Source organism: Dicentrarchus labrax, unplaced genomic scaffold (genome assembly GCF_905237075.1).
Source record: "Dicentrarchus labrax unplaced genomic scaffold, dlabrax2021, whole genome shotgun sequence".
NCBI classification, from domain to species: Eukaryota; Metazoa; Chordata; class Actinopteri; family Moronidae; genus Dicentrarchus; species Dicentrarchus labrax.
Genome location: NW_026136716.1, coordinates 10,314,913 through 10,387,001, shown reverse-complemented (window position 1 = coordinate 10,387,001; position 72,089 = coordinate 10,314,913).

Genomic DNA, 72,089 nt, shown 5'->3' with positions numbered 1-72,089 from the left:
AGAAATAAAAAGGAAAAAAGGGTTAAAATAGTCAGCTCTGTCTCACAGATAATAATGTCAGATCTTCCATTTGTTAGTTTGCAAACTAAGATGAAAGACAATTTTATAGTTAGAGACATGTGAGTCGTTGAATTTCATACTTCGGAAGCTTTGTTCTTAGCACCTGTTGTCAATAATCCTAACTTTCAGTATACTTGGGGGTGGGATTTTGGGACTGGAGGGCTTCTGGCATTACAAATGCTGCATTTAATAATGTTTTTTAGTAACTGCAAGAAGATGGTTCATATTCCGACCTGCAAACCAGCAGTTATTTGAACTGAACTCTACATTATAAAAGTAATTCTTATTATGACAGCATCAATGCTTAATAAGAAAGTGATTGCCTATGAGCGGTTGCTTATGCATGATAAAACTACGTTGTTAAATGTAGCTGGGAACAGGATTTTGGTGTTCACCTGGATCAGTGGTTCCCAACCTGAGGGTTGGGACACTCACTAGGGGTCGCCAAAGCTTCATGGGCAGTTGCGAGGCCTTCTTGATTTCAGTGGGTGTAAGAAGACTTAACCTTAATGCTAAAATGAAGCCCAACTGTGCATATCTTTGAAATTTTGTGAAAACAACGCAATGAAATTGTTATTTAGAGTTTAGATTATTATTTAAGACACAAGAGCTAACAGGAAAGCGTGAGTAAGAAGAAGTTCCTACAAATATCAGGAAAGCTCATCTCTGATTAATATTCACCGGAAATAATCTGATCAAAATTCATCCAAATAACTCATTTTACATAAACTCCATAAAATATGTCACTCAGTCAGGGGTTGTCAGTTTACACAATGATAGAAAAGGTTAAGGAAAAAGGCTGGGAACCACTCATCTAGATGACCAGACTTGGTGCAGCGTTTGGTGTAATGCTAATGTTGCAAACCTTTCAAACCTCCATCCACCTGTTTATTTTCAATAAAACAATCATAAAAGAAATAAAAAACAAACCTCAAAACCAAATGCCATGTATTTGCAAGGAACCTTCAATGAGTCTGTGCTCCTTAGGATGCATTTGTAGTATGAGGAGTTTGCATATTTAATTCAATTATATGCATACATTGCTTTCCTAATATGTTCAGTTTTGTCGCTTCATATTGTTGGTGCCTTCGAAACGTGTTGCAACCTCATAGTGATCCTAAGGTCTCTGAAGTAGCTGCCCCTGATGAAGACTATGCTGTTTAGTAAAAAGTTGATTTCTTAATTGTTTCTTAAAGCGCTGTCATCTCTCATGGTCAGTCAGCCAACAGCATATTGTCTGCTTCACAAACAGTTTGTTTTTTCTTCTCTCTTATACATCTGCCTACGTAAATATTTACATATAAAAGCCTGGCCTGAATCTTGTTTGAGGGGACCTTGCTTCCTGTTCCTCCAGCAAGTGATGTGTTTGCTTTTGAAGGCTTTTAATGGTGTGGCAATGAAGTGGAGTCAGCCTCTGTATTTTCTACCCATGTCTTCCCTCTCTCTCCCCCCCCTCTCTCTCTCTCTCTCCCTGTCTGTGTTGCTATATATATCTGTCTCACTGCGTTGCTTTACAATACCTTTATGCCAATTAAGCTTTAACACATTTCCCCAATCAGCCCAAAATCAGCCCCAAAAATCTGCGCATAAGCACCATGCGCCACTTCTTTTAAGTGACATAGCCCGGGTGCTTTGTTTTAAGACGCCACGATTAATGCCACTGTTGTTTTTTAGCCAGTTCATCACTCCTGAATCTGTGTCCTTTTTTCCCCCTTTTTTTTGGTGGGGGTTGGGGCGCAGATATTCAGCAAGCGTCGAGAGCAGCCCTGATCTCATGGTAATTGGCAGGAAATCATATAAAAAGAAAGTTCCATAAGCCATTTATGATAAATGGGAGCCTAAGAGCCGCAGACAAGCAGATAGCACAAGTGCTTAGTAGAAGATGCCTGTCTGGATTGGCTGGCTGGTGAGAAAGAAAAAAATAGTAGATCTAAGTAAGGGTTCATTTTTCAGCCAATTATAAATGTGTACATACAGTATGGAGAAAAGTATAAATCGAATAATGATTAATGTATTAAGTAGAAACATGGCGGTTCAACACAGTGGCCATGGAAGGCAACATCTGTAGATAAAAACAGCTCATTCTAAGGTAATGAAAACACAATGATTCCTTTATTCAGGTGATTATACACTAATGAAAACACAACCTATGAATATTATATTCCATTTCTGCCAATAGATCCTCCTCAGTGTTACACACACTGGACCTTTTGTCTTTATTGGTTTGAACCATAAAATTGAGATTTAAACTACAAATGTACGATGTAACGTTCAGGTCACTAATCTACACAGAACGTATGGAATCCTTTTGCCATTGTATCCCATATGAGAACAAGGGGCCCCGACATTACAGATGCGGCGGTGTTTGACATCTCAACACAACAGTTCGACAAGCCTTTTTACGTTGATATCTTCTTAAGTGTTACAAGCAATTATAAGTGAAGAGTGCAAGGGTCAGAATCAGAGCGTTCAGATGGAAGGAATTTAAAAAAAAAACACTTCACATCTTCAATAATTAAGGATCAAATGGTTGCTGGAGATCTCATTAGTGACATGTGATAAACTCTCCCCTCTATTCAATGTGCCCTGAAATCTGCATCAGAACTGCGTTAGGAGCAGTTGTTTCTCTCTGTGAAGCTCACAGCTTTGGAGAGGAGATCTGTGATCCCTGACAGGATCCTGTCCAACATGATATTAGTTTTTCATGTGAGGGTTTGATGATCCTGACAGCCCCGCTGCCTGGGCCAGGCATTTCTAAGGTTCATTTATGAATTGTAAACACGTGACGTCGGGGGTTTTGAAGCTGGCTGTTTGCAGATATTTTGGAAGGAATGAAACCAGGTGTTTTATATTTATGTTTTAAATCTACTAGCGTAAAAGACTTTGGATTTCCTGGACCCATCACACATTAAATCCAATAGTCTTGAGAGAAATTAGACCCCTCTTTAATAGCTTAAAAACATTTCTAACATTGTTTTATCACGACTTTTCCTGATTCGATAAGAATGACTTATAATCATTTTGAACTGATGATGACAGCTACAGAGAATGATGCATTATTAATGGCACTTTTCATGCAGAGTAAGTGTGTGCAAACATACACTCGCGCACATGTCCCCACACACACAGGTGGATGTGAGAATTCAAGGGAAACTCTTGGGCACATGCATCTGGCAGTACTTCTGTCTGTTTCTTGTTTATATTGTTTTTTTTTTCTCATTTATATCTTGCTTCTTTACTTATTTATCACATCTTGCTTTTTATTTATGGTCCTGCGATTGCACTATCCCCTTTCGCTGCTGGAACACTGCAGATATCCCCATTGGGATTAACACACGATTATCTTATCTTATTGTCTGTATATGTCAAAGACAAGGGATGTTTGGGTTTGTTGCAGGCATGGCTAGTTAGCATACAACTATATGGTGAAAAAATACAGAAGTTGGCCTCATGCCTTGTTATTTTACATTCAAATACACTTTTTGTTACAAATTCAATACTTTCCCTCATATCAGGCTTTAATAAGGTCAAAACAAACCAAAAAAACAGTATAGGAAGGAAAGCCAGTGTCAACAAAACACAAGGTTAACCCTCAGTACCAGTATTGTGAGAGGACTCAATAATAATCTATTATTTATTAATTATTAATTTTATATTAACTATTTTTTAACCTTGGAAATGTGAGTTCAGTTTCAACGGGAGACCATACTTAAGGTCTCAGCTCAGTTTGGACCGCTCTCAGTCTTGGACTTGAACTTGTTGTCTTTACTACAGCCCCACATGTACCTCAGCTGCTGTGCTTACTCATACCATTATAGCAATGGGATACGAGTCGAAAAAAGGTAGCAGATTGCACTCCAAAAGAAGTACTTTGGATGCACACATCATACTTTATTAAGGGGGGGTCTTGTGTTGTTTCGTGACAACTCTGTCCACTCATCCTCCTTCTTCTCTCAAAGATCACAGCCGTCGTTTTGAGAGGCGTGACAGATTCGGGGGCCCTGGTTAGCCATCAGAGCTCCTCAATCAGGCTTTTGAGGATCAAATTTACTTTGTTATAACCTCAATGTGTCTTTTTTTCTTCCTCCGATGGCGGCGTTGTACAGTTAGCCCTCCTTATGTATTTCACTTAGCATTTTTTGAGAAGTGATAGTAGCTTTAATTTTCATATCCACACCTTATTATGTCTTTGGAATCTACATTTACAGGTCTGGCAACAGAAAAAAGACGCAACTTCCCTTAACGAGAGCTGTAGATTTCCTCTTTTTTTCCAAATAATATTAAAGTTTCAGCTACTGTATGTGCATTTAATAACCCCAACTGAAAAATTAAACAGTGAGGCACAAATCAAGAAAAGTTTACTCCTAAAAGATCTATGTGTTGCCTCGATGAGCTCAGCCAATACATAAATAAACAAAAGTTCAACTTTTAAAAGGATTTCTAATGATTACCTCTCACTCTAGCTTGACTCTCTATCACGGTGATTATTTCTTCGTCTACTCTCATAACTATTTGCAATACATGCAGCCAGGCCTAAATGGATCTTTAGTGCATGAACATTCAATTAAAGCTCCGTTTTCATCAAACAACATCATCATTCTGCAAAATCAATACGCTCTAAACAAGTCGGGTTGAACATAAATACCAAATTGCAATAAAAGACCTGTAAAGTGAGTGCCGCTCGGTCCCCGGCACATGCCACACAGGGGTTCATTGTTTTATGATATGTATAACACACACCCTGTCCATTCAAACACATGTATATACACACTGTGGATCACTGGGACAGTTTAATGGTCTCTCCAGTGTATGACAATATACAGCAACCCCCCTCTCTCTCTCCCTCTCTCATGGTGGCATTTATGTGACCAGTTTAGAGGCTGGAGCCTGTAATGGAGTGGTAATCGCCGGATCTGAGAAACGACTACTACATATGTATCTGTCACAAGTAGTTTTTTTTTCTAATCGTGTGATATTAATTCTCTCAATTTTTTTATTTGTCACTCTTCCACGAGGGAAGGTTAGACAACCACTTGGTTTAAAACACAATTACGGATCTTAATTATTAATAATGTTGATAATAAATGGATCAGCTTGGATGGAAGCTGCTCGTACAAATGCACAGCACATCGAGGTTTGACTTATTTTGAGACATGGTAGTCAATCAGGGCCGTGCTCAAAGAAAAAACTGACCCATTTTTTAATTTGTGCTCCGCGCTGCCAGCGAACACATCACTGTTGCACGCATTGGTTTTCATTTTGCCATTTATATCCTGAAGTATGCCACAAATGCGACATTATTAAAGTGGTAAATCTCAATTAGAGCTCATTGTGTTTACTTGGCCTCCAGGTACGCAATACTCAACGTTGATTCCTGTTCGCTCTCAGCAATCTGGTGAAATTAGGTAGTTTAGTCGGAAAGCCATTCAGTCATTTGCTCTTGGTCATCTAGTGTATGACAGTAGAAAAAGCAGGTTGTCCTCTGTTTGAATGGTTTCTGGGCTTATTTCCAAGGTTTTTAATCCTCATTTCATTGTGCACTCAGTCTACCAAAACTAATGCAGGCATACTGTGTTGTGGCAAGTCTTTCAGTTTTCATGTGAACTGTGCGGTACAGCTAGTTAGGCAGCTGAGGGGTCTTTCTGTACACCATACACCTGCTATTTCATCGATGTAAACTGTACATTATTTAGATTTTCTTGTTGTATTATCGATTCAGATTCAAAGCTATTATGTTTTTCTCTGTAATTGGTAATATATGACTGTTGCGATCTTCTTTTTATAGCCATCTGATTCTTTCTCCTTTTGTTCATGCCGAAGCAGTGGTAGTGATGAGGCGGAAGCAATCCAGGGATGATACAGAGGAAGAACTAAGTTTTTACATTTGGTTTAATTTCACATGAATGAGCAGTAAAAGAAACGGCAAATAGGACATGAAAAAGAAGAAAGCATAGCACCTGTAAGAAAAGAAAAGAAAAAGACAACAAAGGGGATACTGAATGGTTTCTCACAAGGAAAGGAAGAATAATAGAATAAATATAAACCACCAGCAAATTAAGTTCCAAAAAGGGGAGGTCAATAGAACAGCAAATTACTTTAGCTTTATAAACACAGCTAAAGAGACAAATACGGAAGATTAGCTGCTGGGACGACTGAGAGAACAAAACACTAGAATAAAAAACAGATGTATTTAAAGGAGGTTTTTTTTATTTTTTATTAAGAGTTCTTGTATGAATTAAGTTTCAACCATTGGAGATACAAAGCCAGCATGCCAACACTTGTTAAAATCCTTTATCTAATATTGTACTTGGAAGACTGCAGTGTCCTCAGTGATATATATGTTTAATGAATGAGGTTAAGGAGAAGTTACTAGGTAAGAGCGAAATATTGTCATTCCAGACGCCGCCCGTGGCTAAATCACAATAATTGGCAGAATAAATTAATATGTCTGAATAACCAGGTAGAAAGGTTATTCTCAAAATATGCTCTGCCACATGTGGCTGAATCCCAGATTACCACCGGAAATACAGAGATACTGAATGTAACTCTGCACATGTATATAATAACAATTATTTGTCTTTTATACACAATTGTGAGACAGTTTTTGAAAATAATAATGTATGTTATTATATATGTTATTCAGCACCATGGACAGTGACACACATCCTTGATTCAGACCATTCACAGTAACACACTATCCTTGATTTGGGACAATGGACAGTGACACATAATTCTTGATTTAATTCAAGGAACAGTAAATGTGACTGCCCAAGTGTGCCAATCGTCATGGTCTCTGACACAATCCCTGTCTTTGATTCAGAACCATGCACTGTGGCACATTGTTGATTCAGCACCATGGACAATTACTTAATTCAGAACCATGGACAGTGGCACACAATCCTTGATTCAGCACCATGGACAAATATTTGATTCAGGACCATGGACAGTGACACATATGATGGAGCACCATGGATAGTTTCTTGATTCAGGACCATGGACAGTGACACACAATTCATACTTTGCACGTGACGTCACAACTACTAGCTGGCGGGCAAGAACATTGTTCTCCAGCAGTGAAACCCAGTAAACTAATCAAGGATCTTGCCAGGACGTCGCCAGTTTTACTATACAAAAGTATATATCTCATATGTACGTGATTTGATATGATATGATGAGAAAAAGAATACATGTTACAGTACACACGTTACTGTTGTACTGCGTCTACTTACTTACTTACTTAGTTACTTTGCATACATACTATCGTACAGTTATTACTACTACATTAACATTACAACCTAACATGTGAAGTGGATAAGCAGGTAGGCTACAATGTTTGACATCCTGCTAGGCATATATGATACAGCCTAGTTGGCATAAGGTTTTTTTTAAACTAAGGTTACTTATCAAGCTGTCATTCGCCAGCAGGCAGGGTGTACACATTCAGATGAAGACTTCATCACACGACGCAACAGATGTCACTTTGTGTATAGCTACAAACATGCAAACATTAGCAAATGTTAGCAGGTAACGTTAGCTAGCTAACTAGTAACACTCACGTTTGCTTTGATTATGAAGATATTCTTGTTTTTCACCTCCCATACGACAGCGTTGTTAACCCATCCACTCTTGAAAAAACAATAGCTATCCGTGCTTTTGTAGGCTTTCATTTTTTGTGCGGTATAAGGTGACGGATATATGTAAATATCTATGTTTCTTGCCCGCCAGGTAACCATGGTAATCACGTGACTGCAAAGTATGAATACTTGCACCATGCACAAATACTCGATTCAGAACCATGAACAGTGACATGTAACACTTGATTCAGCATTATTCACAATTGCTGGATTTAGAACCATGGACAGTGACACACATCCTTGATACAGCACTAAGGACAGTGATAACATTTCTTGCGTTCATATTTTTATTTTATTTTTTCAGTCACAGCTTGGATTGATTTTGCATCCCTCCTGGTAAGCGTTTGGTTGAATTCAATTAAAGCCCCCATAGTGGAAGAATGAGAGCCACCAAGAGACTGGTGCTGCTGATGAGAGATATGCTTCATTTAGCTGTATTCAAAAACACCCACATTCCCCTCAGTGAGAAGAGAGAAAATCAGAAGGACTGTGCAGAGAAGACAGATAGCAAGGAGGACATTCAGATGGGATTTGATCCTCAGCCAGACAGGTTCAACTACTGAGACAAAGCCTCCTTTGAATTATTGAAAGAATGTAACTGAAAAATTCCACTTTTTCTTTGTTGTTTATACCCCCTATTTAAGCAGGCAAGTAAGACTAAAGCTAAGATTAAGAGAACTTTCTCATTAACTGTGATGCCTTGGGAGTAGCTGTAGTACTTCCTAATTGAGACAGTCTGAGAGTGGGGGAAAATATATTGAGTGGGGCCTGGTGGGGTTTGATTCCAGGCAAACAACGGCACATCTGGGGCGAGTTTCTATACCACAACATTATGGTACCAGGGGATCCCGCGCCTAGGACTGAGTAATGAAAAGAGTACTAAGCTAATCTCATGAAATGAAAGCAGTCCGTAGATAACTTAGGTTAAAAGGGAATTTAAGGATGTAAACATCTACTTAGATAAATGCAGTGCTTACTCAGACGCAGAGATGAATGCAAAGTAAAAAATCCCAACTTAAAGTACACAGAAAAGTAGTGGGAGTGAATGGAGTGATCCATCCCCTGAGCTTTACAGTGACCTTGTAGCACAACGTGGGATTTTAATTCTTTTTTCAACACAGTCTTCCATTGTGTTGTGTATCCACTCGACTACTACCCATGCTGTGCAAAGCCTGTCCTTCAGCTACAGATAGCAAAGCACAGCATGATGACACAGACACTGAGGCAAAACTCCAGACAATTATTGATTTATGAATTTATTATACACCGCTGGTTGAAATTATAGTTCCCTCACAAAAAGGGCACAATCAGTCTAAGATTAAACCCTTTAACTCCTCTTCAGTCCACAATACACCACGATTTTCCAGAATTGTTTATTTTTTTGGCTTCTCTTTGCCCTAAAAGTGAATAAAAGATGTTTTCATTTTGAAAGTAGAAGCAAGAATGTGTATTATAATATCATAAATTGTGGCAACATTTTCAAGACCAAACAGCGCGCTCCACACTTGACAATCAGCGTTTTTGTAATGGATATAAGGCCGGTAGTGGCAATGGAAATTCTTGCTACTCATTTCTAGTCACAATTCAGTTCACTTTGCTTCAACACATTTCAGTCTGGTAACAGTTATCACTAGTCTGGGAGCCTTTAATTACATCAACCCTCTGAGTCCTCCAGCACCATCTATTAAGCTTCAAATGACAGAACCCAGAGACTCGCAGATAAAATGGGTCTTAAAATCCCTCGGCCAGAAGCCACAGTGACCTTGGGATTTCAGTAATGGTAATTTGATTTAAAATCAGTGTCTAATTGAGGCATCAGTCTAGGCGGGTGTTCATGTCTTACTTTAAGGTCTCAAAGTGTCCCTTGGTGTGTGAATAATGTAAGTTCATCAGTAAATCTTTTTGTTCTCTCCGAGTGATCCACCGCCAAAACCCGAATGTTTGATATAGTGTAAAAATCCACAAAAAATCCAATCTGATCTGAATCCTTCTCTACAACTGCAGATTTCTTCATCTTTAACCATTTGGAAAAAATCTGAGCATTGACTGATACGTCACTGAACTACTTCTTTTTTTTTGTTGTTGTAACTTTTCTCTATGTTCCTTATTATATAAAGATGCTGAATTCTCTGCTGCAAAGGATTAGACATGCCTGCCTTGCACCATCCATGCAAATCCTAACAGGAGATCGTAGATCAGAGTGCAGGCAATACAAATAATTAATACTCAGGGGCACTGGAGTTCTGGTGCTGAAGGAATGCTGAAATAAAAAAAAAAAAAAAAAAAAAATGAGGGCAAAGAAGAGAGAGGGAAGCAGACTAAAGCTGGCTTTGACACCTGTCAAATTATTGACTTTGCATGTGTTTGATCAGCACACGCCCGTGTGAGCAGGCGTGCATGTGCGCCCCCGCGTGTGTTTGTTGGATGGAAATCAATGCGACGAGCTGTAGCGTTCACCTTGAGGCCAGCGGGGCTGAGGGGTTACAGGTGAGGTGTCAATCAGCAGGACATGCAGACATGAACACCTTTTAAACATGATAGATAACACACTGCTGCGCCCATGCAGTAAAATCCTCAGTTTTTTGTGTGTCGTGTCCTTGTTTTGTTTGTTGTCTCTGTGCCTTTGCTCTGTGCTCCTCTTTATTGTTGTGATTGCACAGTATTGCCTTATGCTGTTCTGCTCTGCGAGACAGTCACACTGCAGGCGTCTTTGTTGGTGTGTCACCCCGTGATGACCTAATGTGGGCAGTGTGAGAACATCAAATTGTATCTATATAGTGCAGTCTGCAACTACAGAACTCTGAACATGTAGTGTTGCTGCTCTGATATTGTTTTATGTGAACATCACGAAGCACTATTAAGTCGTGTTTACAATGCCACGCATCCATTCTTCTAATATCATTTTTTTTAATACCACTACTTTTCCAAATCTGTCTCATGTCCTAAAACCTTTATTTTGTCTGCAATCAATTTCCGGCCCATTTTTGATTTGTGCCTGTGAAAATACATAAATAAATAAATAAATAAAATCACATCAGCAGAGAAGCAAAGAAGAACACGAACGTAATTAGGTGCTGATGAACTAATTCAGGTTTGATAAACAACGTTGTGTGTTGTACTATGTATATCTGCTATTATTATGTTTTATGGACACATTTGGTCCTTTGATACAAACAGATTGTTTAGGGTTCGTATGTGGTAGTGGATGAACCAATGGATAGATTTAATACAGAGATAAAGGGAAAATACAGAATGTTGTATTTATTTATTAGTGATATGAGTGCCTCTATGTTAAAAAAAAAAAAAGACCATTAAAGAAGTACTTTAGCATGGTTCTCCTATGAAGTTGGGGGAGTTTTGAGAGACACATTAAAGGAAGAATCCCCCCAGAAGCCCCCTGGAACCACAAAAAAATACTATACAAAAGTTTTACAGGCTTCTCTTTTAATATTTCAAAACTATGGATCAACCACTCTAACAGATAATTATTGGCTTGAACAATGGGAATATTTTGATTTTATAATACTAGACCACTGGATCACACAGAAGATGGATTCAATTGCCCACTAATGGGAATTTCTTACTTTCTATTTTGAGAGGGACACTCCATGAACACACCACTATGGACCCCAAAACAAAAGAATTAAACATGTGAGTTCACTCTTCTACTCGCTCATCGGTCTTCCCTGTCTTTCAACAAAGACCTGGACACTGCTCGAGTGATAAATCACCACGACGTTCGGTGAAATGTCAACCTAAATGGCGTTTCACCTCTGACCTCTTGTCGGTGGGAAGCACATTACGGGCACGTGAATGAAGATGGATGGCGCGCTGGACCCGATGAAGTTATTATTGTCAGGAGGCAGCTAATTAATTTAAAAGGAGAAATGTGTACCCGCAGCAAGAATAGGAGCAAGAAACAGGAGTAATACAGTTGTTTATCATGAAATATTAAAAGTACAGGGGATTATATCTACAGTGCTGTGATATTATTTATGCAAATGTTTCAACAAATGGATAAGTTAAATAAGCACCAATAGAGCTATAATGTGTGATCACAGCTTTGATTACACTGAATCATGTTTCTAGAGAAAATGGTAATTAGAGTGAATGTGAGACAGCAATTTTATAACAAATCTTTAAATAAAGATGATGGTGGAATTACTGAGAAAAAAAATTTGCATCAGTATATTGCAATAATTTGCCCATTTAACTTGTGCTCTATGGATCTATAAAATGAAGTAATGACACTTTGGGGCTCAGTTGGAGTAATCCAATTGCATTGATTTCAGTGCTCCATTCTTCTGTTAGTCTTTTCAGTACGACTGCACTAATCATTCATTTGTAAAAGATTTCATTTTGAAAGTAACCGCGCCAGACTTAAGCATAATGGATGATGGATTGGAAAGAAATCAATTGCAGCGCAAAGGAGAGGAGTGTGATGACAACATGAAAAGCTTGTAAGAAGGGCCTTTTAATATAGGGAGCTGGACTGCACCGACAGTCCAAACACTAATGCGGGAATACAAGTACATGTCGGCACACACACACACACACACACACACACATACACACATGGGTGTATGTCATAACCGTGATTTATTCATAGACTTTTACAGTGGTAGAAATGCTCCATTTTTTAATACATCTATTATTTAAAGATAGGACCCTGTAGACATAGCTCAACAGATTGTGGTGTAAAAAATGAATGCAAACCCAAACTGGAAGCATGCACATGAATCTGCATGGGTTCTCCTGTGTGTGTGTGTGTGTGTGTGTGTGTGTGTGTGTGTGTGTGTGTGTGTGTGTGTGTGTGTGTGTGTGTGTGTGTGTGTGTGTGTGTGTGTGTGTGTGTGTGTGTGTGTGTGTGTGTGTGTGTGTGTGTGTGTGAGAATGCGTCCTGCTTCTAGTTTCCTCTATTCTGGAGAAGTGCTTGCAAACTTTGGGCTTTTTTGGCTTCTCTATAATAGATGACAATCACAACAGTTGCCTCGAAACACACCTGCTCCTCTGAGATAGAGTTACTGTAGAGCTCCTCTGACGGCGAGCAAAATGTATTTCGGAGGAAACTTTCTCGCAACACAATTTCTGTTTGCTTTGAGATCCTGTGGAGATTGGAAACCCTATACAGATTGTAAACACGACTTTGTACACGTACCTAAACATATAAGGGTTGGAAGCAGGGCTGCCTCTGTATATCTGAGAGAGGTGAAGAGAAAGTGTGCCAAGAAGGATTCCATTTTCACATAATATATACATGAGATACAGTGTATGCAATGTGCTGTGGGATGGGAAATATGCTAACAGATATTTGGCAACAGAGTCTCACGAGGTCAGAATGTAGATCCCAACAACAGCACACTTCAAGATCCTGGATGATTCAGTCTCCCCAGCAGCAGCAGTAATACCAAAAGCAAAAATAAAAATCGAATAAAGAAACAATTTTTCTGTGTCTGGAACATTTCTTCTACTTTATGCTACTTTAATTTTCATGCTGCACTAGTGAATGCTGCATGCTGGCAGCTCTATGAAGAGATAGAGACTTGAAAAATGAACTTGAAAATCTCCAAAACCCAATTTGACAACTGCATAGACCTGCTCTCCTCACCTGAAAAACAGCAGCCACCAGTCAGTTGTTCAAATGGTTAAAATTATTGTTGTCTCTCAAAGCTTGAGGTAGCTGCTCTTGTTATAGTGCTGTAAAACCTCAGGGCTTGAGCGTACTGAGTGTCTGACTTTGACACTGGAGACTGCTGTTCGCAACCAACAGTCAACTCTGACCCCATGTGCGCTTTACACAGTGTGTTTGAGTGGATCAGAGTGTCATCAGATATTGAAAAAGAGTAGAAGTGTAAAGGCATCCACTGGTGGAGGTGGAAAAGTAAGTGTATATATAAAAATAAAAAAAATCCATGAAACACAACATAAATGCCATACATTTCTATGACATCTAGTTGCATTCTCTGCAATGGTTGCTCGAGAATTAGCTCCACCAAGTGTTTATCTCGATGCACCCACCTTCTAATATACGCATACCGCCAGTGGTATGCGAACCAGTTATACCGGCAGTTTTTTTTTAAAAAGCCAGTTCTACTTCGAGATATTTGTGCCCTGATAACAGCAGCAGACGTTTCGCTGAAAGTAAAGCGAGAGGAAAAAAGCAATTCCAGAAAATTTGAGCGCATCGAGCTGTTGTAGCATCCATTTCATCCCTGATCAGTTCAGATGAAAAGGAGCAAAACTTCCATCTATCCGCTATGTGTTTAGGTTAGTTTTAGTCATTTTTCCCAGTGTTTAACAAAGGTTTTCATGTTTTTTTTCTTTATGAATAGAGGGTCTAAAGATAGAGGGTCATAATGTCGTACAGACTGTAATGCCCCTTAAGGTACGTTTTGGGATATTGGGCTATATAAATAAAATTGACTTGACCGGTTCACTGTTTTACTTTCGCCATGACCGCAATCTTTCCCCTACCTTTATCATGTAGCTTATTTGCATGAAGCAATCCTTATCCAACAAGGTGGCAAATCAGAGGACGATCATATGATTGTATCCTTTTAGGTAAAAGGACTTGCACAAAACTGGCTTACTGAAGTAAGCCAAAAGATATAAAGCTGATAGATTTCTCAGAGCCCATCTGTATTGCTGTCTTAAATTCTGATCCATTACTTTGTGTATGGAGACTTCCTGCCAGTGAACATAACCTACTCTCTCAATTTGGTCAAATAGGGTGAATGGTAGCTGGGGTTAATTAAGGTTGAGGCTGATAAGAAAGGAATATTTTTTCAGAAAAATCTATTCTGTGCTGCTTTCAGTGTAATTGAAATCTTTCTTAAAATTAAATTATTCATTCTTTTTTGTTCAAAACTGTGGAGTGTTTGCAATTAGACAGACCCAATTAATGACTATAATAGCTAGGGAGGAAATTAAATGAGTAATTTCTGTATACCCTTAAAGTTCCTCAAGAGTTGGTCTGTTGGAGATACCGTGTGAATGTGTGTTGTTGGGGGTGGGGGGTGGGTCGACTTTTCACTGTAATCCAGATCTAAAGGTGTGTCTCAGAGTTAGTTTTTCATTTCCCATCTCTATTAGAGGTGAGAGTTTTCCAGGGAGCGGGTCGCCGAAGGAGGCACCTCATTAACCTTTGTGACACTCATTACAATGTGTGACTCCCCGTGTCACCAGACAGTGAGGGGATTCCAGGGGAAGTCTTTTATACACACAGGCACAGATCCATTTGTCTGTTTCACTCTCGATCCCAGAGAGTTTGTCATTTCACTTCCATTTCTTTCCGCTTCTTTATTCTCTTGTTTTTCCAATGTATGCACTTACATGGATAGATAGTGCCCATAATTATCTCACAAGAGGTTGTGTTGTACGATAAGAGAGCTGTCAGAGTTCAGTGTAACCTCACTGTCTTGAACCATTGTCCCAGAACATTTTTTTATCTCCAAAATAGCAAGCTGGAAAGGCAAAACAGATTGTCAGTATTCAGCTCATGCCTTTTATTTTATTTAATTATTTTCCCTAATTCCTACAGGGTGGTGAACAAGCCTAATTAGTCTCAGGTCTTGGGATCATGATGCTGAAATGAAAAAAAAAAAAAAAAGTTTAATTCACAAGACAAGAAGGATAGTGTATTCTAAATAATAATACTACTAATAATAAAAATAATCTCTAATAATATCTCTTTGAATTAGAAATAAGTCTTGCAGCTGCATTTTGTACCAACTAAAAGTGTGTGTTTGGTTTAACAACAAAAATAAATAACAACAATCAAGATGTGATTATATAAAAGCATGCACTAGCCAGAGTTCATAGTCAAAAGCTACACCCAGTTTTCTGGCTGCAGGTTTTCTATTTGCAGCCAGTAGGCCAAGATTGTTGGGTAGGATGGGGTGCAACTTAAAGGACTAAATACGATTATTTATTTCCATACAGCTGGAGAAGGTTTTGGGACATCAACACTTCATTTCTAGGTATTAGTTAGACTAGATAGACATATTATCACCAAACACAACATTAATGTATGCAGATGACACCCTGAGTGGAAGCATATAGACAAGAACAAAAGGGGTCCAAGGATAGAGCCTTGGGGAACACCACATGTCAGTGGGTCCACTGCAGAGGATGAATCACTAACGCGTACGTTTAACAAGTAGTTCCATTCGACAAGTATGGTTTAAACCAGTTTAAGGCAGCATCCATGATGACAATCCATTTCTCTCAGCATTCCAACAAAATTGCATGATCAACTGTGTTAAACATGAAGGTAAGATTAAGTAGAGACCAGCATCAGCTGTTAGTAAAAAGTTATTGGTTAGTGAGGAAAAACTCAAATGTGTATTCATAAAAGATACTTTATTGATGGAAACCACAATTTGCTAAGGGGTCTTTCACAGTTACAGTTTGGTTTATTTGTTCTGGGCCAAAGGAACAAATGACATTTTATTAGCTTTTATTGCTGGTCTCTTTTGTGTTCACACTGCCATTTTTTAAATGGATCGATACAGGCAACACAATTACTGCAGTTTGGGCAATTGTCATCAGCTTATCATCAGAACATGGGGAAATCAAATTCTGGTGTCTGACAGTAAGTCATGTACCATTTAATGCTATTTATACGTGTATTTATGTATATATAACAAATATTAAGAAGAAGAAGAAGAAGATATACATTATTAATAACTACTTATACTATTAGTGGCTGCTATTAGACTGTTACACATGTTACTAAGTAAAAGCAGGACAAAACCTTTAAGGTGGTCTTGGTCTGGTTATTTAGTCTCCACTGTAGCAAGATTTACAGCTTTCACACCAGCGCAAATGAACCACACTAAATGGGAAACCACATTATAGGTATTTTAACTGAACCAAAACATGTAGGTTTGGCAACACTTGAAAATGTTTGATAAAAATGATTTTAAATCAAGGGTTGAGAGCTAGGTTTCTTGAGTTGGTGGACTACTGCATGTTTACAGCAGGAGAAAACAGTCAGTGTTGAAATTGTAGGACCAACAGTAAATATGATGCCACTTCTTTGCTTACAAAATAAATATAGGAATGAACAAGTCATCCACTGTTGCCGAGCTAAGTAACAACCCTGGCAGAGGGCATTGTGCTGACTTTTTTGGGGGTCCCTGGGGCATGTAGACAGAGTTTCAAATCACTTGAATAACTGCATAAATAAGTGATGTCGGCTGCTCAGATATCACTCTTATGAATAGACATCTTAGCCTTTAAAATACCAGGGCACCTTGTATGCAGCTCAGATGAGAAATTTAGCACCACTAAAAAAGGTGGTAAACACTTGGATGTAAATCCTCTCATGCAAGCTAATTTGTTGGAAATAGACACGATGCTGAGGAAATGAGCGCTGCACCACAGTCTTGTTAGAGATGTCAATCAAAATGTCACACCCCTAAGTGCATCAATATTGCACACTACATGCACAGGAGTGGAGAGAGGAAATATTCAAGGTTTATTATTGATTTTTATTTTTTCACTATATATTTCTTTGAAGCCTACCTGTTGAGATCTTTGTCTTGTGTGTATCATCTATTTGGAGTGCCTTGTGGTAAGATGGTTAGATGAGGCAGAGCATCGGGGAGTAGGCCTACATGTAATAGAAAAGTGGAATAGAAGAAGTAATTTAATGGCTCAGAGCCAAAACGTTTCACAGTTGCATTATTCAAATTAAAAATAGCAGGAGCTATTCTAAAAAATCCCACATGTGGGGTCCCTGACAATTGAACTCATCCAACTTCAAGCTCACATTACAATGATTGGTTATTTTGTTTGTTTTTTGAAAGGGGAACAGTGGAGGAGATCCAAGGCAGCATACAAAATGAGCAGGGGTAGGTAGGTAAGTTTCACTTATTGCCTGTAAACAGCTTTACTGGAGTTCAGGGAGGGGTAAAGTACTCAAGTGTAACCAGTCTGAATAAGCCAGCCGCAGATATGTTTTACATTGCTTTTCGGGAATCAATGGAAAAAAAGGAGGTACAATAGCAAGAGCAGCGGAGACTGACTGCATTCTCAATCTGGTCTAAATGATTGCTGTCCTGCTTAAAACATTTTTTATGGCACCGATAAAATTCAGAAGGACTCTTAGGAGGGACGAGAGGTCTGTCTTTCTAAATCTACAAGTACCTTGGTAACACTGCGGTAAGCACAAGCAAATATTTATGAGGGACAGCTACCTTGAATCCTCTCCAGTATTGAATTGTGTCCGTCCCTTTTTGATGTAAAGTAAATTCAAACCTTTTAAGCGCAACAAACTGACAATCCTTGGCATTTCCTCCCCACTAATTTGAAATGAACATCCCCCCTTATGCATCCCTGCTATTTCTATATCTTTAGAAAGCTTTTCGTTTGAAGAGGCCCCTCTCCATAATAACGCCTGCCTTGGAAAAGCGCCGTCTCAGTGAAGGGGCTTTTACTTTGATAACTCACTACGAGCTGTTTGATCAAGCCACAGGGGCAAATATTCCACAACATATTCCAACGTCAAGAACAGTTTTAAGAGTGGCTTCTTTTTTTTTCAAATCTGCACCAGTTCAAAAGGCAGTGTGGGAGGATTTTTAATCAGGGAACATGCACACAGGCCACATATTATTAACATAATGCATTACAAGTTGTAATTAAGCCTTTAAAAGCCATGAGAACCCAATGGGAGCATTGCATCTTCATTTTATTCATTTGAATTCATTTCCTTTTGCCTTCTTTCAAACAAACACGCACTTATGACGGGTGTCAAACTGACATACCGTACTCATAACAACAGTGTTATCTACTGTACTAAAAAATCAATCCAATCATCACTCGTTTTGGCAGCTTTATTTTGCCAATTATGTTTATGTATTCAAACAGCGACAATGGGGGTCGAAACACAAAAGAAAGCTCTTGTGGGGGTCAATCTGAGGACATTTGTGGATCAGAGAAATAAAGCACAGAGGCAGAAGATGATTGCGTTGTTGTATTGAAGTGGAGTCACAAGGCCAAATGTCAGGTTTGAGATTGAAGTTGACTGAGACGTTTCCAAAGATAAATAATGAGAGATGGAGAGAACAGTGGATCAGGTCATTGTGTGTGTTTGTGTGGCTATATGTATGGATGTGTGGGTGAACTCACCAGTCTTGTATATACGCGGATGCACATATACATTTTGTATGAGTGTGTGTTGTGTTGGTGCATATATATATGAGCGTGTGTGTACATGCGGCTATATTTAGAGTGTTTATTTAGTCTTCTAGCATCTGTCAGAAGCTCTGAAGGAGCCTCGCAGCTTAAGCCTGCCTGTTCCCTGCCTTACTGGCCACAATGTTGACCCCATGTGCACACAAAAACACACACACACACACACAAAGACCACCTCCCTTTCTCTATTTCTCTCTCAATCACCCTCAGTCCTTTCCTCTCATCCCCCGTCCCCCCACATCCCTCTTTGCTTTAGCATGAAGTCTTCATGTGTCTCATTTCTTTTCTCAGCATGCGGGCTTCCATGTGTCAAGCCGATGTGGAGTCAGCTCTTGCCGGGACTGCGGGACCGTGAGCCTCTTTTCCCTTCGCATTTGTTCCAGTACCCATCATGCCGCCGCCTCTGGCTCTTCCCCGGCTGATCGTCGGCGAACCGCAGCCAAGGCCACCTTACCTAACCTCACACCAACCACTCCGCTGCTAGCTGCGCTATACAGCACAGTGGCACAGTCCAACACAGCTCACTGCACTTCCAGGTAATTTGTCTGTGTGGGTTGTTAAGAGTGTGTGCATTATGCAATGTATTATCATTTTACTGTGCAAGGTAATGTTTCATAAAGTGTGGAGGAGTGTGATACCCTGTTCACCTACCCCTGTAGCATGAAATGGGTGTGTGCATTTGTTTGTGTTTGTGTCTGTGCATATGTAGGAAAGAAGCAAAGGTCAATAATTCACCAGAGGATTACAGCACTTCATACACTGTTTTAGTTTTAAAAGAACCAGACCAGGTCTATGTGCTATTGAGTTTTCCACCTTCTCTCACCTCTGTAGTGTGATTGTTATTGCGCTGAATGAGAGGGTAGGGGGAAAAAATGTATGTTTACCATGTCTATGCATGAAAGCACACATGTATGCGAGACAGAGATGTAGTGAGCTGTTGTTTCGTCTGCCAATACAGTGTTCAGTGTGCATGCAGAGCCAGGGGGTGAGGGGGGGGAATGAATAAAAAGGACCAAACTTTCAAAACGGCGTGCATTTATCTCGTTGCACTGGGGAGCCTGTGTACGTCTTTGTGAGGTTTGATCTATTTGCTGGGACTGCATTCAGGCTGTATGTATGAGACTCCAGCTGAGCGATATAATTCTCTAGATGCTCCCTGTGAACTGGGCCCACACAGATCCGCCATCATAATAACAACTGAAGGATGGAAGTGATTGAATTTCCAATTCTGTTTTTTTTTTTTATCCCCGCACGTATGCCTGTCTGTCTGCCCGCCAGGAGAATCAGGCCCCTCGCTTCGCTACACAGGGGATACAATCGCTCAATGATTGCGTGATGCATTCCTCTGTGCTGTGCCGATGGATGATGCACACTGCTTGGACAACTCTCAAAGAGATAACTGTGCAGGGAGATAAAGGTAAAGTAGTGGTTAAATCTCCCAACTTCTCAAACCACATGCAGCCCTGCTGGCCCCACATCAAAACCAATCTTCCTTTGTTTGTCTTTTCTACTCCATGTCCCTCTCGGCTTTCCTGTTACACTCAAGAAAAAAACTCTTCTAAAATAACCAGGTAATAAAACTGTCCATTTTTGTGCATTACTAAAGTGCACCGCATTCTGTTATGCTGCTTTTCCCCACTTTCTGGGTTCTTGGACTGATTTGGGTATGCGGGTCAATAGTTAAAGCACGCCACCGACTCTGAGTTCGATTGGATGGCGGTCAATCATGCTAAATGCAGCGCTGTAGACAGTCTGGAGCTCACCAAGGGCAGCGCTATTTCGAGGCGAGCCAATTGATTCTGTTGTGACAGACAACTTGATGTCTGAAACCTAACTGCGGCCAGTTCAATCAGTAAACTGAAACACTGGCCCCCAGTGCAGTCAAATGGAACCACATCAAATCTGTCGTGGACTTACCAATCCCTGTACACAGTGGGGTTAAGCTGATACGGCCTTTTGATGGAGGATATTGATATTTTTAGACTGAAGATGCTGCTAGGTGATATTCAGTTTCATTAAATCTGAATATTCTTGGCAAAAAAAAGAAAATCCCTGAATATGATACAGAGGAAAAGAATGGGAATGTGCACACTGAATAGTTTTGGCAAATGCAGTGAATCTCAGATGAGCAGAGGAAGAGGCAGACTGCTGTGAAATGCTTCATGTCTCTATTGAGCCCAAAGTTTCTGCTGTACTTTCTGCCTCATGTGAGATGTACAACACAATTCTTTCTGCATCATACGCAAGGACATTCTACTTTGTTGATTACCGGCCTGCTGAGCCTCCTTTTGTAGTCCACTTTTCTGTTCCTATTAATACCAAAAAAACAACATGGATTCGGTATTTCCCCAGAGAATCTATTCTTGGCAGAGTGGAAAAGCCTGCGAAAGCCTTTAAAACATTATGTGACAACAAAACTCTCTAAAATCCATATTGATCAAAGTCTTTCGGGGTCAGCCGCTCATAAAGGCAAGGTGACCAACAACACCCATTCAATGAGAAGTGGAAATCTGGCACACATTAGGGCTTCAAATAGAGAATTAATTCACAGAAACATTGGTGAGCAAAATGCAGATAGGAAATACACAACTATGATGAGGCCATAACTTCTAAAGCAAGTGACAAATATATGCACCTAATGAATGGGCAAAGACACATTTGTCTACACCAAGATGGCAGTGGACTCCCCTGTCTGATGTCCTAAGGGCCATCATTAGACTTTAATCACATCAATCTTCGAAAAGCTTTGCTTTTGTTTGGCATGTGAACAGAAAAATGAGTGGAGTTAAGTATTTCTGTAATGATGCTGAATTGGATCCAAGCACAGAGAATGCATAAGTGTGATTTTGGTCTTCAAAAGGATCTTTATATTACCTTAGCAGGAGCAAAATACTGAGATAAGAAAGGGCCAAGAAAAAACTCAATGCCACAGATATTCGGCAGTTGTACAAACTAAAATCTCACTCTTAACGCTGCTATAGTCAATATTTTCATATTAATAATGGATCAAATTACTATGTGTAATGTGAAAGTGGTCACTCGTAGCGTCAAACCCACAGAGAATTAACACCAGACTGAGCATTTCCCCTTCAGCTCTGAGGAGCATTTTACTATCTTCCAGCTTATTGTGTTGGTTTTGGTTTTGATTGGCACCTGAACTGTTTTGGTTCACAGCTCATTAGCGCAGCAGGCAGCTGTTTTTATCCAAAAAGCTCAGATAAATCCTCTGTATGCTACCAACCCAACACCAAACAGCAGACAGACAAAGTTAGCAATTAGCTGGTAAACATAAGTGAACATCTAGATGCTAATGCACAAGATTGGTGGAAACCAAACATAGCTTAAAGGAGAGTGAATACTGAACTTATATTCACCAGCTGGCCAGAAGCCCAATGTCAAATGAATGCTAGTGTTGCTCTGTGTGTGTTACACTGTGACACACGTACGTCTTCTTCTTCACTGCCATTTTACACAAATGCAGTAAATTATTAGTTAAATATTGCAAAACCTGCGGCGAGAATGTGTATCAGCTCGACTGGAAGAAAGGCTGCTTGATATTCTCATCTCTAAAACTCGAAAAGAAACCGGGATCTTAAAGCCGAGAAATGCTATAGTGAAGTTAACAAGTGAAGCAAATGAGGATGACTAGTCCAGTAGGGTTATTTTTTTGTCAAAGCCATGACTGTAACCGTGTGTCTCCTGTGCTTCTGTCTTTCTCTCTGTCTTTGGGCGTGGTCTCCCTTCCTGGCTCCCTGCTCTGCTCTTTCTGCACACCTGCTCATCTTCTGCAATCTATGCACCTGCCTGCCATCAGGCAATCATCACTGCCTACACGAACTCTGCCTTCACAGCTAGGCTCTGTCAGATCATAGTTTTTGTCCCAGTTGGGTCGTGAGCTACGTTTCTTGCTTTTTATTAAGAGTTATTTGTAAAGATTATTGCTATGTCAATAAATTGCTAAAAACAAGTTAATATTGCTCACCAAGCTGGCTTCATCCAGTATGTCAAAGTGAACCTGAAGCTGTGGTATGTGGGGGACGTTTCAGGGTAGCCATTTACTCACAAAATTCAAATGTGCACTAGAGAGTCAGAAAATAGGGGCTTGGGAGCAGGCAGGAGTGCTGGTGAATGATTGGAGCTGAGCCGTGTATAATGGGAAGTACTTTCATGCAAATATTGTCATGATGTAGATGCAACCAAGTCAGGTTTTAGTAGCTTGTACAATGGGTGAGCAGAATTTCTTCTTCTGTGCAAATTTCTGGGGTGGAAAAAAAAAACAAAAAACTGGAAAGACTTGGTTACCTGCAGGCAATTTCTCACACATGGTTGAGAATAGAACCTAATGAGCTGCCAGACCTTGTGTGGGCAGAGCAGACTTACCTCTGGTGGTAGCAGGCATTCCTCTCTACCAGGTGGTGGTTGGACCAAAAAAAAAATCGACATGGTACGATTAGGACTCACCTCGGTCTTGAGTCCACATCTTCAGACCCAGCGAGGTCAGATCAGTGCAACGTTGCAAGGATACATGAAAGTGGATGAAAGTCTGAAAAACTGAGGATGGCTGTTGCGTGGAGAAGGTGTTAAGAACATTGCAGTGCATTCTAGGAAGGGTTATTTTTATTTTTTGGTTTATTATATTTATTTAAGAGCCAAATAAAATCTGTGTAGGATAGTTTTTCTCCCCAGTGCTCCTGCCTTGAACACCCTTAGTGTTCTGATCTTTGCTGTTCAAATATTTATGACATGATAAAAGCTGAAAACTGTAATTTGACAAACCAGAAACATCTGTTGGATATTCTTTAGGTCAGTGCTCAAAAATTATGACAGTAGCTTTGGATTCCATACAGATCATTTGTTCCTTTTTCTTTAAAACCTTTTATTCCATGCTGCAATTTGATATTCCCTGCAGGCTATGGCGCCCTTGTTGGGTTGGTTTTTTGACTGTGATCCATGGACTCACATTTTGAGCTGCGCCGCTGCCCACGGGAGCCTCTATGCCAAACCAGTGGGCCGATGACCATTGCCTGGGCACACGTCCAACAAGGCATTCCGGAGAAGTAAGTAGTCTCTACGGTCACTGTGTTGGAGCAGAATGTAAGGACACAGCTACATTATTTTCCAGACACTCATTGGGAATGCAGATTTAATTTCTACTGATTTATTTTTGTATTGAGAGGGAAGAGAGCGATTTGAAAAAGACAAACACAAAACATATTATTCAATAAGACCACTTCAAGCACGCCTGTTTGTAGTCCCCATGAGGAATAAAGATGGTAAAATGGTTGGTGCCCAGAAATTGTAATCAGCATCTTAGTTTAAACATATCCTCCTTATATACTACAACTAATATACAAATGATCTGAATGTTAACAAACAACCCAAGTCAGGTAAATTTTATTGCGGCAAGGACTTTATAGTTAGAGTACAATTATTAATTTATATAATCATTTACATTATTTGAAATATAAAATTAAATATAAGAGTGTGATTATGTGCGATTAAATAAAACAAAACTCAAAGAAAGCAAGGACACATTGTAGTGAGCCCGAGGCTGTGGCTACCATTGAGGACACTAAGGCCTTGTTATTGGTGGTATTTCTGTGATTTTGGAAAGGTATAATGACCCGAGGAGTTCACATTCGTCCCTTAAACACATGTTCCACGTTCGTCAGTTTAAATCTGATTCTAGTCATTTTTTAAAACTGCATTGCCGTTGACCAAAAACAAATGAATTTAAAGGAAACAATGAGTCTACAGCCACACAAGACGCTGTGTGAGGCTGCGCTTTGGCACAGTGGTTCTTTGAGCTAAATGCTCACAATGAAAATGCTAATTTGCTAATGTTCAGCAGGTCTGTTAAGTGTGTTAGCATGCTAACATTTGTTAAACTCAAAGTACAGCAGAGACTAATGGGAATATAATTAGATGTTGAACAAATTAAACTTTTGACCCGATGGTGGAGCTGGATCAAAACCAGGGGGAGTTAATAGAATTTATCCACTGGGAGCCATGGAATATTTGTTTCAAGTTTTGGGCTGAGTAGTAGTGAAGATATATAGAAATATTATGTCAAAAACTTGACCTGCTAGTTGCACTAGATGAAATATTACAGAAATACTAAAATCAATGAGATTCATCCTCTAGTCACCATGGATATCTGTACCAAATTTCAATGAAATAGTTGTTGAGATATTTCAGTCCAGACCACAGAAACCTATTTGGAATGTTAATGATTTCTGGAAATGAACGAATACAATGTGGGGAAAATGTATAAATGCTCAGAAAATTGTTATTTGGTTGTTAGTCAAATGTTTCTAATGGTGCTGAGGTTGTGCTGGGAGATTCGTGACACCAGTGAGGCATTACAGGCCTATGTGACCCAAATAAAACCGTATAAATGTTTATAGAATGAGTCAAGAATCAAACCTTCTGATTTTTAAAATAAATGTTTTCATTTCTCATTCATCACCCTGACCACAATATTCTTTCAACATCAACCCCCCAAATTTAAGATCCTGCTTGTTTGGGTTGTGTCTCCTTCACATAATCCTTTGGTGGCAGGGAAACATTTTTTTCAACTTTTTGAGAGCACATATTTGCATTTCAAGGCATCCTTCTTGCGGTGCAGAAAAGTTTTAGGGAGCAGTTTGTTGTGTCTGAGTCTCTGTGTGCAAAAATCAATCAGTACACCTCCACAGCTGTAGTCACTTTAGGAATAAGAGTGGAAGTGGTTGAAAGGGGCTGTATTTCAGTTTGAGAGCAATGGTTTTCTGCCCTTCTGGCTTCCACAACTGTGGTTAATAACTGCTATCAGGAAGCTTCCACCAAAGTTACAAAAACTGGTGTAAAAATTCACAAAAAGGCAATCTAAAGCAAGGAACGCTAATTTGTATTGCACCGTAACCACAAGGCAATTCAAAGTGTTTGACATAAAGCCATTAAGAAAAGAAACATCAGGCAATATAAAGATCCTGTTGCTAACTAGCTTCAACTATGTCCCAGGTATCCAGTCACTGTGGTTCTGGCAAAGGGCTGTTGGTAGGCCAAAATTGAGTGGTACTGAAAAAGGGATACAAGTGTTGAAAAACATGGTAATAGCAGGGGTTGAGCGGGTATCATGTATTTTTTACAAACAGTACCAAACAAGTGAAATGTGTCAATATCCGTGCTATTAAATATACTGTAGGACCTTGTCCTCGTCTTCCTCTACAGGAGACGCTTTATCCGTCTCTTAATTCAACAGCTATCATATTATTTTGATTCTGTTCCACCAGGAGAGTTTTCAAGGCCTTCTCTTTCCCTTTGACCTTTTTGACCCACGAGGGGAGGTGAGACTGTGGCGCCGACAGTCTCCTGCACAGAGAGCCTGGTTCTTTTCAGATTCTCTGATGGGATCTCTAGGTGTCAATTTGTTTTATCCTCTTTAACAGAACACTGACTCCTCCACAGATCAGAACGACACTCTACACTCAGGTTTTGGGAAACGTTTGTTGTTCTACAAAACATGGGTGAATAATTAAGGGCGTTTTTGATTGTAAATCAGGGTTAGATATCCCTGAAATGTGTTTACATCTCTTTTAGTCTGACAGGTTCACGTCCAGAGAGAAACTCCACATCTGGTCTCCTGTTACTCCTTTCCCCCTTTCCTTTAAGGTGATTTATGAGTTCCATTTGCTAGTGGACATTCAATAGATAGCAGAAACAGCATTTGCACTGATATAGATTTAGTTCTAATTTAGTACTATTATAAAATTTCATCTTCTCAAAATTAACAGATTGCCATCCAGCATGAGAAGGTCGCAAATGTAATGTTTGTCTGACGTTTCTGTCTTCAGATAGGACTAAATTACAAAATCATGTGTAAAATGTCTGAATGTTTGATGGAGCCACAGTGCCACCTTTTGGTAAGATTCTGGTATAGCGTAAGGTATTTTCAAATCTGACTTTGTTTTATAATTGTGTAGTATTCCAAATAGTAAATACCTGACACATACATTTTAAAACAAGGATTAAGCTAGCACTATACGAAATATGTACAATCCATCAGTGCTGCTTTATATGCATGTTTAATGATTATGCTTTAATGATTTTAATCAGTTCTACTTTTCCTTTACATCAAATCTGTTGGGATCAGTGATGCGAAGCCGCAGTTGAGCTAGGAGGAAAGCCAAGGGCCTGGAATCCTTCCAAGTTCCATCTACAAACAAAGTAGGCTGACTCTCCGGTACACAGCCAGATTCACACACATGAAAAAGAGCTGGTGTCTGTCTGTAAGCTTTGATTCCCATCTTTTAAGTTTAAGAGAATTTTCGATTAGGGCCTCATAGTTCTAAAATTTACTCTCGTAATATTTTAAACTTACTGCCGCATCGCAAAATCCACCATCGCTCCTGAATCACCTAATAGTAATAATTCATATATTGTCCACATATTCTGTTACTTGTTGTCATTTGTTTGCATTATCATTTCATACTATTTACCCTGCATTAGTTTAGTTTATAAACATATATAACCATATGTCCTTGTCGGTGCAGGTTTGATTTGATGCGGGGAAATCGATGAATTTTGTAAAAGAAATCACTACTTCAGAAATATGAGATTGAATATAGATTTTTAAACTGAATAAATTGATTTGAAATTGATTTAATTAGATCTGTGGAATAATTTCCTCCGGATTATTCCAGTAGCTAAACAACAGAGGTGGTGCCCCATTTATGAGTGTGTTAGTAATCACCAGTGATTAATTACCTTTCTTATTAAATAGTAGTGTAACCCTTACAATACCAACTTTTATTTAATTTAATTTATTTTTGATCCTGTTGATCCAAAACATTGATGTGAAGCTCAATTATGTAAATAGTTTTCAAATAAATATAGCAAATTCTTATCAACCCAAATCAGTTCCAACTTATGACTGAACACGCCCATTTCCAATTCAAGCCCCACCCATTCCCGATCCTTTAACTGGTTGAACAAACACAGATAGTGGTATACTTGCTCATCCCTAGTCAGTGTTGGACAATAAGGCATTACTAGCAATAATATTACAGTAATATTTCTTTCCCCAGTAACTAGAAGTGTAACTAATACAATTCAGTAATCATTCTACAGTTAAACCCCCCGAAAAATAATTAGGAACAACCTTACTTCTGCTGTCACCCCCGACTGATTTGAAAATCCAATCACATTCCCGGATTCATTTTTGTAATGGTGCGCGTCAGGAAACCAGCTTAGAAAATGGAAACGCTTATATTCTGTGGTCAGAAATATTCCCATTACTTTTGATCTTTACAAACAAAACTGGATTTTGTGTAGAAAAGAGGATTTTCACTTTTGAAAGAGTAACGGGTAATGAGTAATACATTAAACTGAGTAATGAGCCCAACACTGTCCCTAGTAAGAGCCTACTGTGATTTTTATAAATTAAATCATCTATAATGATTCAGGAGCCACTTTCCATCATTTCATCTAAAAACAAGAATGTGAGCAGAGCAGCCAGCAAGCAGCAAAGCTTCTGCACTTTAAGAAGGCAGGACATTTGTTTACGGTCAAATAGAATTTGTTTTTTTAAAAAAAAGAGAAAATCTTGAACCTACCCTTTAGCCATTTCCCAACAGTGCCAGGGACTCGGACTTAGTAATTGAAATGAAGTGCCAGACAGAATGAGTCATAGACTGTCAATTAGATAAATTGTCAAAGCATTTGCTCAGTGGGTTCCCAGTCCACACTTATTATCAAATCACCTCAGGTTGGCATAGTGTCATTTTCCACACAAATCATCTTGACAGAGCAGATAATTGAGATAACTAGGATTAGTATTCATACAGCACTTTGCCACACTGGTATAAGACTATAGCACATATTACCACCTACAGTATGTAGATAATCACTGACAGGTCCTTCAAAGGGGATTCGGCACACAGTGACACTGTGGATACGCACCTATCAGTCCATCTGTCTGTCTGAGTGCCTGTCTGGCTGTCAATCTAGTTACAAAACACTGCAGTGCTTAAAACTGTAGGGTCAACAGTATCCCGAGGAAGACAAGGACATAGATTATGACAGAGATTTGGCAACAGCTGCCCTCTTGGATTAACAAAAATAGTGGGAGGGAAAAAAATAGATTCATGAGCCATTATCCAACAAACACCAAGCTATTTTTTTTTTTTTTTTTTTTTTTTTTTTTTAGATAATGGGTGCTTCTTTTCACTTTCTGCTTGTTATTTTTAGCCTTGTTAAATCTGAGTCAGCAGCAACTTTCTCAAACAAAACTTACCCTGAGTCGCTTGACTGGCGTCATCTATCAAGCTGACGTTGATCTATAAAAATGAATGAATGTTCCAGAGTGTATGCAGTGTTGCTTTTGTGGCAGGTGTTGGAGAAAGATTGACCTGTAAGTGTGTTGATGCTCTGCAGCTCCTCATGTAATTCTTTTATCAGTGTGCGTGTCTGTGTGTGTGATCTGGATCCACCAGAGTGGGCCAACAGCCATTCAGCATACAGGTGATTAAAAATACCTGGGAGTGGTTTTCCTGCACAACACCTGAGCATCTTTATGATAAGCCTCTCTGTATGCAGTATGAATTGCCGTGGGTAAATATAGAATGATAAAAAAAAACTGTATAAAAGATATTTTTTTCAACATTTGCATCCTCACACATATGTCCTTTGTGCATCACTGCCTTAAAGCCTACTCTCTAAATCCAAATTCAGATTTTTTTCACCCCCTCCCTCTCTGCTGGATAAAACCGCCAGTTCCATCTCGTTTCTTTATTCGGTATCATATTAATTTCAGCAAGACCTGCAAATCCACTCTGCCATTGCATAATTCATGGAGCCCCTCTGACAAAATTCCCTTTCATGTGGGCAACGCGCCCTGAACGAAAATCCTTGGAAACCTGGATAAGCCCAAATGGCTTATACCTGATGGCGATGCACAGCTGTGCTCAGGTAAACCGTCATTCTGTGTTGCAAAATAAGGTCAGAAGTGACTGGAGTGCTATTTGATGTCATCAGCTACTAGAAAGCAGGTGACACTCAATGGTTTTTGACAAAAAGAGAAGGGATTGTTAACTGTTAAGGCCATCTGGCGAGGGATTCCATCCACTCTTTAAAGTATTTTTCTCAGGAGCATCTTTCCTTTCAGGCTGTTTCCTTCTCTATGCCTGCATAGGATTAGAGATTTGTTATTGCACCAAAGCAATAAAGTATGAGACACCGTATATCTTTTACATTGTAATATTGCCATTTAAATCTCTGGACACATATGAAATGAAGCTCTTGTCGTGAGTTGTTTCAGTAGTGAGTAGGTTTGTATTTGATGGATTGAATGGACCCCTGCCAGTGAAGTCATTAAAGTTATCCATTATGTCAGTATTATTAAAGCAGGATTGACGCAAAAGTGGGAAATCAGGGTCTGAATGACGGCCAACAGGTTTCTTAGAATAAACACTGCAGCGAAATTAATGTTTTATAGTCAGTTTATACAGCATTTCTATCATAAATGTGTAAATGTTAGATTTTAACTCTGCTTTGCCTCAGTACATTATTTCATACAGCATACATTTAAATCAGGGAGCTCTTTAATTAGCTGTGTTGGCTGTTCTGTGTCATCATTCTGTGATGTTCAGATGTACATTGTATCTGCTTAACCTCCACATTCTTTCACATTCACATTCTTCACTTAGCGATTTTCTCCATTCGCCACCAACGCAAACACCTTGCCACCTATTATACAGTCTGGATTTCAGTAGCATTTTTAAAATGTGGCCGACCAGTCCCTGGTTTAATTACAGAGCACAACTCTGACAAACCCTAAAAAACGGGGCACTTGCTAAGGGTCTTAGCGTGGAGGTACATTATGAAAGTAAAAAAAGAAAACGCTTCAACCTTTAAGTTGGAATTCTATTACTCAGGTGTAAATTATGGTAGGTAGGTATTCATTTATAGTGAAGTGAAAGATTTAACCCTGTTGCTAAAAGCTTTTGCTACAAAACGTCTTATTAACTTTGTGATAGAGTGGCAGTTTCAGAATGTACAAAGGCTACATGCTCTGTGGTGTCCTTCACTATCAACAAACACCAGAAACGGGATAAAAAAAGCAATCCGAGCAGACTAATCACATATATGACAGTCCCTTAAAGTTGTATGTGACAACAGTAATTGCAACAGTATTGCATGTCACACTGTGCAAGATGGATTGAATAAAATGTTGGTCACAGTTGTGTCAGGCTGTACAATATCAATGTGAGGCATGTCAGATTGTGTGATAAATGCGTGGTAAATCGTAGGGCTATGATGAGCAGAGGCAAGCGATCATCTCGCCATCATCCATTTGCACCGCACGAGAATGCATTACGCAAAGCAATCTCTAGCCCCTCCAGATTCCCACAAACATCACTAACTTTTTTTTTTTTGTTTCGCCACCATTGTTTTGGTTCATTTTCTGGCAGACTCCGATTGGTTTGTAGGGACTTGTTATAGCAGCAGTCACATAGTCCTACATTTATGGCGTGTCTTCCTTTGGTCGCCAAAGCTCAAAATCGATCACATTTTTCTCACGATTGTCAACTTTCGCCTCAGACAACCAAGTTTCGTGAGCTTTTATTTGAAAATTCAAGGCAGTTTCAAACACATTCCGTCACCCAAAATGATTTCTCAAAGCAATTTTCTTCTAAATCGCCTTCTGGGTGTGAAAGCGCTAAAACTCTACATTTAAACCACTGTTTTCAATGTTCTGAAAATTCTTTAAGTTTCTCAGCTGTTAAATGGCACATGATTTTATTTCAATTATTTCCAACACCAAGGTTTATTTATCTGGTCTGAGCACACAGACTACAGTAAGAAACCAGCATGAATGGACACAAGCCCTTTTTAGCGTGTCACCTCCAAGTGTTGAACACATTCAATAACTGCTTCAAGGCTATGTTGTTGTTTGGATCTTTTACGTGTGTGCTTCCATGGCTATTGCGAGCACACAGGTTTGACCAAACTGCAACCACCAACAGCTAAGTGTCTCATTAGCAGAGGAAACACCAGCAGTCAGCCTTTTACACACACACACCCTCTGATCTGATGCCTGGGACAATCACAGCCCCCCCCCTTTGAACTCTCACTTTATGTCTCTCAGTCTTTACATCCTTCTCCCCTTGCGTCAGCTATTTCAACACAACCTCTGATTTAGGCCAAAACGTTTCCTGCCAAATGGCCAATCCCAAAGTGCTGTCTGCTGGATTAATACCTGAGCTCGCTAATTTATAATTGCCCCATTGTGGCATCTGTATACTGAACGGGTGCTGACAGGTTGGATCCTCTCTCTCCATCTCTTTCTCTCTCATTGTCTTATCACGATGCCCTTCTCTCCACACCCTCAGACTTTCTGTTTCTATCTTTTTCCCCTCGAAAAAACAATAAATAACTGACTGCAAATTCACCAGAGCCTCGCTAAAATTCGAACACCTTCTGAGACAAAGATAAGAGAACAGCAGAGTTTGATCAGGCCCTCATTTTTCAGTCTGTCTAAGCAACATGTCTTCGGTTTACTTATTTCTGTAATAAGAATTGAGGGAGACGACTTTTTCTTTTGAGGATAAAATCTAATAAACCTGTTCAAGTCACATCAGAATGCAGGGCATCTACAAAAGCCATTTATCTCATGGGGCAGGCAAATTCAAAGTTAAATTAGGGAAAATGACATTTATTTGAAGAGGAAAATGGGAGGAATTTGCATTCTGCTTCATTGCCATTCCCACCACTCTCTAACAAGAAGTCTTAAGTGATTCAGTATTAATGAAAGGCATTTAAATAGAACTGGGTTGAACCAGTATGGATGTTTTCTTATGACAAGATCCATGATGGGGCAGAGTGGTGTTAAAGCCAACGACTACCAACCTGTTGGTCTGGATTATTTATTCATGGGGGACTAGGTTTTAAAAAAACCAATATTTTGGTGATTCCATTTTTAATTAATATTAATGATAGACAAGGATAGGTGGATGGCGTTGTGAATTTTAAGTGGTAAGGGCATTAAAAGTATGAGTTTCTACTGCACTTAAGACTTTGTCACTTAAATGTAGCCATTGAGCCCATTTGCCATGCCATGTGTTTGTGTGGTTGTTTGCTGCACAGGGTGTTTATTTCCTTCAAAGACTTGCATGTACTGTACAGCACTTTACGTTGTTTATGCTCTGCACCTCAAAGGCTTTGTAAATCCTACAAAAATGTTCCAGAGGACATAAAAAAAAGGGGACAAGAAACACATCACAAGCACAGCAGTTTACACACACAGCAACATATGGACGTGACATATAGAGGCGTATAATGTCAGGGAACAAAACTAGAGAGTGGTCCCAGAAACCGATTTTCTCATCAAAGGCATTGTAGTCCATAAAATTGCCCGATGGATACAACTTCAAAGCCACATTTATGACAACTATATCTTAAAGGCCACCGCCACATTGCGTGCCATCTGACACTCTTAGACATTGCATGCACAGTAATGGAGCCATAGCAGTGGTGATTATGCCCCGAAAAAGCTTTCCCTAGTTGCAAATTAGGAATGCAAATGCAAACATAGCCAGCTGGCCTGAAGTGATCATCGCACACTGGTCAACAAGATCCCGAGCAGCTGCCCTCTCCTCCTACACATAATGCTGGGAAGGATCTATGCTGTGTCAGCTAAACAAAGGGGAGGACAGAAAGTAAGCAGGTCACATGTCGAATGTCACATGGCGTCAGAGCCTGTTGCAGAGTGCAATGTGTTATGTTGGATAACAAATCCAGTGATGCCACCTTGAGCGTATAAAGAGACCAGTAGCAAAGATCTGTATGTTAAAAATGCACTGCAGAAAGAGTCACGAATTCAGACTCAGCAAAATAGAACCCTTTCTTCTAACAAGCCGTGAGAGCACTCGAGTTTCACCAAGGATGACTCAAATTGCCACCAAGTGTTTTTTTCTCTCTCCTTACTTCTTCCACCCACACAAACCACTTAAGAGAGGAAATTTAGGTGCAAGTTGTGTGCAATTTACTTACCTCACACAGACTACTGTCTGTAATAAAGCCAGATTTAAGGCATTATTCCTGATATATTGGAGTTGTCTATTAATTCAAGCCTGACTGTATGTTGAATAATGTCAAAGAAGTTTTAAAACCTGTAACACCTTCTTTTACTTTATTGTATTGGTATAGGTATTGTAGTTTGGCTAATGACTTGCAATGCTCACCAGCAGGGTCCACAGGTGGCTCTGCAGCAGTGCCTGTGACACACAGTTCATGGAGGCAATTATTGTAATGGTGCAGACATACTGGATCCGACAGATCCTTTTCATTTTCCATAGAGAGCAGGAGATCCGGCTGCTCGGTGCATGATAGATACGCCGTGCCAAGCTGACAGTCGTATCTGAATTTGCATGAACACTGGTCAACTTCAACTTTAGGCAAATTAAGTCTGTGCAGCGCAACGCAGATCAAACTATAAAACTAGACAATGCTGATCAAACATCAATTAAGATGATATATGTTACTGCATTGCCTGTTTCTTGCCTCAGATGTTTTCAGAAACATATTTTACTGTACTGTTTATCTGTAATATCTAAAAGTTTCTGGGCTGCAGATCCAAAAGCACCACGCAACTAGCAGTTTCGGCTTTACCAGTCGTTCAGTGGTCCAGTGAATCCAGATGCGTCCTCACTGGATTCTGTGCGTCGGCTCCATATGGTACTTTAAAACCCTCAGTGCACGATTAGCACAATCTGCGTAAAAATTACTCTCACTGACTCATAACTCACTCAATAAAATCTGAACACACAGACATGATACACCTTTACAGATTCATGTGACTTAAACTTTCCGAGGATATAACACACATCCCATTTTCATTGCGAATAAATGTGAATAAATCAAATAAATGAATAAAAATAAATCTGCTTCGGTGTCAGGCTCGAAACCCTGGTATACGCAAAGTGATTTTTAGGGACATATTACAGAGCTCCTACAATTACATCTATTCAACCTATATCCATCATAGTGTCTCAAATGACCATGTAGATGGGATCCCTTACCGGGATCCCACGGATGAACACCCAACTCAGTTTGCAATGAACAGTGTATAAACAATCTTGACTTGCTCCCATCCAACTTTGGACCCAGGCTTCACTTAAATTCAACTGTATTTGGCATTTTAAATTATTTGGACTAAGCTGACTCTAGCCCAGTCAAATGTCATGTGACTTCTGGCTAATGAAGTCACTTTTTTAATACCACCTCTTGAAAAGTGTGAAGTTGTGGACCAAACATGATGACTGCTGCAGTTTAGCAGTGTCATGGCACACACCTGCAGGCAGTAGCACTTGCGCTTTCTCTCACACTCCCTTTGTCTCTCTCTCTCTCGCATACACACATATCTCATGCAAACAATATTGCTGCCAGTGCAGAAAGCTGTTCCTTTTGTTCAGATTACAAAGAGACCAAGAGGAAAAAAAACACTCCCACACACGACTCAGCCCTTGCAATACACAAAGTGAGAGGCTTGTTTGAGTAGTAGAATTTACTTTTGGTGTCCTTTTCCTTTCAGTTTTTCTCAAAGTGTGAGAAGAGAATACGCTTCATTATTATCTCTGTGACCAAATTAGAATAAAAAGAATCATTTTGTGAAAATTGCCCTTGTGGCCAATATTATTGACTTTAAAATAACAAAAATCAATAGCAGGTAAAATTAGACACAATATCCACATTACCTGCACCACACAGCTTAACTTTTAGAGTTCGGGTCACCTCATTTTACAGTAAATACAACAAGTGATCTGCTTGATGCAATTTGTCACATTCTATTCTGCTGTTTATACATCAGATGATGTGCATGCATACTTCTATGATTTAAAAGCAAGCCAAATAGTGGAATGTGCAATCTAAATCAATCAATGGCAGAAAAGACTTCAAAAGAATGTGCTATATACTTCACGGTCACAGAATAATACATAATGTGGTTAGATGTTACGAGCATAAGTTGATCAAAAAAACGAAATGAAAATGTACTATGATCAAAGATGAAGACGAATATATACTGGACAGATTTTTCTCCAAAGTTTTTCTTTGCAACAGGCACAAAAAGACCAGCAGTTTTCAGCATGAAAATATCATGCAGGTTAATCAGGTTCTGTCTCACCATTTTCCATAAATATTTCTGCCGTTAAAGGGGTTTTGGGGGGCTGTCTTTGCTTATCTGTATTAGGGGTGTAAGGATAGAGGTTCTAAAGCCCTATAGCATCAGTCCAAGCATTCAAAAAGGAGACATTCTTCTTGGCAATCAAAATAATTGTACTTTTACTGCCTCGGCTCAAGAAGTCTTGCAGTCCTTTCATCTGACTTTCATCTTTCCATGCGTTCATGCCCACAGAAACAGACAAGGATTAAAAGACCTGTTACAACAGTGGGTGGCTGCATATATGTATTACAAAACAAAGTACTTGTAGATCATAATGGCAGCTATTATTGTTGTGGGCACAAAATCAGAGGAAAACAAAATGCCTAGACCATGATTCACAAGTGACTTTCATAGGAAATGGATGCACAGAAAACCAGCACCAACTCTGGACAAAAAAATAATCTTCTGCATACTGTACGTATTTTTGACAAATACAAATGTCCTTGGATAGTATCGTATTTTTTTTTCTTTTATTCCAGTGTATGGGAGGTTAAAGATAGAAAACACTTCAAGCTCGATTCAATGCTTCAACATTTCCAAACAAATTCTTGATCTGAGGCTGTGTTCATTAGAAATTAAGAAAAAATAGACAAGCACCTGGAAAACATAGGATCATCTGCAAAGAGGTTGACACTTGCCACAACGCAATGTGATGTCATTTAACAATGTTCTAGGTATAAATTCTTGCTCGATGTCTTAATGTGAACATTATAATTATAATATGATTATATTTATACTGTTACCCTAACCTCACAATCGTTGAGATGGAGGATGCAATTAATATAACTTTCCAGAGGTGTAAAATTCTGTCTTTGTTTTATTAACCGCGCTGCAGTGTTCTGGCTCTCTTATCTCTTACTCAAACTGGCCTTCCTGGATTGTATTTCATCATTTAATCTGTACTTGAAGCAGCACACACACACCAACGCAGCCCCTTGTGTTTTTATGCAATGCTATTTTCAGTCTGAACTCCCGCTACTAGATACTAGAGAGAAGGGTGTGTTTCTTAAGATTCCATCATTCTGTCACTTCAGAGAATATGATAAAACAAATGAATGTGATTATTATGACATTTGGTACTGGGAAATGATAGAAATTAGTTTTGACAATTTTGGCTTTATGATGCTTTTATTCCTTAATCACAGTTCTGGCTCAGTCATGGGGGGGGGGAAATTTCCTGATTGAGGTTTAGTGAAGCATATTAAACCAAAATATTCTAGATAATTCATGATAATATTCCAAGCCAAGACTCCTCCCTTATATAGATGTCTAACGGCTATTGACAGGGGCAGACCAGCTAAACTCTGGGGCCAGCCATCTGAATCATGCTGAAAAGGTCAGTGGTTTGATACATAAACACCAATGGGATGCTCTCAGCTGGAGCTGGAGAGCCTTGAGGTCTGGACTGCAGGCTGCTGATGTGCACTTGAAGTGAAGCTTTTAACCCGCAGGTGCTTTGCCGGAGTTGACCCTGCCCTTATACGTCCGTGTGGACCTGAATACTTTGAAAGGATTTACATTTCTGCATGCGAGTGTGTAATATCAATGAATTTAAGGAAGAAATAACCCCTCAGGTGGTTGCTCAGTCCTCTAAGTTTAAGCAAAGATTACCCTTTCCAGACCAAACCGTCAATATTGCATATCGCTGTGCACACTCTGAAACCCACTGAATACAAATATGTACCATATGCATCATAATCTAGGATGAGCTGTCTATTCAGGTCATTACTGCATAATCCTTATTAGATAAATGTAATCTTTATTTAACCAGGACACATGACTAGGAAAAACATGTATTTGCTACGACAGCTTTGGCGTGCAGTTGCAGAGAGGAGGGGAGGACAAACACAGACTCCCCTCTGGGAGCTGCCCAGTACAACCACAGTCTTGCACTGAGCAGCTCCACTGGTGTAGCTCAGGGGTTGTGCATCGTTCTCAAGCAGTGCTTGTTTACTGCTCTTCCCCCCCCTCATCTAATTCAGATTCTCCCTGTTGGTCTGAAGCAGCTACCCTCAGGTCAGGACTCTGCAGTTATCAGCACTACCTGGAAGGGGTTGACTTTGTGATCTTTTTCCTTCAATGTCTAATATATGCATTTAAATGAAATTACTGCTTACCAGAAAGTAATATAGTCAATTTTAAAGGAAGGAAATACAAATGAACAATCACACAGACTCAAACAGAAGACATAATGTATGCATACCCTCACACACGCAGGTCTACACAGGAGTGTTAAATGGGAGAAAGCCTGCGGGGAGCCTGTTGAAGCAAATTAGCTTTATACATAAGTCTATCAACACTAATATGCTGCAATACAATTGGATCATTGGTGCAATTATCTCAGTGACTGTCAGCTGTGTTTTGTTGTTCAGAGCAGTCACATTACTCCAAACTGAAAGCCTGTGCATCTCAATTAAGACACACAAAACATGCGAGGTAACGTAACCACCCGCTGCATTTACTGCACTACTCCCAGTTGGTGAATATTACCTTCATAATGAATTCCCACTTTACTTCCAATGTCAAATATCCCTTTGAAGAAAATCTCTCCTTTATAAAATGAGAGCAAAAGAAGCAAATGATATTAGTTTTGAGGGTTATTAGATAACATTGCTACTGGCTGACAATAATAGCACCTTCCTCTATATTTTGGAGATATTGAAAGATTATTGTCCCAGAATTACTATAGTGCAAAGCATTTTGGAAATCAGTTTTATTTCTGCAAAAAGAGATTACTACCTCTGCTTTTTATGCAGGTAGAGATAAACAACATATTAGAAGCATTAAAATGACGGTGGTAAAGTAAAAAGAATAATTGCAGTGTTAGATGAATGCTGGTTTGTGTCATGTGGGTATATTTGTCTCACTGCATATTTTCTTGTGTAAGCTGTGAAGACAGATGAAGCGAGTGAAATAACATTTGATTGTAGGCAGCAGAATATTTCCATGGCCTGCTTGTTTACTTCAAAACCAACATAGGTCAGCTATGGATATTCTAATTGCAGTGCAAAAACACAGGAAATTGTTTCAAGATAACACATCACTACAGCCACAACTGCAACTTTGGCTGAATGGTGCTAACATTAACATGCCAACATGTCACAATGACAATGCTAACATGTTTAGCAGGTGTAATATTTACCAGGTTCACTACATTAGTTTAGTTTTTTTTAACATAGATTTGCTATGTAGCACTAAACACAAATTTTGGAAATGTAGTTAGCTCAAATTAATCATATTTTCATCTGCTGGTGGCGTTGGAGGAAATGTCAGGAGATTGCCAAACATTATAATTCCACTTGAGGGGGGACATGAATGTATGAATCTATCCAATAGACAGTTGAGTAAAAATCTAAATAGTTAACCTCATGTTGGGGCTAGAACAAAAGTCTGTCTCTGCTAGCAAAGCTTAAGGCTCCATTAAAATGATTTTTGAAACTACGTATCAAGATAAGCTTTACAGTAGACCATAGCAACTAATAGTAACTAAAACTAAAAACTGCGATAGACCTATTTCACAGAAACCATTTTGACATGAAATAGTGATGGAAACAAAGGTGTTACCAATTTTACTAATTAAGGTCCCATTAAATTCAGACCAAACAGAGTCAGGGTGCTGCTATTGTATGTGTTGGCTTGCTGGAATGGAATCTTAATTATTATCATTGGTAACACCTGTCTTTAACTTACTATTTCATGATTGGCTGGCTGCTGGCTGCTGTGAAAAGGGTATATTGGAACTGTTCATCAGACCTATTATCACTCTGTGTCTTTTTTCTGCTCCCTCTCCACAGTGGACCGTAACCCAGCAAACATTCTAATCCAAGCTTTAACATCTCTGAACTTGTTGAAAGTAATTAGTAATGGTTGCCCTCTTGTGTTTGCCTGTGTAATCTTTCCCATTCAAATCTTCATTACATCCCGACCTACGGGTGAGATGAGCATCAGCTAGCCTGCTGTGCCACAGCGGGGTTTCCACTGATGAGAAGGTCCTCACCAATCGATTTCCCAGCCTTTATTCTGAGGCTCTGATCAGCAGAGGCACCCAACCACTGCCACTAAATACCAACCTTTTTAATTGTGACTTTCTCTTAATTTTACCTTCAACAAGCAATTGTTTAAAAAAAGCTCCACATTTGGTGATGTATTCTTTGACAAACTTCATCTAACTTATTTAGTTTTCATTTTTGACTGAAAATGAAACCTAACAATTAGCCTTTTAGTTTGTTTTGAGTTTGATTTCTGCCGAGCTGTAGCGTGTTTAACACTGACCAATCTGTTGAGGCCATGAGCAACATCAGTGACACATTCAATGGGTCGCAAAACTAAAAGTGCCATCTGCAATTCGTGGAAGACACCACAAAAGAAAGATCACTGAGTCTGTTTTGACTGAAGAAATGTTGTCTGAAAGCTGCTGTCATGACAGAGAATTGGTAATGGCTCTTGAGGTGGAAGAAGTGAAAAAATATGCACTTAAGCAAAACTTTGAGATGAAAAACATCAACGTTCATTTGATAATATGCCCTGGATTTCTCCTTTTCTGACTATTTTTGTTAATTTAAGAAGGCAGCTGTTGCCAAAACAGGACCCTCTGGATATTGTTGACCCTACAGTTTTTAAGCACTGCAGTACTTTTATGTATTCTCTTGTTTTGATGCAGTAATTTCTAGCATATATCTCTCTAATGTGTGGCCTATTGGAAAGAATCATTTTGGAAAGAATCATCCCTGGTTGGCCCAATGCAGCCTTTTTATTAATTTAACAAAAAAACAAAACAAAAAATCTTGCTTTGCCTTATCTTAACCCAGTGAATGCCTTTCTTTGTCATCCAGAGCTCAGTTGGATTCAGTTCTCATCATTTAAATAGGGACTGATACACCTGAGATATAAGGTGAATCAAATTAACTGTAATTAATGAGGTGTCGTGATAGAAAAAACAACAGTACTTTGGCTCCTGATTATCAAATTGAAGGTCACTGGATTAAAAACCTCTCCCATCCACTCATTAAAATCTACTCTACTGTGGCATACAACTTTTACCTAGATTTACCTTTAATGAAACAATAAGGATGGCTCCACTGTCCTTCCTGCATCCAGTACTGTATGCTATAATCAGTCAAAAGCCACATAAGTGGAATGACCTTGATTCCAAGGTTCTTGTGTACCGCTCTCATTTTTGTATTCCTACAAACACACCCAGTCCTTATCTTGACTCTCAAACCACCAACTGCAGAGTCAGGGGGTTGCATCCGGTTCCACATTAGGACATTGTCCTCCTTTGATGTCTTCCCTCCAGTGAGCCCCCTAGTGATGAAATTTGTTACGTCGACATGAGTGAGTCCTCCTGCTCCTCAGCGAGGGGTCAGCTCAAGTTCATTATGAACGACTCGCTTTTCTGTCTTTGACTGCAACCTGTTCACACTGCAGCATTGTAAATTAATATATAGTTAAAGCAGCCTTAAAGGTGCCCTGTGGAGTTTTCTTGTAAACAAACACAGTTGTGTTTACATTCAGTGTTACTCACCAAAAATCGATTGTGTGTGTCCTTGAAGCCTAACAAATGTAAGGATTTTTTTCCTCATAAAACATTAGCAATTTATGTATTATCCATTTTTACTAGTTTGCAGTCTTTTTTCAGATGCATTCTGTTACATTTCTTTGCACGTTAGCAACTGTCTCAGTGGATTATCAGCTGTCCGCATGCTCATGAACACGATACCAACAAAGTAGCAAAACATTGCCCTATAGCACTACTAGTGGCCAACAACTCCACAGTGTGCCTTTAAATTTAAATTGTAATTTACATTAGATAGATTGATATATTGAGTTTGCCTCCTTCAGCATATTACAAGCACAACCTTGAATTGCAGTGAATTGTTGGAGACACTTCAAACTGGAAGCAAGCATTTTATAGCCTTGTTGTGGAAAAAATTTAATTAAACAAAATTTCAGCTGATCTGAGATTAGTTAAAGAGGACAAGCAACCCTAACCCTGGAATGATTTATTGAAAACCAAAATCCTTTTCAGTGAGCATATTCCAGGTAAAACTTGAGATTATTTAAAAACCATCAAGAACAGAAGGCTGTCACAATTAAACTCAACCTCTCATTCCAAGTGTGAAGGAGAAACTGCTGTGACCGCAAAACCGCAAAAGGACCCATCTAGAGCCAGTGTTTGGTTTGGTCTGTCCTCAGCTACTGTAAAAACATGGTGGTTCAACATGGATTTTTGGATTTTCATATGATTATACATTAATGAAAACATATCTATGAACATTTTATTCCAATTCTGCCAATAGATCCTTCCTAGATGTTACACACTGGAGCTTTAAGATAAAGGTGTGCTGCAGTGTGGGCATTTACAGTAACATGTGCACTGTCTAAACTGTCAATCATGATCCGCGTACACCAACAACCCCTTCAGCAATCCGCTTGACTCTCACTTCACTCACACTGTGCTCCCCAATCACTCATGATACCAATCATGTTTTCTTATGCCACTCTGTGCAATAGTAACACAGAGCTAGTGGACAAACAAGCAAACAATGATTCAATATCCACATGGGCCATAAAGAGGTACATAAAGAAGAGGGCAGTGTTGAGGCCTGCTACAGATTGCCGGTTTTCTCAGTGATGGTGTCAACTGAAGGTCTCATTTTATGCTACAGAAATAAATATAATTGTTTCTCTGAAGTGTTATTAGATGCAACTTGGGGGGGGGTGGGGGGGTGGGGGGCGACAGAATAGTGGAAACACAAATGAAATTCTGAGTGTAAATTCTCTGCAGCTTGATATTATTGTCCCGCTTTTGAAATTGTGTTAACATGACAACCCAGTCTCGACAGTGCAGCACAATCAGATGAGAGTAAAAGTGAGAAAAGGGGGGAGAAAAAAAGTAAGCCAGGAGAGAAAGAATGGAAAGAGTCACATATAAAGTGGAAAAAAGAAGTTGGTGTGGGCGAGGGTAGATGCTATAGAGTGGCAAGAAAACTGCAGTCCCACTCCGGGGACTGTTCGGAGTCTGAAGTAGTTCAGTCTCTTTGAACACAAGCCAACAAGGAATCTGTGCCGCAAAAGCCATTCCTTTTTTTTAAAGCGAAGGGGAGATTCCTTCTCACCTTTCTGGTCTCATCCTTGTGCGCTTGAGGTTTAAATGTTCCTTAAAAGCTTTTTTTTGAGAGAAGAGTGATCTCTTAAAGCACCATTTAACTTGGATTAATTGTAACAGTGTCTCTGAGATGTCACAGGGGACTGCTGAGCCAGTCTGAAGCTCTTAAAACCACTGTAATGATACACACGTCACGTGTATGCCATCTAGGTATCTTTTGAAGGCCTTTACAAAGCTACTTAGTTTTTGACAATGCATTAACAACAGAGACAAGTAGTTAAGAATGCATTAACTGTATGGGAATATTAAGCACACACAAATAGCACCGTTGAATCTAACTTCTGTTTTTTGACGGAGGTGTTATCGTACTGTCATCAAAACAGCTAAAAAAGAAACACATTTATGCCCTTTATGCCTGCAGAAAAATGTCTGCAGGAATCCAAATATATATTAGAAAACAGGGCAGTAGCTATAGCCTATAAATAGAGCAGTATGGGGCTTTGTGTTATAGCATCCTTCTTTTGATTTGACACTAGCTGTGGTTGCTGTTTGATGTGAGCAGAGATGCCGTCTGTATCCTCGCAAATTAGGACACACACTTGCAGGAGTGGATGTGTCATTACGCCACAATGGCTCCATTTCATTTGATCGAATTTAATTGGATGTGATGTGTGTTTGACTGCGCGTCTTTGCCTCGCGCAAGAACACGCCACAATTAACTGCTATTGAATATGCAAGGCCTGTCATTTCTGTGGCATTTATTTATGATTACTTTCTGGATATGTTATTCTTAAATATTAATTAATTAATTAATTAATTAGTCAATTAATTGCGTGCCTTCAGTCACAAAATTGATGACTATTAAATCCTAAAGTAAATAGGTAAAGTATTATCGTCCTAATGATAACCACCCCACCCCCCTGCAGGAGTCTGGGAGGTGGGGTCGTTGGTCATCAGTGGGAAGCCAGCTCAGGTTGGTTTGTTCGGTTGTATTTGGTTTGCTTTTAATTTGCCTCTTGTAAAGCAAAATGAAGCTATTTTTTAAATTGTGTTGACTACAGCTGCTGAAATTCTTTTAGCAAAGCATTCAACCCAGCAGTGCTTCGATAGAGCTGCTCAGCCACCAACATTAGAAAACTGCTGTGGTGGGGTCACATAATGGGAACATGACAAAGGGTTCTATGTTCCCCAAGTTCTAGGTTTAGGGTTAGGGAGGACCATGGCAACATAGATCTGCTCCCCTCCCAGGTGTCCTAGCACTACCAGTGTGAAGACTGAGAAACAAGAGTTTTATCAAGACTACAATCCCACACAGGTTTTCACTCATTGCCTGATCTTAAGACCTAGAGACTGTGTGGGTGTATGCAGAATGTCTCACTCTCCTGTTGCACTTTTGTTGTTGCAGGCAGGACATTTTACACAGTTATTACTTTTATAAGCTCATTCAGTTTGGTTGATATCACAAAATTATTTACAGTAATTGAAAACGGCTTATAATAGATAACCTTTACGCTTACGTTTTGTTGTATTCCCTGCAAAGAGCGCACTCTCTGCGCTATGATTCCTTCAGTTGGATGTTTGAGCTTCACTGTCCAGAATGATGTATGTGATGAAGAATTTGGAGGGCTTGCAATATCATGGCAACAACCCTGTGGAGTCAGGGAGAATGGAGTGTCAAGATAAAGGTGAAGAGACAAAGAATGGACATTGATTAGAGATTGACTATTGTGCCCTTATGCAAATGCATCTTGTCAACTCCAGCGGGACTGGATTTCCGTCACCTTGCGGGTGATCAGGTCATGAAGCGGCAGCTGTTGAATTTAATACTTCAGATTTAACTGATTTCCAGAGAAATCCTTAGAACAAAATTAACCTTTTTGTAATGATTGCAGTCATTGTACTTTCCTCATTTGCCCCCTTCCTCTTATTTGTTGCCTTGATTCGGTATCACAAGTCAACATGACTACAAGCAAGTCATTCTGCCCAAGGATTACCAATGTAAGCTGTCACGCTCAGCTGCAGCACAGATGCGCCTTTGCTTTGCTAAACCTTTTATAATTGCATTTTTTATTTATGGAATTTCCGACTATTACTGAGCTGTAAATGGATCACGGTTATAGCTCTGTGTACACCCTGTGTTTGCATGCAATTGTTTTGAAATGATCAATTGTGAAGCAGAAAAATGAAACATTGTGATTACTCTGAATCTGCCCTGCTTCTGTGATTTATCGTAGGGAATAAATGAGGCATACCTTGGCTAAGTACCTTCTATATACCAAAAATAGCAAAAAAGCAATCGTAGAAATTTTTGTATGGGGGTGGCTTTCTTTGCCTCACAGACCTGATTAGCGAACCAGAAAGATGGATAAAATGAATATAATGCATTTGAATTTACAATAGCTTGTAAATAGTGCTCCAATTAGTAAGCAACTATAGAACTTTAGCCAACATCATTGGGATTCATCCACAAGTCCACAGCTAGGGTTGTAGGACTAGTTAAGAGTTGATGGGACAAATATAACAGCAATATTCCTACGTCTCTTTTTTTTTCCTTCTAATTCTCAACTGTATTTATCATTTTAAAGCTTTCATATATATCTACTCAGGATGAGTTTACCACAAAAGCTTTACTGTTTACAAGAACTAGGTTTTCCAGGAAGTTAAAGGGCCAATTAACTGGGCTTTAAGAATTTTCTTTTCTGCAGCTCAAGGTAGCCTTTAGCCGCTTTCAGCTTATTGTCCATACCTCATTGATCCACCATTATAAAGACCAAGAACGTCCATCCAGCACGACCAAACTGATTGTACACCCACTGTTAAGGACAAAAATAACTGAAAAAGAAAAGCAAGCTAAGATTGAATAGTTTTCAAAGGAGTTGGTGGTACGAGCCAAGACCAAAATGTCTGAATATTGGAATATGTGTTGAGACAAAAGTTTCTCTAATAGTATGCCCAATACAGGATTTCTAAGTACACAATTGTTTGCTACGCCATTAGCCATAAAAACTTCATAAGCCGATAAGCAAACTTCAAGTTTGTTTTAGATTCTTTCTTTAAGCAGTGGTCATAAAATAGAAGCGTATGTGCACATATTGTGTTTATGTTCAAACACCATGCATATAGGTTACATGTGTTTTGGTGTGCATTCAGTGTGCTACAGGTGTAACCACTACACAGCCTACCACAGTGGCCTGTCAAAGAGGACTCCACACCTATGGAGACAATACTAAGGGTTGGATCTAAGAGCTTCTTAACAGCAGCATGCCCCGCAGGTCAGCTTGATGAGCAAACATTAGTGAGGTATTCAAGAGTGCACCACGTTGCAGTCAGATATAATGAGCTACATTGCCCGCAGAGCTTTGTCTCTCTCTGTCATAGCATGCAGATATATTTGGCATATTAATAAGTTACGGATAACAGACATATTTAGCATGTTAATAGGACGCTGATAACGTTTGTCCGTGGGCTTAACGGACTGGCCTCGCATAATTTTAAATGCAAAGCACCTAATGAAAGTAGCTTATAAGTCACTCAAACCAACAACACGTACATTGGCGTTTAGCAGACCCCCAGCGTGTCAACAAGGATTTTAGACTGGTTGTTCACATGCCAACAAGCACCATCTGTGGGAAACTGAAATAACAAAGAGCCAAAGTGAAACCGAGTTATGTTCCAGAAGGAGGAAAACCTTTTAAAAAAAAAAAAAAAAAAATGATGACAGTATAGTAAGTGGAGGTAAAATGAAAGGTTCAAAAGCACTGAGGTCGTGGCTTCAGACGGGAACTATTAGGAAGAGAAGTGTCGACCTGAAATACCCCTTTTTCACCAACTTAGTTCTGGTTCTTGAACCACTTCCACTCAAAATTCAACAACAGTTAACAATTAATCATCTTGCAGGAAAAAAACCTGCCTCCTGCGTGAACTGTCTGTAGCTGAATTGAGTTGGCCTACGCTATTTTCTAGATTGCAACGTTTATAGCTGGAAAATCTTAGTGTATATTTTGGATGAAACCGAGTCAACGCGTAAATGCGCATTGCCATGCTGGTAAATTTTCATGGTAGCTGTAGTTTTTTTGCATGCTAACAAATGAATAGTTCACATTTCAACCTCCAATATAAAGTGCTGTGGTGGATACAGATTTGCCTTAGAAAATGTAAAGTAAACGCTAACAAAGACGGGGCTCACAATAACAGCCACAATTTAGACTCCTACAGTTAAATAAAGTAAAAAGGGGGGGAAATTGATGTTGATGTTCAACAATATTGCTTAGGCCTCATTTCTGATGCTTCATATTATTCTATTCGCTTAGGTAAAAGGTGCTTTAGTGATTCTTCTACGACTAAAACATCTTTGTTTGAGACTAATTGCCCATTATGCAGGGGACATGTTTGAGGTTTGTTCATTATCAGTTAAACTGAAAGAGAAATCAGAAGCATAGGTATCATTTATAGTGTTCTGTGGAAGAATTTCCAAAATGTCTATTATCTCAGTAAAAGAACTTCTTTTGTAGAGTGAGACTTTTATATTTTGTGAGAAATGTTATAATGGACTCAAATGACAGAACTGACCTCAGCCTTGGTAGGTGTTTCAGTAATGCACAATTAGAAAAAGGGAATTAATTACTTACAACAGTGGCCCGAGGGAGTGGCAAGAGAGGTTGACGTGCATTCACTCCTCTTGGCTGCCCGGTGCCGCCACAGTTTGGCACTTTTCAGCAGCGAGTACCCACCTGCTGCATGCTGATGGTTGAGTAGAGTCTCTTTTCTCAGCAAGTGCATCATGTTCTTAACAGTTACAGTAAGATTATCTAGTCTTGGAATTCAGTGTCACCACCCACATTCATGATGGTTTTTTTTCCCTTCCCTGCTGCCAACACCGATAAGAAAAAACAGGTAATATTTCCTTGAGGCTTTGCAGGTAGAGAACAGAAGGATAAAATATAACCCAGCCTTATGTTTTCAGAGGATAAAATAAATTCTTACTCAAGTGTTCCCCCTCATTTTCTATCAGACTTTTTAGGCGGGTTGGCAGTGATTCAGACGTTCTTGTTGTTTCTGTTGGTAAAATATACACTCAGTAGCGAGTTTCATGCACCACAGAAGGGAGTTCATGTTTTTTTTTTTCAGTTTTATTTTGCCCTGACCCAAGCCTTCCAGGGACTTCCATTTTCTTCGGCTAATGGCTGCAAAAGTCTGTTTTATCTGTGATGACTAAGCTGGTATGAACATGGCAGGTGAACATAGCGGCCTTCATAATGAGGACCCATGCTGTTTAATAAAATAGTTCATTCTCAGCCTCCGCAACATTTCAGTCTTGATCTACAGTGAGTCGAGAACTCAAAATACATAATTAAAGTCCCCCTTCACTCAAAAAATGTGGTTTGCTTATTGTTGGGTTTTTTTGTTGTTTTTTTTTATAGTGACAAAACCTAGAGACGGGGAGAGAGAGGGGAGGACGTGCAGCCAAGGGCTTGGGCCAATACAGTATGTGGTACCTGCTATACCTGGTGAGTTACAGGCATGCCAGGATGATGCATGTGTTTGACACTAAGGCTGTTTTATTCCTCATTCATCTAACAGAATGGGGAAACTTTCTCTATGTCACTTTAAAGTTTAAGATAAATATAAGCAAAATGGCCAATTCTAGTGGAGAACACATATTCATCTCAGATGATTTTAATGTCTTAAAACATGTCTGGAGGAGATACTCAATGTATAAATATTAATTTGTTTGTGATATACATTCCCATTAAGTCTTCATTAAGTGAGGTTTTCAAAATAAAAGTTCTGTTCCATATTGTCCCTGTATGATATGTGGGTTATAATATAGATATTCTACTAAACTAATGAGATGAAAGTTGTTTTTACAGTTGGGTTTTCAAAGCTAGGCATGCCTCATGAGACAGGAAACCCTTCAGGATCTACTTAGCATTCAGCAATCAAATGCCCTTAAGTAACTGGCAGCATTACAGCAAACCAATAAAATATCAATCTATCTAAGAGTGGATGTTCTTCCCTCTTAAAAAGATTACAAGATATTCTATGTTGCTATTGTGTTACAGCTTTGGTCTTTACAAAAAAGTATTTTCCATTGTTTGCTACAATACAAACACGTATTATAATTCTGAATTGATAGGCACCCTCAGTGGCAGGGTGAAGTGTTTGGGTAATACGGGTAAAGGCATGAGAGAGAGGAAAACAGAGAGAAACCCATAAGGGTTGGTAAGAGAAAAGCACAATCAGAGATATGATATGATGTTATGACAATACCAGCATTTCAACAATTCCATCACTCTGGAAAAAATTAACTTGACATTTCTGGGACAGCACAAATTGAAACATCCACGGTGCGCGGCCTCCTGTGAAGCAAAGAACAGGCCACAGCATCGCTGGAGCGATGTCATTTGTTTACAGAGACCCTCAGCAAGCTAAAGGTCATGTGTTTTGAATCAACATTATAAAATGGATTTACAGGCTTAGGTGTAGTTATCTAGAGCCAGTGTGTCACATCTGCAGAATACACTAGAGTGTACAATAAAAGGCTGCGCAAGTCAGTTACAGGGTGAGCAAAACAAACACCATCAATCTGTATTTATTTATTTTTTTTCTTTAACCATGACATTTATATTAATGTTATATGCAACACTATATTTACATTTTCTGACATCTGTGTATTGCATATTATATAGGCTTTGCTACAGGCCAAAATATCAATGGTAAATACTGCAAACAACGTGACTTGAAGAATGCCATTTAGTTGTCAGAGGATATCCATATTTATTTACTTGGCTATTTTTTGTTGGTTGCTTGGTGATATAGAAAAACTTCCATTATACTGGTTACCAGTGTTATTTTATGTCTGTAGAACATAAACTTTTTCTGACTTTGAACTAATTGATTGTTAAAAAATTTCAGTAATTTACATTTAATTGATAGGTGCAAAAACAAGTTGTGATAAAATCACTTTATACATGTAAATGAACTGTATTATAGTTTTATTTCTTACATTTTTCATTATCTGCTTCCATACATCTGTATTTGTATGGAAGACCATTTCTGCCAGCTAAATAAAGAAAGTGGACAATAGAATAATAAAAAGTTCATGTTAAGTCACAATTATGAGCTAAAAAGTTTAAATAAGTGTAGCTAATTGGTTTCATCTCATTATTTTGACTTAAAATTAACTACTTTAATTACTTTAAATTGACAAAATGTCAGATAGCTAAGTTTTTTGCTCCAGACCCACAAAATAGTCAGGCAGCATTTCTGAAAAGATGTTTGAAACATCTTTAAGTAATGATGAGTTAATGAACAATATAAGCAATAGCATCAACATATCAATCAGGATTAGACAAAAGGAAATACAACAGAAGATCATCTAAGCTCTATTTTAATCTTTTCTTGTCTGTTTTGTTAAGGCGCTGTTTGTGTATGGTAGATATTGTTAGAGGACTAGAAAAAAAAACAGTTCTTCACATTTTGAGTCAAGTTTTGAAAAGTATTTTTTGACCAGTTCAGTCTGTACATACTTGCAGTTTACCACCGTCAAGGTTGGATAAGCAGGGTTGTGCCCACAAGTTCAGCAGTTCAAATCCCCGGAGCAGCTGTAAAAAATCTGGAGAGAGAAAGTAAGTGAGTAAGTGAGTGAGTAATTCTCACCTCCCCAGTGGTATTGCTAAGTGCCTGCTGTCAGGGCTTAAGCCCCCGAATGTTTCAAGATTAGCCCCGAGTAGCTTTTGATCACAGAGTTTAAGAAACTTTTACATAATTCTTACCATTTCGCCTCCCTCTGTCCCTGTCCCTTTATGAGCACTGCCTACAGAGGTTTACTCTGCAGGTAAAGTTCACATCAGCAGTCTGGCTGTAGGAGCTTTATACTCCGCTCTGAGAGCATACCAGGGTTGGTGTGTGTGTGTGTGTGTGTGTGTGTGTGTGTGTGTGTGTGTGTGTAGAGTTTGATATATCTGAAGGAAGATCAACTTTATCATTTTTATCAGACAGTGTCTGGGTCAGAGAAAGCCAAAAAAGTCTGTGTTCAGCCTACAATGCCTTAGCACAAACTTGAGAAACAGCCGAATTTTATCAGTAAAATAAAAGTAAAAAATATGACTTTGACCTTCCTTAGTTTAACACAAAAACCTCTGGATGTCTAGACCCAGTTATGTAACATGGTTGGGTTTGTTTTTTGGTACCATCACCATGGATGGAAATAAGTGAGCAACACTTAGCACACAGCATCATTTGAAATTAAGAAACTTGATTAAATTAAAGGGTCAGTTCTTCAACTAAAATTCAAAAATGTATGTAAGATTTACTGAGTTGTCAGTAAATATGTAAAATACTGCTGATTGAAGAAACTAACAAAGGTGAACGAGCTAGGCTGGCAGTTTCCTTTACTTCCCTTTTCTGCTTAGAGTCTTTGTGCTAAGGTACGCTAAACATTTCACGTAAAGAGAGAAATATTTATCCTCTCATTTGGATAAGATGGAAAGTACATTTGGATGATAGCAATTTAGGAGTTGGCAACTTTTGCCAGGGTTGAGGGTGTTTTCTGGTTGGCTGCTGTGGCAATTATATCTTCTTTTTTTGTTGCGTGACTCAAGTCAGCTTGCCCAGCATGTAGTTCGTATATGAAATATGCTAAGTTTGGAAGTCAGAAACAATATTATGGTATTTTGACAGTGCTGTTTGTTTTGTCAGCAAGTCTGTGTGGTCCTTCAGCCATGTGGAGAAGCTATTATTCTTGTAATATCCCAGTAGTATTAAAGTGGTTGTCTGTGCCTGTCTCATAGCATCACAGTTTTCCGGGACCAGTTAGGAATTGAATTACTTTTGATCAATAGCTGTCTGTATAATTAAATTTGCTACATAAAAACCCTGTGATCGTCTGGTCTGAACTGCAGTCGCAGCTATATAGTCCTAAAATCCTGTAGCCTCACACACTGGCAATGCCAATACTAAGTTTGTCTAATCTTATGTCCTTGTGCATAATAATTGGTATTGTAAAAGCTTGACCTATAAAAATCCAAGTTTTCTGAGTGGTCTGTAGTAGTCTGGGAGTATCTGGCACTGGAGCCCCGTCATTATAGTTTAGCAGTGGTTACAGAGGTTAAAGTGAAATTGGACAAAGCTAAACTCTGCAGGGGTGTGCATGTGGATAGATCTGTTAAAGTCCCCCTCCTCTTAAACTCATCTGCTTTTCTTCTTTTTCTTACAGATGGTTGTTGGATGTTTGATTTGATCTGTGCTTACTGAAAATCTGATTGTAAAGGGGCGGGGCCTATGAGCATTATTTGTGACATCACAAATAGTTTGGATGTCAACTCTGGTTCAGTATGCAGCTTATACAAGTCCTCTGAAGTTTTAGAATGTTTTTGTCAAATAGAACAAACTGTTTAATGTGAACTTCATATCTCATATGTATTCATTAGTTCTCTCAATCTCATGGGCTTCCGTATCTTGAATCTGCACATTGAGCATATGTCAGAGCTGCGTAAAGTGTAATTTCAGACATGACACATCGATTTTTATCTGTTTCAGACATTTTCTGATTTATAGCGTGTCATTTCTGTCAGTAGCAGGAACGTTCATCAATATTTTGTGCATTTTTTTACGAGAGAGGGCAGGGCAGGACCAAGATTATTCAGTCATGAAACATTCATACTGCATTGTATGCATATTTTCTTATCATATATTCTACACAGTAATGAATCTTATATTGCTCCTGCGCTTTCTGACTTCATTTTGACAGCAAAACTTTGAGAGCAAATGTCATATAATTTGTATAATGGCATATGCCTTAAAGTTCACCTATGAGTGATGCCGTGTAATTTAATGAAGCCATATTTTACAATAAAAAAACATACATTTTGAGGTTTACTTTGGAGGATAAATAAAGGTTAAAGGCAGAATAATCGTCATATTGGTATTCTAGACAATTCAAGCACTTACCAGAACTGAAAGGCAACCTCAAAAATGAAATTATTATTTTTGGTTTATTTGGTTTCACTTAAACCCAAAGATATTATGAAATAGCAGGTTTGCAGGCATATTCTGTTTGGAACATCCCCAAAAGGACATTCCTGTCACTGACTTATATAACAAACCTTTGTTGTCATCGTCATCGCCATCATCATCATGGCAGGCCGCTGCTGCCCCAGAGAAAACTTTGAAACCTCTGAAATTTAGTCAAACACATTCTGGGTTAGAGCTCCACAAATAGAGCTCTTTTGCATAGGCTGGAGGAGAGGGCTATGGGCAAACTGCTTAGGTTAATGACTTTGTGAATAATTCATGTTTAGGTCTAAGTGAAATGGGGGAGTCTGAGTAATCTGGCCAACAGTGGCAGTCATAGTACATTTTTTACACTCGCAACTAAAAATCTCTGCCACCTGATGTGAAACAGGAAACCCTTTTTACTTTTAGCCCTATAGTATTTCAGTTTTCTTCTCTTTTTGTCATACAGTACCTCCCTTTGGAGGGTTTCATATTTTATTGTTTTACAATGTTGAATGAAAGGGGATTTAATGTGGCTTTCTTGACACTAATCAACAGGAAAAAAATGAGATTAAAACTTATTACAAATGTCAAATACAAATACTTAAGCATAAGTACATATTCCCCATTTTACACAACAAAATCTAACAAGTGCAGCCAATTGGTTTAATAGAACTGACATAAATGAAGCTTACCTGTCATATAAAGGAATAGCAGCTTAGCAAAAAGACAATGGAAAAGCACAAGTCAGGGGATGAATGAAAGAATATTTCCAAGTCCATGAACATTTCTTGGAATACAGCTTTAACTTTAGATTCCTAATTAAGATCACTCTGGAGACATACAAGTTCACTTTGACATTAAAGGGTCTTTTTCCTGTGTCTATAAAAGCCATATTAAATCCCCTTTGATTCAATGTTGTAATGTTTTCAGAACTCCATCCTGGTGATTCCCAGCCAGGGGTATTTGTGCGCCAGGGGGTACCTCTGCAGTTGTCAGGGGCATAGAAAGCTCAAATAATTAGCTGAACTTAATTAGGGAAGAAAATAAACAGCCAAAGGATTACAAACTGGAGTGATCTTAAAACTATATACTATATATAAATATATATAATGGAATGCCTTTTAGGAATTTATTATATATATAAAATGAAAAGTCTGAATATATGGAATGTGGAGAAGTTTGCTAGCTAAAAATCAAGGATAAATTATAAAAAATGGAAATGGTTAAAATAATTATAGTAATGGATAATCATTGCTTTTATTTATGCTGCCTTCAAGCACGCAGATATGGTTAGCTTAAAGTAATGAATATAATACTCTAGATAGCTGAAAGTAAGGGGTTAAGCAGTTGAAATAGCTAGTTTAAAGGTCCAGTGTGTAACATTTTGGGGAACCTATTGGTAGAGGGCGAGAGGTATTCAGTTGCTTGCTACTTAACTGCTAGATGCCATTAAATCTTATACACTGGTGCCACAAAATTAGGCTAACTTACCTGTTAAAATCCACCTGCCCAGTGGCAAAAGGCTTCGGGTTAGGGGTATGCTGTACAGATGTGGTTGGGTCAGGGTTAAGGTAATCGAATAATGGATAACTGGCTAAGATAATTAGCTAAAGGTAATGGTCATATAAAAACACGGTACAACAATATCCATCCATCCAGTTTATAATCCATTTCAAACGGTGTACATCAAGTTTGAGAACCACTGAGCAACATACACTGTGTAATTGTAAAAATGAGCCAGAGAATATTGTTCCTCAGTGCAATTTTTAGCTTCATCTGACTGAAGTGGCTTTAAATGGCTCATTTTCAGTCCCCCTTTCTTCCAATGCCTGATTTGATTAGCGCTATAGGAGTCACTTTCCTGAAATATGCACATAATTAGTTTTGAAGAGGTTTTTTAGTTGAATGTAGAGAGTGATTCTTATTGTAACCATTCATCACATGTGACATTACCACCACTGATTAAAAAAGACACGTTTCAGTTAGAAAATAAAACCAGGAAGGACCTATTATGGCATTAGTTGCATCATGCATCATTTTTTTCCCTTTTGAACCTTCCAAAGATCAAACATATGCATCCCTTTATTTTTGGATTTACCTCAACAGGAGGCTTTTGCATCATGTTTGAGTGCACTCCCCCCCCCCACTGTCAAAACCAACCACCCACTCCATACACACACACACTTGATCATCCGTTCTGGCACAAATCACCTTTTCCGAAGAGATTGCTTCCTCCCTTGTGCAGTTTTAACTTCAATGGGGTTAGAAACACAATTACCTCATCGTCCCTTGAAATATAATCTGGGACTGTAAAGAAAAATGGAGAGAGAGAGAGATGGTGGTGGTGGTGGTGGAGGGGAGCAAGCAAAAATGAGGGCAGGTGTAAGGGAGATAAGGAACGTTAGCTGTGCTCATAAGATGATGATTCAGAAAAGGAACGGTAGGGAACAGAGTTCAAATGGGCTGAGCTTTCAAACAGCGCCTTAATCATTCCCACCGTGTATAGCCTCTTATGGTTCGCCAAAACCTCTGCAGGAGGGAAGGATGATTCCTGCATATAAAACTGGGAAATAGACATCAGAATAGAGTTATATCACTGCAGGAAGACATCATGCAGACATGGCTACATCATGTGGAAACATTTAACTGTATATAGCGACACAAATGTGCCTCACAGTTCTGTATATGCAGCAGCAGTCTGAGCCTTTAAGAAGCATCCATTCAGGCAAGTCATGCCTGAATAAATAAACATGTCTGCTATTAGAAAGAATTCATAAAACCTGTCTGAAACCATTGAGGCTGTCCTCCCAAGAATTTTTTTATATCAAATTAGATAGCATTCAAAACTGCAAAGCTTTCAAAGCTGTAATTGCATGAGACAACGCAAGAAAAGGTTTAGCAAATCGATTTCATAGCAAATTTTAAAGAGAAAACTAACTTTCACAAAAACACACTTGGTGACTCACGCCACAGATCAAACACACATACACGTGACAGTATTAAAGCCAGTTATTTTTCATGCTGATTTTAACATCGGTGCACAATTCTTATTACTGGCTGCTTACCAGTAACTGAGTCACTCTTATCTATTCAATGCTCAACTTTAATCACATTAGCATACCTGTAGTGAGTCCAATTTGTATTTTTAGGCAGTTACCAGCTCCTGTTCTTCTTCTTTTTCTACATACAAATGGTAGAAATGGGGAGGGAGTAGCAACATTTGCAATTGTTTGCATGAGGAATAATGTTTTTGGGAAAACAAAATGCTGCTTGGTTTATGTTAAGATCATTGGTTACAATCTGGTTTAAGGCCCTGGTGCTGCTGGAGTTTCTGTTTTTCCTCTTGATTGACCAATAATTATCTTTATACAATATATATTATTGCTTTGTCTTCTCATTACTCCATTCTTTTCAAACCAGTCATTAGACTGGTAGAAAACATAATGTTACCCATACATTACTGCATTGCCTGTATTTTGAAAGCAAGCTGCTAAGGGACGAATATGCTCAATTAACAAAATTAGTTCGCACGACGCAATGTCCAACGACAGTGGAAATCGAAAGTGTTCGTTATCCCAAGCAGCCACACTCAAAGGCAGAGTCTGGGAAGGTATCAATAGAGTTGAACTTGGTTTTACATACGGAAAGTAGCAGAAATAGATGTGCAACCAGTGGAAAAAATAGACTAATCACAGCGTGTAGTGAAATGGTTGGACCCCCACTAATCTGACTTGGAAAAGTGCAGGGAGAGGAGTTTCTGAAGATGTTTGATCATCTGACAAGTAGATCTGATGGCATACTGTATACTGCCTCAAACATAACGAACAAATACTTATATTAATGAGGGGATTCTAAGGAGGACATGAATGTTTGTACCAAATTTCATGGCAATCCATCCAAAAGTTGGGACTACAAACTGAAATTCCAACCTCATGGTGGAGCTAGTGTAAAAGTCAGGGCCTTACCAAAGTCATTGGGATGCATCGTCTGGTCACCATTCATTTTTGTACAAAATTTCATAGCAATCCATCCAATAGCTGCACATTAGTATCCCTAGAGCCCCGGCGCTAGCATGGCTAAAAATGTCAGTGTAGCGTGGGCTTAGTTTTCTTGTTTTTTTTCTTGTTGTTGTTTGTCTTAAGCTTCAACCGTTGGTCGACTTTTAGCTGCTGCTGTTTCAAACAAACCACTGCTTCTGCGTCCATGAATGTAAAATGCATTACTCACCCCGCAATCCGCTGCCCACTCCGCTGAGATGTTTTCAGCAGCTATACTTTCTCTATTCCTATAGAGAGCAGCAAGACCGGCATTTGAAGCATATTTTCTTTCTTTATTAATCAACCAGAACTCTGCTCCTGTGTTCCTTTTGAGAAATGGTGTTTACAGGGAAGTAGCAGAAACAGGAAAAATGTGGGGGGGTTTTTTTCTTTCTTTCTTTCTTAGCCTGTAGTGGTGGAAAGTTGAAACTAATACAGCTCTGACCTACATGTTAAAAAAAAGAGTTTAAACTTTATGCCCGAAGTTTAAGCAGTGAAACTCTGCCTCTTTTTTGGTATCTCCAGTTCAGTTTCTCTTAACAAACAGTATCCCAAGCTGCAAAACTGCCAAGAGTCCTCCACCCAGAGTGTTTCAGGTTTCATGGAGTATGCACAGGCCTTGCATATAGACCGCTCAACCCACTCTTCTTGTTGCATGTTTAACTGTCTGTCCTGATTTCATGCAACCTGAAGATACAGAATTTTTAAAATAATTTAATAAATTTTTGTTGCCTGAGGATGCAACAATTTGAAAACAACACCAATGTTTACATCCTAAAGAGTGCTTAGTGGTTCAAAAACCAATATATGGACTTTCTTTGCATTTCTCACATGTATCAGATACTTATGTTGCTGAGAGCATAATAAATGAACAGCAGGGATAGGAAGGCTGCAAACCGTGTCCCACTCGACACACTTCAGAACACAAGATCAAGGCTCGCTCAATTAAGAATAATTTTCCATGGAGCTTTATGCTAAATAAGTGCCATTGCTCCATTACGAGCTAGACTGCTTTACATATTTAATACACGTTCGTCTATAGGAGAAGACAATCTTCAAAGCATCAATGTGTGTCACAGATGACGTGTTGCTATCCCCCTTCCACTAACGTTCACCAGTGGGTCTTCTCAACACCGTTTCGGAATGACTCACACAGCTGGAGACTAAAAATAGCCCATAAGTCTCCATCCTTGGCTCACAATCTCTCCCTCTTATCTCTTTACCCCCCCTCCGAGCTTCTCTTCCTCTATCTCTCCTCCTCTCTTCATTTGTCTCTCGCTAACCCCCCCCCCCCCCTTCTGCATTTTCCACACAAATACCCCAAACTGGTGAATTAGAGTATGAATCATCAGTGTCCTCTGGAAAAGCAAAAAATAACACAGGAGGGAGGAGGGGGGGAAGAAAGGAAAAGATGATGTAGCACAGCTGGGAAACGATGAACTCGGAATATAGGTCATAGCGAGATGATGTTATCAAAGCTTAAATCAGACAAAGGGAAATGATATGGCTCCGTTCCATATTTAATATTCTGCAAACCTAACCTACTTTTCCTATCCGCCTGCACCATGATAGGATGCTATTATTTTTATTATCAAACAGGGGGAAAAAAAGCTAAGTCAAATTAATCCAAATGAAAATTGTTTTACAAAATTGCATTCCATACTGCAAAATACACTCCCCTAAATGCTCTTTTTACTCAACCCGCCCCGCTTTACTCTCTTGCGCAGATTTTCACTTGGGAGCTGCGGAGTACAACCGCAGGCTTGTACTGACGGTCACTGAGCTGTTCCACTGGAGCAGTTAGAGTGTTAAGTGCCGGACTCAAAAGCACCTTGACAGTAGTCGCTGACGGAGGACAGATTGTTCCTTACCGCAGACTTTATGTCAATACAGCAGGCTGATATCAGGCTTTTATTAAATATGATCAATCAACCAGGCAGTGTTTCCCCATCACTGAAGCGGAAATAACATGTGAAACCTGCAATTAAACTCTGGGATAACATAGGACTTTTATATAGTCAATCAAAGAAAATCATTTTCCCACCTGGGTGTGTATGTGCGTGGAAGGAGGTTTGCGTGAGGAATCTAATATGTAATTATAACAGAAATGAAACTCACAATGTTCTCACTTTACAGGAGGTACATGTTAGAGTCTAACCAATACAGTTTTTTTATATTCTTATTTTAGACTAACACAACATATCCAACAATTTATTTTTATATTGGATTGATACTAAGATATGAACTTAGGCATTTCTATCCTGTAATTTCTAGCTGCTTATCATCCAGCATACATGCAGATCTACCTACAACAAAGGCCAATATCACACTAGTACAATAAGAGAAAAACAACACTGGTCGTTTGTTCGCTTCAGTCAGTCAACTGAACTGGAATGAAATTATGTGACCTTATAATATGTGCAGCTTGGATGCCTTTTAGGCTCTGACCTCGTCACTCCCCACCAGAAAATTCAGCCCATCACAGCACGGCAGGGAGTGGGGGGGATCTGCGATAACAACAGCTTCCCACTTAAGGCAAGGTAGATACGTACAAAGGCTTAAGGCTGTTATATACTCGCCGTTCCCGACCTGTAGCGCGACAATGTGACGTCAAAATGACATAGTTCTCGCTGGCGAGCCAGGATTTAGGCCAGGTCGCGCCAGCATCACTCTATTTTTTTCATCTGAGGGCAACGAAGCGGAAACAGGAAGATGGACGAGTTCGAGGGCAAGCTTGCTGAGCAAGTGCGCCTCTACAGGCATCTGTACCATCCTTCAATGAAGGAACACAGAGATGCCCAGAGGTGCCAGAATTCATGGTGAGAAATTGCCATGAATGTTGGAAAAAAGGAGGCCATATGCTGGAAAAGTTGGAAGAACCTCCGCGACCTCTTCTTCTTCTAGTGTGTAGAAATAGCAAAGTCGGTAGCCTTTACCTCTGTTCAGGAGAAATAAATAGTTAGGGCGCTCCCGTGACGACACATTTTCGTGCTACAGGTCGGAAACTGCGAGTATATAACAGCCTTTAGGAGGACAAGGTGAACAGTTAGGTCAACAGCTAACCTTAACCCAAAATGTTTTTGTGTCTAAACTTAACCAAATCTTAACCACGGCAGTGGCCCATTTAAAAAACAGGCCCCTTTATATTTATAAAAGGGGTTTTGGAAGGCACTGACAAATGAAAAGAGAAATGAGAAACAACCATTAACTAAGCCTCTAGGTATTTTTGTAAATACTTCTGGTGCAGTACTGGGAGACAAAACTTGTTTGGGAAAAATGGTGTGAAGAAATAATTATGGTGTATTTCACAGTTACAGTATGCTGCTAAAACAGAGGGGTACAGAAATGTTATGAAAGGGACTTTTGTAAAAATCTCTGTAAATTGAAGTTATTGTAGAACATAGAAAATATATGGGTTACGTAAAATTACCACCAGCAATGTATCTTTGGTAGGAAGCCTAAATTTTTTAATAAAGCCCGGCTTTGCAAGACTAATTCACATTTGCTGGTACCTTTCAGTTCACTGTCAATTTTCAAGGGGCATTATCAATTTGTCGAGTAGCGTGGTGTAGTTGGTAAACTGACCAAAGTCCTGTACAAAGTATGGCAAACGTGTCTTATCAACAAAAGCTTTAAGTGCAGTTGTTTGTTCTTTTAGATGAAAATTGTTCTTCCAGTTTGTTTGATACGGACATGATGGTCCAAATTCCTCAGTGGGCAATAAGGTCATGCTTTTCTGCCCAGTCATTGTATAAAACCCACCCCATTTAGGTTGTGATTAGCCCGACTAGATCCAGGACCGGTGGAAATCTGAAGGGAAGGGTGGCCAGACGCATATGCCAGAGCAAATAAAACACAAGCTCGCAGATTGGTCCGGTTCCCTGGCTAGGAATAATATAAATATCATTGATGGAGCACAGAGATGTACTTATAGGGGACTTATGTTATCTTTTTACTTTCTTTTTTATTTAAATATAATGAACAGTGCAGAAAAAATATTTTCAACTTCAGTCTAGCAATACTGATATCAGTATCTATAAGTTGTACTCAACCTTCTAGCTGCCAGCCTGCTTCTTTAGCACAGCACTGTACTGTACACGTTGTACCTGATGTTTCAGTAATGCCTGTGGGTGGTTTGGGATCTGCCATGTATTTTAACAACAGTTCGGCTGTATAATGTTCAGAGTCTAACCAGTCGCCCTTTTACACATCCTTGCCAACTAACTTTCCTCCCTACCAACTCCTGGCAAAGAACATTTGTTCATTAGTAAAACTAACAGCTCAGTCCTAATAGACTTTCATCAGTGTATCCAAGTACGCTGCATTCTCAAAAACATTACCAAGTGCTGCTTGGCAAGAGCAGCGAGTGGGAATTTCATCCAGTGAACCTTGTTTACTTTAATTTCTTTGATACTAGCGGTGTTAATTTTGAGAGCTATAGCTGCTAATAAGAGGCACACTTCCATATGACTCAATGCTGGCACCTGTGCTGCTGCTGCTTGTGTCCCCCCCCCCGCCGGGTCTGCTGTATAAAGGAGCAGTCCGTCTTTTTGATGTCCTTTTGACGTCTGACAGACATCAAGGATTCATGGAACTGTTGTTACATATGTAACTCTCATCTATACCGGCTGGTAATGGCTTGCGTTTTACTTGCGCAACTCAAAGCATCTTTTTCAACAGCCAAAACTGAAAGCAGTTACTGATGTGTGATGTCACCTCGTACTTTCTGCCACAGTTCCAGGGCACATTGTGGATTTTACACAGATTTTCCTGCAGTCTTTGACAAAATGACTGGATTTTCTCTGGAAAAAGGAAACTATCATCTGTTGCAATGATAAAACGGGACTGGGATCAATGGATCGTGTGACAGCATATGTCCATGTGTAATAGACTAACTCAAAAAGTGGATTTAGTTGTAAGTTTTTTAGCTTGCTTTTAAGTTATTTAGCTGCAATATACCAGGGTCAGAGCTGGAAGAAGTGTGCTTATAATTAGCCTTAGAAGTGTCACTGACAGAGAGCAGAAGAAACGTGCTGGGGAGACTGCACCGTATTAGTGCAAACACCAAAAACAGATGCTTTTTGGAAACAAAAAGAGGGTAGTGGAAATGAACACGATATGACATCGGTGTTCCAATCAATTACTGCATAGCTGTCTTGATGCACACTGAGCTGCAGATACCTTGGGAATCATCAGCCATACAGTTGACATACTTTGCTTTGTATGACTCATGCCTCTTCTCCTGCAGTGGTCTGTAACTTGTTGCGGTTTCTTTTTTTTCTTTTCTTTTGTCTCTTAGATCATCCTGATATTGTTTTTCAATTCATCATGTCTTTGTTTTTCTTCCTCGGGCAGAGTTGAATAGCAGCCATGTAATATGTTTTGCTATCTACTTACTTACTAAATTTTAGCATCACTGAATTTTCTTTTCTTTCCTGAGCTTGTTAATGGCTCCACCCTTGAGAAATTCCTACCACAGTGTGCATTAGGCTCTCCTTCACTCACAAAATACGATTAGTAGGCAGTCCCAGTCGCTGACTGCGTAATTACAGTAGCGGCTGCCTTAGTAATTCAGACATTAATTTCACACAGATTGCAAGTGCATATTGCATGAAAGTCACTGCAAAATATCCACTGCACTTTTTTATGTATGGAAACTTGATCCTGAGTGACATGGTTATTACAGTATGATGATGATGATGATGATGAGGAGGATTTCTATTAATGCATGTTTGGCCACTGTAAGGTAGCATTTGCTTTGTTTTCTTCCCCATGTTTGTGATATTAGGAGATTCTGTGAATGTGAGGCTTCATTGTTGTTGAACTATGTAAAGTATACAGATCAGGGTGACAACATGGTGAGTCATATTTGTGTATATTTTATGAGCAAAATGTTGATGGAGATTGCCTATGAGACTCATGGGAGATTTTGCTTTGTATAACACTTACACTGCCTTAACAGTGTTTCCTTCAAAGTAATACACGGAATATGAGAGAGCGAGAGCACTCACTAACTAGCTCCCTTGTTGCTGCAACAGTTGGTGTAGCAATCAATAAAGCATGGACAGCTCTGTTGTGGGAATTAGCAGCAAGGCTGGAATACATCTTTGACCAATCGGATGGCTTGGATGACAGTACCTGTTGCGTGAATTATCGAAGGGCCCAGAGACAGCTGACTCCAGCACCATATGCTAGATGGATAGATAGATGGATGTGTGTGGTAGATATATGTGGGAATTCTCACCGCCTCCACCTCATATCTAAACCCCGACTACCTCACAGGATACAGCATCTGTTCGTCATCGAGGTAAAAGACTCAGAGCCCCTTCCAATCCATTTTTGATTGCCGCTGTGCCTGTCAGTCATCTGATTTAGAGGGAAACCGTCACAGCCATGTTATCCGTCCTGGAGACAGTTTGACTTGACAGACTCGCTCTGAAAGCCTGCAGGAGCAGCTCAGCTCACTGAAGCGGCGGAATCATCAGGGGTATGTCAGGTAAAGACTAGGAAAGTTACACTGCCTGATGGGTCTTCAGGGAAATTTGATCATATGCTTTTTATTGAATTAATATTGTGGTTTCACCAGTTTTTAGCCAAGTTAGGGGCATGTCTCTAGTGCCGGTGGATTGATATATCTAATGAATGTTGGATCGATTAGTAGAAAGGTTTCTACAGACACACAGGATGAAGCCTAAGGACTTTGGTGATGGTGTTTAGCACCACTAGCTTCAGCACCGTTTTTAGCTTTTAGTGAAATGTCTAGACAATGTCAGCTGGATTGCCATGAAATTTGGTACAGATGGCACCCAGAGGATGAATGCCAATGACATTGGTAATCCCCTGACTTTTCATGTAACGCCACCAGCAGGTCAAAAGTGAAAAAGTGGGAAATATTTTAAGTTCTATGAGAGGGACTGGCACAGATATTTGTGGTTCCCAGATTTGACTTTAGTGATCCCCTGACTTTTCCTCCAGCGCCGCCATGAGGATCACATTTGTGGTTTTGACTGAAAGGTCTCAACTATTGGATGGATTGACAATTTGGTACACATATTCATTTCAATCTTAGGATGAATTGTAATAACTTGATGCACCATCATCAGGTCAAAATAAAAAAATGTCACTACTTTAGCATTTTTAGCAGGTATTTGGTGACTTTCCCATCAACATCAGTTGTACTTTTTGTTGAGTGCTAATTAGCAAGTAGTTAATTAGCGTAGTTAGTATGCTAAAGTAAGATGGTGAACATGGTAAATATTATGCCTAAGCATCAGCATGATGGCATTGTCATTGCAGGCATGTTGGCATGCTGGAATTAAGGTTTAGTCTGAAGGAGCTGCTCATCATTGATTTTATATTTTATTTATCCACAATTCCATTCAGATTTTGGGTATCCAGCTGGCAGTTGTGTCCACTGACACCAAGAGTCTGTATTTCACAAAAGAATTAATTCATGCTTTTCCAGCACTTGAAGTAACAGCCAACTGTCAAAGTAATAGCACATTTTCTTTCCTTTTTACCAAACAGCAGCAGGTTAATTTTAAATGTCATAGACTTGTATCAGTGTCTTATGAGTAATAGAGGCTTGGGGAAGGACCGGATGAGGCACATACATGCATACACCAACCAGACAGAATGCACTGTACACTTGAAATCTGTCTATCACCGCCCACATGCGCACACACACACACTGTTTCTGTGTTACCATTTCTCATTCTCTTTATATCTCTCTGTTCTCTCTTTTTAGCTTCCAAGAGCAGGGTGCGGGGAGTCATTTGCTAATTGGTTTTGCAGAGGAAACGTATTCGCTCGCCTCTTTCTCCTCAATACCCCAGGGCTCTCTTCCTCTTAGATGATTCCCCTGTCTCCTGCTCCTGCCAACTCAGCCGAGCATTCACCAAGGCTTGTTATTCTTCTGCACAGTGTAAATCTGCAGAGCTGCAGGGTCTTCAAAAACGCCTCCCCCAGACCCTGAATCCATAAAGTGTTTAAGGGAGGGACTATGTTGCCTTACACTTGTCTTACGTGGATAGTAAATTATATGACTTTGACCCACTTTTGCCCCTAAAAGGTTTAATAAATAAATGTAAAGTCACAATCACTTAGAAGATTGGGGTGGAAAAACTCCACATCACCATTTCACAGAGGATTTCTGCAAGTTTCCGCAGCCTCACAACACGGAGAGGATTTCAAGTTTGGTTTTCTAATTAATTAGTTCAGGAGGTCTTGTAGCAGGCATGAGCATGTGCAGTGGGAACACAAAAGTTTATATTTGTATATGGCACTACATGAACCAGTTTTCTATTTTTCTTTTTTTATTCAGAAAAAGAGAGAGAGCACAAGAGAGGCAGGATTTTGCTTTCAAAATGAAAGAAAAACAAATTATATGGTGCAAATATAGGTTTTATTTTAAGAGAAATATCACCAATTTAAAAGTGCTAGTTATGACATTCATCCTGTACTAAAATTGCAACGTCCCCAGTTCGATTCCAGCCAGGTATCTTTGTGGCACGTTATTTCCCTTTCTTTCTTTCTCTGTTTGATTCTAAGTAAAAATGCAGAAATGCTAGAAAAAAGTGCTAGGTCAGAACACGTCATAGTAAATCCAAAGAAACCTGGTATTTTGTAGAGGTGCAGGGCACTAGATATAAGGGAATATAATCTGTGGGCTGTGTTAATTAATCATTATCCTCTCAGCAAGTCACATTACTGGTCAAAGCCAATTATAGTGGCTCATGCAGAAAATGGCTCTTGAAATGATGAAAAAAAACTCCACATCACAGACATTTCATATCAGAATATTTTTATTTCTGTCTGGGAGCTTCAACATGCTCATGTGCAGCATAACAAATCTGTAGGCAAAGACCCCATTTACACTTGTAAATGTATTTATGTAAATGCTGCCTATACATATAGAATTAACTTCCAACAAAACAATCACACAACTTTTAATATATGATATATGTATGATATATAATATACAATGAATAATAACAAAGCTTTGACCCGACTTCATAGGTGGTCCATCTCTGCGCTTTTGAACTTATAATGAAAATTCAAATCAATGCAATATGCTTTGATTTTTCACTGCCAAAAGTGCCAATGGAGAAGTCCTACACATCACTTCATGTTTCTTTGGTAGATCAGATAACTATCTAGATCAGATAGCTATCTGATCTCAAAATGCGGTTGTAGTCCTTCAAATATGATTCGTCCATGTGTTTGTGTTAATACATAGTTGTTAGCAAGCTGCATTGCCATCACCGACTAGAGTTGACAGTGATTTTCATGTTGCTTGCAAAAACCAAGATGTATTGCATTCGTATTTGTGACCTGACCACTGGAGGCACTGCGGCTGTATGTAAATGAAAATTAAAACTCATCTAGATTTTATCTGGTATGAAAACTTGAAATGACAAGTGTGCATGGGGCCAAAGGCAGAAAATAGGCCTCTTAAAGGAAGATGCATTATTGGAGATGTTGGAAGTCCATATTCCGAATTCCACATTGGGTGTTTGACATGATGAAGACCAACATAGACATGGGCAGATGACTGCATTTACATTACACAGACTCTTACAGCTAACGCAGATGAAACTGTGGAAGGACTTCCATTGATAGTGGGTTTTAACATTGGTTAAAACCTCTTGTTTGGAGGGTTGCCCAAGCACCCATGTAAAGACACATCTTAAGATTCTTCTTAAAGACATTTCTTAAGTATGACTTTCTCTCACTGCTTATGCAACCCTTCAGTTTAACTGTGTTAACATGCTGTGTACTGTGGATATGTCTTGGGCCTCAGCAAGCTGTTTTCCCCTCTTTCATCGTGTATGAAACGAAACAAACCACAGATGGGCACATCTGCTCAGGGGTATTTCTGAGTTTATAAAAAAAAAAAAAAAAAAAAAATACAGTGCCAAAGTCATAAAAACTTCAAAAACATCCCGTGTTTGCATGAGGGGATTGAGGTGCATTAAGGATGAGAAGATGCCTGAAAATTGTTTCTCATTTCAGATACCCTTTAGTCAAGCCTCAAGCATTTCTTGGAAGGTACGTATAGATATAGGCTCTCTGGAGTTGATGAGAGGATTGTGGGTCAATCAGCAAACCAAGTGACTGTCATTCATTAAAATTAATCAGATTATCAGTAAATCAGTTAATCAGATCATCAGTAAGCCAATATTTCTTCAGGTTTCATATCTAAACTTAGGTGTACTTGAAAACTTCGTATAGTGAAAACTTTATGTTCACCACCTCAGACAGTTTGTGATTACGTTATACCAGAGAGACAAGAGAGTCAAAACTCAAGATGTTTCCAGCTTTCTGTGGAGGAACTCTCGCTTGCTGTCAAGAAAACAGCCTGGATTTTGCTTTCAACCTTCCTTTTGTCATTTCCTTTCAGCCAGGACGTGTCCGTACCTGACATTAACGTTTTATTTCAGTAAATACAGAGCTTCAGTGGTGGTTATACACTCAAAACATGCATTTCTTCTTCTTGCACGGTTGTGCCAAAACCCACCAAAATGTTGTTGCTACCATCGGGAAAGGGGTTAAAAAAAAAACAGTGAAAGTGGAGACACACTCACTGTCACCCTCTTGACAAGTTCACTGATGAACTCTCAAGTTTCACCCGTGTGACTGCCACTGTCTTGTTGGTCCCCGGGTGACACAGACGGAAGTCGTGTCCTCGGGGTTATGTGTGCATCTTGGAGTAGAGATAAAACTCCATAGGCAATGTTTTGTCTGCTGTCATGCCGAGCTTTATTTACACCCTAAGCTCCTTTGACTTTTGGGACTTAGCTGCTGTCTCACTACTCATCACATGTCTCCAATACTGTGAGAAGCTATGCAAGTGAATTTCTGACTTTATTGTAAAAAGTAAAGAGAAAGGTACCAAATTTGTAGTATCTTTGTAGAATATATGCAGCATGAGTTGTGCATTTAATGTATTTTATGATGGAATTACTACAAAGGTGGAAAAGTGTTGAATACAATACACCATTATAGATTTAAGTAGGTGCAGTAAAAGAAAAAACTAACCCTAACACTCACCAAATTTATTGCTTATAAAACTTGCTTAAAATTAAAGATGTTAAAATGAAAAATGTGATACAAAGTGATGATTATCTGGTTTTATTCTTGCTATATAAACACAGGAGGACTCTCATCCAACCAGGGAGCCTGCAAAAAGATAAAAGCCTCGCAAAAGGAGGGCTGCATTAAACACTGCATCCAGATTCAGGGCCTAGTGCAAAGTAGTACTAGTTAGAGGGTGATGCCTGTGTTCATAGATATATAATATAGTACAGTCATCGATGACTCATTAAGGAGTCACATGAAATCCTTTGCCTGTAGCCTATACCATGATACCAACACTGTACATCTAAGACAAGGGCAATGGGTCATATGGATGGATTTCAAGAATAATATTCAACATTAGGACTGTTTTACTGTGGCCTTAAACAGAAAAGTGCATTTATAGTAATGACATCTGAACAACATGCCAACTTTTGATGGACAAACAATTTAAATGACCCACCGAGACACTGCCTGGGTCCATACCCTCACTTGCCTAGTTTCTGAGAATGCTAAACACAGGCCAGCCAGGGCAGGCTACAGGTATTGTTCCTAGCCACTCATCCCTGCCAGCCCTGTTAGGGGTGTTAAGCACAAACCAGGGAGGAGTCACTCCCTTTTTTGAGAGGGAGTTTTAAGGAAGTAAGTGTTCAGCTCATGGAGAACAGTTGACCTTCCATAAGATGCTGTGCACACCTTCTTTTCATTAGGCTGAACACATGCCTGGTCGTATTTTATACAGCTCAGTCATTGTATAACGGGGCACACATGCCTTATTTACACTCCCACAATTAAATATAAATGGTCGTAGAAACACCCTTAAGCAACTATTTGTATATCAATACCGTTTGCAGAGCCCATATTGAAACAGACTACAAACTGTTTGACACATTTGGGATACAATGATCATTAACAGGGAAATGATGGCTTAAATGTGCATCCAAGAATGAATTATAATCATTTATGAACAATGAATTTTAAACTTATGAATGCCCCTTTGATTCATCCTTCCATAATCTTAAAAAACACAGTGTAGATTGCAACAACAATACCACAATCAGTAAAACATTGTTTCTTAAGGTTGTTTGGCAATTTCTCTAAGGTTACATCTCTCACCTTGTACTTAATCATATCCTTATCCAATCCCCTCCAGCTATCTGTAGAAAACTGTATGTACGCCTGGTCTGCAGTATGTGTTTTGTGCAGATGTTTATACTGTAAATTTGGCCCCTGGTGACCCTGACACATCAAGGAGATAGAATCATTATGTGGGGACCATGCTGAGTAAGGTTTCTAGCTGTTTTTAGGTCTCTGGCTGCACTCAAAAGTGGGGGGGTGAAGTCATACACAGGGGTAAGTCATGCTATTTGTTATTGCATATAACCATACGCATTTTCATTCTCTCACGGAAGGCATTCGTAGTGTTGCACTCGACATCCATTCCATCCAGTTTTTCCTCCCTTTCACTGCTGTGAGGCGGAGGCCAGAAAGTTAACTGCTCTGGCGCTGAAAGAACCCTCAATTCTCCTAGATATTAAACCCAGGGTTTGACTCAGTATAGCACCCCTGCAGTGCCCAACAGTGGTGTCTTAAAAGACTAACTTGAGAAGGACTTGGTTTATGGTTTTGAAAGGTCATCAAGGTATCTTCTTCTATCTTCAGTGGCAGGGTTAGTTTTCTTTGTCCATCTTTGGACATAGATTCAGGACCAGGAAATCCTGACATGGAGCCCTTTGCCCACAAGGGATCACACTATGCTGCATCAAAACACTCCCAGGCCATGATGGGAACAGTGCACACTGGTTTTAGTGTCATCCCAAGCATGAAGCAGCTGGGATGATGCTGTATGTCTCTGCAGCAACTCTGACAACGATCGGGTAGTCTGCTCACAGCGACTGTGGAAGCTTCTATCCGGCAGCGGCGATATCACCACTGTCAGATGAAGACAGGATCCCATTACCTGCCTCATCCATCTCCACATTCCTTCTCTCTTCTTCTCTGGGAGGGGGTAAGTGGAGATAGACAGGAACAGATGGTCCAGCCTCACTGGAACTGTGACCACACTCCGGCTAGCTGTCCCCCACACGGACCTCACGCAGAGGCTCAGCTTGAGAAAAGAAATCCCAGCGTTGTTCATGCTGGCCGATCTCGGAGACCAGCGGCGATGTGGTCAAGCCACAAGCAAGGGTAAGCGTGCCTGGTGGGGATCTCCTGTAGTCAGGAGACCAGAGGATGTGCAACATTGTCTAGCAGAGTCTTGAATGGGGAAAGTTATCTTGGCCCACTTCTTATTGGCCCACTCTGAAAGGAGCTGAAGTTAGCAAATAGTTACTAAACTGTATGTGGAAATATCTCTTTAAATGTGATGAATTAAAGTGGATGAAGTGGTTCTTTTAGAGCTGATATTCATGGATTCATCCCAGGAGTGTGTGTAATGCAAATTTTCTGTGTAACCAGAAGAATGGAAGGTTAAACCCACAGAGCCCTGTAGATTAAAGAAGATCCAACATTTACTGATTGTTGAGCAACCTATATGAATGTATTTAACTTTAATATCGATATACAAGATATTTTCACAGCCCCAACATTAATTATCATATGTTAAGACTCCCTTGGTTGCACTCTTTGAGCAACCACGCTGTACAGCGTGTGTGCCGCAGACAGTTTGGATTAAAGTGCCAAAAGCTGTACATTTAAAATACATTTTTGCCCTTTTTTAAATATTTGATGACCTTCCATAAATGTTACATAGCAGTTGGTCTCACTCTGCACACATTTGTGTTTGTAGCAAGTTAGTATTTTTGAAGTTTAGGAAGTAGCTGTATAGCTGTGAGGTTAATCTTGTCCTCGTACTTTGACGGTAAATCTGACTGACACGTCGGAATAGATAGCCCACATGTGAATCATCCGGATGCTAGAATAGCTATTTTTCTGCATCTGCACCAAAAGTAAGCTCATTTTAACTCTTCTTACTAACAGCCTCAGCATATGAGTATGCACCCGTTGTCTTTTCTTGGTGACAGATTTGTTCTGGAGGCAGAAATGAGATCAAAATAAACATATGAACATGACAAGGTTAGCACACTTAAATGTCTGTTCAATTTCTCTATTCAGTAAAGCATTTTTAATTACTTTCAGCTTATTGAAAATACATGTGCCAGTTCCTCGTCACAGCAGCCCAGATGCCGTACATACAGTGAAAACAACATAGTACATTGCTGCGTTGACAAATGGAGAAGCTGTGCGTTTAATTCACTGAATTATCTCCGGATCAAAATTTAATTGCTTCACGACCTCAAGATAACAAATGTTTTTTTCCGTGCATAGTGAGCCTGTATGTATAAAAAGTTATGATACAAATGACAGCCTCAGAAGTGGAGATTATAATTGAACGACACATGCATTTACTCTTGGTATTACAGGCAGACCTTACAACCTTTAAGTACTTATGCAGTCTAGAAGTGATCGTGTTTTCTTTTCTAATAATGAAGATGAATTAGGCCTACATGACTTCAAATTAATTAATGAAAATGGAAGTAATATTATTTGACAGTATGTAAAAGTGTTCACTAATGCCATATTATGCCCATAAGTGGTCATATTTAAAATGACCTTCGCCGTATGTGGTGCAGCAGAAAATAGGTTTACTGTCAAAAAGAAGTTTGAAATATGTTCAAATTCAAATATATTTGAAATGTATAAATGATAATGAACGGCTAATATATAGGTTATAGATAATGATATGATTGTTTGAATGTGGTGGGTTAACAAGG